The 72,089-nt window shown below is 41.9% G+C and overlaps 2 long non-coding RNA genes across 2 annotated transcripts; both read left to right on the plus strand.

The window, feature by feature from the left end:
- The first annotated feature begins 11,214 nt into the window (after positions 1 to 11,214).
- On the plus strand, positions 11,215 to 12,571 carry LOC124088467 (uncharacterized). Its single transcript, XR_006850363.2, has 3 exons — positions 11,215 to 11,366; positions 11,557 to 11,698; positions 12,445 to 12,571. It is a non-coding gene; the product is annotated as an uncharacterized LOC124088467 (long non-coding RNA).
- Positions 12,572 to 29,506: 16,935 nt separating this feature from the next.
- On the plus strand, positions 29,507 to 56,754 carry LOC124088361 (uncharacterized). Its single transcript, XR_006850344.2, has 4 exons — positions 29,507 to 29,932; positions 46,818 to 47,048; positions 48,477 to 48,536; positions 56,111 to 56,754. It is a non-coding gene; the product is annotated as an uncharacterized LOC124088361 (long non-coding RNA).
- Positions 56,755 to 72,089: the final 15,335 nt, after the last annotated feature.

Below are 72,089 nucleotides of genomic sequence, written 5' to 3' on the forward strand. Positions count from 1 at the left end.
TGGCTACTCTTAAAATTTTTATTTTGTTCTTTAAAAAATCTAGACTTTTTCCCTTAATTTCTTGCTTTCTTTGTGTATTTTTTTCTTTCATGCTTTTATTTAATTAGATGATTATTCTATAATCATTTTCCAATACTTTTTATCTAACTTTCTTGAGAACATAACACAGTTGTTTATTTTACCTGCCAACTGGACTCTCAGTAGATTTTTTTTTTCTTCATTGCATTAAGTAGGAGTTGGTTTCAGTGAAAGTTACACAACAAGAAAAATAATGTTGTAAACAATAGGAGTGTATTTGTCTCCTATGAAAGTCCTGATACAGGCTGCCCAGGATTGATATGGTGACTCTCTACGGTGATCCTTGTGCTGCACAGTGGAGCACCAGCCATCATATCCATGTTCCAACAGCAGGCTGGGTGGGCAAAAGGTGAAAGAAGGAACAGGGCACATGCCAGCTGTCTTTGGAGGAAATTTATTGGAATCTTTCTGCAACACTTCTTACATCCTATTAGCTAGAACACAATCCTATGGCTACTCTTAACTGCCAGGGACTTTGATAACTTCTAAGTCCTCAGCAAGGGAGGATAGGTGTGTAGAAATTCTTTAGATAAGCAGCAAGCAGGCTCTGCTGAACCCAAATAGTTCATAATATTGGATTCTGTCCACAGCTTCAGTGGGGCTTTACATGTAGGACTCCTATGCCATTTGGGATGAGAGCCTACCTGTTCAGAAAGTTCAGTCCCTCATTCTGCCAGGAACCCAAGGTATCCCTTGTTTGGCATCTATTTTTGTTATTTCTTTTGTTAATTGCTTATGCTGAGGGGAGGTGAGGACATGAAACAACATAGACCTTATAAATTTGAACTCCAGAACTGTGTGATGTACGTCTTCAAGTTTGTATGTTCTTTGAGATTTTATTTTTCCTCTGAGAGTTTAATCAAGATAGATGAGCCTCCTGGTACACAAATAGTGGGTTGGAGGGATTTTTAAGTCTGATCCTTTAAGCATGGTGTAACCCCTTGAGTGTCTTGGTTTTCTACAGGGGCCTTTGATCAAGAGTCAAATTGAATGGGCCCAAGGTTTCATCTTTTGTTCCAATGTAGTTGTCAAAACCCAAGCTTTTCAATCAATGGTACTGATACCCCCATGCCCTTCTCCACCTCTCTATCTACTTATCAGGGAAGTTTCAGGGTCAGCACAGGGGGGTGAAATTTCCTCTTTATTTTAACTTCCCGTAGATATCTTTTATTTTTTAAAAATAAGTTCTTACAAGATCAAATATATACTCTGTCATTTCTTTCTAGGATTCTTGGTGTTTTCATAGAAGAGATTTTCAAATTACCACTCTATTTATTGAAGAATATTTCCCCCAATATTCTTTTCTTAAAGTTTCTATTTAATTTTTTTTTCTATTAGCCTGAGTTTATTTTTATTGCTGGACACCAAGAATACTAACTGACACAATATGTTTTAGAATTTGCCAGTTTGAGTCAAGGCCTGATTCTTCGTGATCCCTGAGGTTTCTTATCTTGTTAGAGAGCTCCAGACACAGAAGACCAGATGGATGCTCCCAGGCTCCTGATGTGATCCCCTCACTAGAGCAATTCATAACTGGGCACAATTCCAAGTTGACACAGACTATTCCCCCATGAACTCACCAATTCCATGTGAAGGGAATTCCCTGTTAAATAAACTCTAGTCTCAGAACTCTCCCCATCTGAGGCCAGCAGCTTGAGGGTCTTCAGAAAACTGTACCAAAAAGGAAATTTGTTTCTTCTAATGGGCTAAAGTTCATCCCATTATGCCAACTTCTTTGGATAGTCAAAATTAGGCAGCAGAGCTTTGGAGTTGGGATGAAAACGTTCATCCCATCATAATGAGATAGACTCCAAGATGCCTATCCCATTAAAAATAACCGAAGACCTGCACCAGCTGCTTCTCTGGCAGACTCTGAACTGTTTCAGGGTCAGCAGGAAGGTACTGAGGTAGAGGGACCAAGATCTGTGACATGGAGTTTGGGGGAGTTAGGTTTATCTGCCCTTTGGTCCTGGGTCTGCCACCCACCTGCTAAATCACTTTGGGCTTCACCTCTTAGTGTCTATTTCCTTAGGAAATGATGATAAGGTTGCCAGCTGTACCAATGTTATGGTACTGAGAGGACCAGAGACTTCTCAGATGTTATATATGCTTGGGAAAGAAGTCACGTTACCTCTGCAAATGGAGAAACTGAGAATTATAGAGATGAAGTGATTTCTCCAAGATCACACAGGGATTCAGTTCCTGAGGCTTTGGACTCCAGAATTCATTCCCTTTTCCCAATGCCACTACTGTATAGGTGTACGATAAGAGGAGAAAGAAGGGAATACAAAGTTTAGGAGCACCTCCTCTTGGCCAGCTAATCTAGGGACAGTATGTTTTTTACTCCCCATACCATAGTCTCAAGTCAGAGGGTGATTTTCTTATGATTATTTTACAGATGACAAAACTGGGTATCAGATACTGTCCATGATTTACCCAAAGCAGGCTATCAATTTCAAGAGCTAGGAATTGAACCTGGCATTGTCTGATCACAAAGCCTGTGCTGTCTGTCTCTGTGTCTTATTATAGTACTCTCAAGATATTAGCATGCTCCCCTAAAATCCACATGCATTTATACAAGGTTCAAATCAATTAGTTCACACTTTGCTACCGAGTCTCCTCTGTGCCAAAGGTGATCAAGGTGCTCTGGGTTTTATGCTTTCAAACCCAATGAGGACTCTTTTCCCTACTTCTTGCATGACAGCCCAGAATTGAGAACCATGGTGCATATGGTGTTTGCAAAATGCTAGTTGTGTATGGGTGTTTAAACTTTAGTTTTGCATCTTTTAATTTATTTATGCAAGCAAGCCGCCTTTCATGAATTTTAATCTGCGCTGTCTTAAAGAAGTGCTTTCCAAATGGGACAGCATTTGTGATCACCACTAAGCCATTCTAACTGCTTGCAGGCCTGGGGAGAGAGGCAGTGGAGAATATTAGCAAGCTCTGCACCATCCCTGTGTCATCCCAGGCATTGTGGCGAAAAATGTGCTTCGTGTCTAGGAAAAAAAAAAAATAGAAAGAAAAAGAAAAAACCACTGTGACTTGGGTCTTTGGTTATTTTTAATGCTGAGCAGCAGAACCACAGGGAATATTATGAGTTCCAAGATTTCTGACAGGAGGGACTCGCCGCTGAAGTGCTTTCTTCAGGAGAGAGAGAGAGAAAGACACTGCTACAAGTCTTTATTCATTTATTTATCATGCTTCAGTTCCTAAAAAAGAAAACACTTCTCCTGTGCAGGGGAAATTGCTTCAATGGATAGATTGCATTTAAATAATTTAAGTATAAAATTACTCAAACAGGCCGACTGATATTTCGAAAACGAGACAGTCACAATCACTTAAGAGTGCTGGCAAAGTTGGTGAGTGGGTGTGCAGATTGGGGTGAGAAGGCCTATCTGATGGGGGAGGGCTCTCTGTCCTGTCCTGCTGGTGGTCCCAGAGGAAGCTGGTTTCTGGTCAGGTCTTCCAGACCCCAGAGCCTTGAAAGAGAGAAAAACTGTTCACAACTTTTGGGTCCTGGTCTTCATCTGGGCAGCTAACTGGAGACAGACATTGGATCCATATTCAGATGGCTCGCGCCTTACCTGTACCAGCTCTCTCTCTGCCCAGGCTCCATAGTCCTGGGGTTCCTTGTTTATACAGGTTGAGAATGCAGACCTCTAGAGTTGTAAGGCTGGCTTAGGTTTCTGAAAGGACTCAGCATGGGGTCTGGTATGTAATGGCCTTTTGGGTTATGACTACTGCATATTCTTCCATGTGTCTAGGAAGCTTTTCATACAGAGATGCCATCTGGTCCTAGAGTCTGTCCATTCTCAGAAAGACTACAGCCATGCTAAAAATGGCCACAGCTCTCTGTGACCTGCCTTACATGCTCATGTAAAGCATGATGAGACCAGCAAGGATCTTCCCTAACATGTCCAGATAGCATTTCTTCGAGCAGGCTTTTGGTTCACTAAGAAGAGTGGAACTAATGAGAGGCAGCAGCTCATACCTATGCATGATGCTTCCTCTAAATGCCTCAAAGACATGATCTACCCCCAAACCTGAAGAGCCTGGCAAAGAAACTGCTCTATGGTCAAATGCATTTACAAATTGCTACACACTTCATGGTCCTTTTGACATGTACTCTGGCATCTGAAGACTTTGAAAAGTCCTGCAGATAAGAAAACTTCTAACATTAAATTCAACTTAACTCTGCATGTGTTCATCTCCTTTGGTAATGAGAACCTCCCCACCCTAACCTTACACCAAGTGTCCCATTAATGTCCTTTGGCCTTCCTGAAATAAATCTATGGACATTGCCCAGGATGTTCCTTCTTCTTTCCTTTCCTACTCTGTTTTATTTTCCTCTGGACACTAAGTGGGCCACTTGCAGTGGGTTTCAAGGACTTCTGTTTACTACTAACTAATTAATGAAGCAAATGCATTGAGTGCTGAGTTTAAGATCAATCAAGCATCATCCATACCCTCCACCGTGCAGTCAAGACAGGGAACAGACGCTTCGTCTGGGAGGGTCACTGCCCTGTGCCTGGTGCCATTAGCGTGTGTGCAGTAAGCATGCTGGAGGACAGACATGCCGAAGGGGACATCTCAGGACTAGCCCAGAATGTCAGGCGAGGTCTCCTAGAGGACAGGTCCACGTTCTGTTGTCTTTTGTCATCGTTCTTTGGGGGAGATTTTGTCTTTGAGACATTTAGAGGAAGCATCGTGCATGGATTTGGGATGCCGCCTCTCAGCAGCCCCACTGTTTACTTTGAAGAGAAAATGTCTGCTTTGTAGGCAAATGTTTTCAGCATGGAAATGATCATTGCAATTGCTGTGGTTGTCACAAATGTTTCATCAGAGCCGATAAAGCAGCTGAGTGTTGGCAAAATCGATGAAAACATCTTGAGAAGTGTTCGCTGCCTACTTAGCCGTCTGTGGCTCATCTGGTGTGAGGGAGGAGGGGAAGGAGGCGGTGAGCTGAGGCCACACATGAGATGCTGAAAGACAGTATGGCATGGTGGAGGGGCATCGGGCTTTGCAGCCAGAGTGCCTTGTTTTAAGTCCTGTCTCTTTTTATGAGCTCTGTGACCTTGGACAGGTTACCTAACTTCTCTGTGCTTCCATTGCCTCATTTGAAGACTGTGGATAATAACAATATAGGTTGAGTATCCCTTGTTGAAAATGCTTGGGACCAAAAGTTGTTCAGATATTCGAGGCCTTTTTTTTTTCTTTTAACATTTGCATACAATTTACCTGCTGAGCATTCTTAGTCTGAAAATCTAAAACCTGAGATGGTTGATTGGAGCTGATAAAGCAACTGGGTGTTGGCAAAACCCACGAAAGTGTCTTGGAAAGTGCTTGCTGCCCACTTAGCTCTCTCTGGCTCAACTGGTGTGAGGGAGGAGGGATGGAGGCTGTGAGCAGAGGCCATACCTGAGATGCTAAGATGCTCCAAAACCCAAAGTATTTTGAACATAATGTTGGAGCATTTTAGATTTCAGATTTTTAGATTAGGGATACTCAAGACATACAGACTTCACATTATTGTATATGTAAAGTACTTTTAGCACTACTACATATTGATTTGTATCACCATTCTTGAGTTTACAATTATATCCTGAGTCTCAACCGACAAAGAAGTTTTCAAGATATCACTTGTTCAACAAATATTTATTGAGCACCTTCCACAATCCAGACACTGTTCTTAGAGCTAGGAATCCAGTGGTGAATGAGATAGGCCAGGCTTCTCTTTTCTTGGGGGTGCTCTTTCTACTGAGGTAGACAAATCAAATAAAAGACACCTTCAGATCATGACAGATATGATAAAGAACACAAATCAGAGTAATGTGGCCATAGGATAAAATGTATTGTATTTAAATTTCTGAACTTCTCTGCCATTCCGCATGTGTTGTCTGATGGTTAGCATGGAATGTATTTAACTTTCTTCATCCAATCTATAATTTTAATGTGCTAGAAGAATTTAAAGAACCTCTATAGGATTTTGCATTCCTATCTCTCCCAGCAAACATGGTGACATCTGGTGATATGGGGAGGGGAGTGTCTTATCTGCGACCTGCTGCTATTCCAGGAGAAGGGGCCCTCAGACCTGTGAGGTGCTGTTGGACTGTCCTTCAACTTCTCTATCTGTGACATAATGCCTTCTACCTGATGGCACCTTCTGCCTAACTGCTCTCTCAGCATAACCTGGACCTGACCACCCTCTCTCTGGCTGACTGACTTTCCTCTGAGCTCTCCTTGGCACCATAGACCTATATAAGGCTCTGACTTTACGGGACACCACCAGCCCTGTGTGGCTTGTTTTGGTGGTCTCCTCAGCAGGTCCACTGGCTCCCAAATCCACTGCCTTTTCCAGAAATACCTAAGGAAATAAAGAGAGGCTCAGGGAATGAGCCTTCCAGAAGCTCCTACTAACCCTCGCATGCCAGAGTGAGAGGAGAGGCTGACTGCCAAGAAGTACTGTTCCCCCAGAGTCTTGTAACTCCAGCAGGGCCAAAAGCTCCCTATTGTCTCCCTCCTCTAATTTGGATGTTTCTAAGCCACTCCCCTTTAAAGTTCAGTTTCAAAATGAAGAGGAGGAAAAACGAAAACCCTGGCATCAGACCATCTCTTTCCTCCCTCATTCCTTGTTTTTTTCTCCTCCCCCCTCAAAATACTTCATGCAAAAAAGAGAGTATTCTTCTGTGTTGAAACTTTATACTTTGGAGCCAAGACTCTCAGTGCTGGACTTACAGTTTTCTCTTTGACACATAAAGGACTTAGAAGATTTACAACAAGGAATAGCTGAGAACTGAGAACACTGAAAACAACAACAACAACAACAAATCATTGAGTTTTCTTGACCCATCAAAGAAGTGAGATGACAAAGTAAACCAATCCCCCAAACCTGGACAGACAAGTGGATTGAGAGAGATTCGGCTGCTGGATCCATAAAAGAATAAAGAGGTAATGTTGGTGAATTGCTTGAGGCTGTGTGTGGCCTACTAGGAGACTGAGAAACTCCCAAGGGCTGCAGCCTAAGGGGGCCTCACAATTTTATGGGCCTCGCTTCTTGAAACCCTACAAGTCTCTTGTGGTAAATAGCCAAGAAAAAAATTTCCTGGTGGCTCTGGCACCAGAAGAGGAAGCAGAATCATCATAAAATAGATCCAGAGCATTCTCCATGATGGAGCTCCTCCAGGAAGAGAAGAATAAGGCCATTCCCCCCTCTCCAGCCCTCTCTAGTCTTCGTGTCTTACCTAAAGTGTGGGGACACGCCATACCAGTGGAAAAACACTCATGTGGAAGTCACAGCTCAAAGAGACCTTTAATAAGAACAAGAATTAAATAAGATTATAGAATACATCCATTCTTAACAAATCTTACCACCATACTAATAGGGATTCAGCATAATAACAGTGGATTATAGCTGAGAGACTGGAAGTTAGAAACTCTGTTACTTAGTGAATCCCAAAGACAACACAAAGACAAAAACAAGGACACTAGAGGAATTTGAAACCTCTAGCACCTACAGCTGCAGCAAATATTAACATAGTCCAGATTCAAGCCAGATTACCATAAATCATCACATTAAAATCTCTTAGTTCATACAACTCAGCATGACATGTCTGTCTTTCAACAAACAAACAAAAATACTAGACATGCTAACAGTCAAGAAATCTGAAGAGAGAAGGCATGAGAACCAGACTCAGATATAACACAGATGTTATAATTATCACATATGGCATTTAAAATAACTGTGATTAATATGTTAAAGACCCTAATGGAAAAAGCAGACAACATGCAAGAATGGATGGGTAATGTAAAGAGGGAGATGGAATTATAAGAAAGAATCAAAATGAAATAGTAGAAATCAAAAGCATTCTAACAGAAATGAAGAATGCTTTTGATGAGCTCTTAGTACGCTGGACATGAGCAAGGAAATAATCAGTGACTTTGCAAAGAGACCTGTAGAAGCTGTGGATAATAAAATACAAAAATGAATGGCTGGAGGCAGGGGCAGATGTGGAGAACAAAAAATATCCAAGAACTGAGCAGTAATTTCAAAAGGTATAATATGTGTGTATTAGAAAAAACAGAAGAAGAAATGAAGTCAAAGAAATATTTGAGACAATAAGTGATAAGAATTTTCCAAAATTAATGACAGATATAAAACCTCAGATCCAGGAAGCTCAGAGAACATTAGTAAACACAAACCAGACACCTAAGCATATTAGTTTTTAAAAAAGAAAAGTCCCAAAATTAATAAACTAAAAGCCAAACAAAGCCAAAATAAAATACAAAAGCAAAGAGAAGCTTTTGAAAGAAATAAGTATGGGAATAGAGATGGGAAAAACTTACTTACACAGGAACAAGGTAAGAATTACAACAGACTTCTCATCAGAGACCATGCAGGTGATAATAGGATAGAGTTAAGTATTTAAAGAATTAAAATGGAAAAAATATTCTAGACCTCTGATCCAATAAAATTAATCTTCAAAAATGAAGAAGAAACAAAGACATTCTGTGATTAAAACCTAGGAGAATTCATTCATTATCAACACATTTTCCTCACAATAAATATTAAAAAGTTTTATAGGTAGAAGAAAAAGTTGTAAGTTAGAACTTGGATTTATATAAAGAAAGGAAAAGTATGGCCAGGCACAGTGACACATGCCTGCAATCCCATCAGATCAGAAGGCTGAGGCAGGATGACCCCAAGTTCAAGACCAGCCTCAGCAATGTGAGGCCCTAAGCCATTTAGTGAGACCCTGTCTCAAAGTAAAAATAAAAAGTTCTGGAGATGTAGCTCTATGGGAAAGCATCACAGCTTTCAATCCCAGTACCAAAGAGAGTTGGGGGGAGGAGAAGTATGATAGGAGCAAAACGGACAAAATTACAATTGATAACTAATTAAAGTAGTGACAGTAATGATGCAGTCAGCGGTCACTGCATAGGGATAAGCGAGATGAGTGACAACAGAGAAGGGAAGGGGAGGGGGCTTTGGGAATATTTTGTTTTTGGAATTTTCTAATATAAATGCAAAATGGAAGAGTCACCCCCTAACCATGGGGAGATATGTTCTAAGACCCCCAGTGAATGCCTCAAACCTCAGGTAGCACCGAATCCTAAATCTACCATATTTTCTTAGACATGTATACTTATGATAAGTTTAATTTATGAATTAGACACATGGAGAGAATTTGGAAAGGAGTAGGGAGGGAAGAGAAGTCAAGTTGCAAGAATGGAATGTGTGAAAAGAATAAGTAAGTGAGGCATGATCATGAGAGCAATGAGGCCAGAGGAAGCGAATGCCATGCTTCCTGTTTCGTAGGCAAGGAGATTGGCTCTCTGTACCCTAATTTCTTCATCTGTGATATGGTGATGGAGAAAGAAGAGGACCTAGAATACATCTTGCAAGCTTTTTTAACCTTTCTTTATTGCTATGAAGCCTTTTGACAATTAATTGACCTATGGACCCTGTCATTGTTTTTTTCCACAACCAGAAATGAAGTGCAAGACATTTATTTGGGAGGTGTAGAAAATGCCAGTAGAGAAGGGGGAAAGGAAATAAAGCCAATAAAGTGAAAAACTGGAGCTTTATCCTGCAGGGATAATATGGGACAATATAAAAAACAACTTCTCAGAATTTTCCATCTGGAAGGGTGAGGGAGCTGGGGTACTTGTACACCTACTCCCAAGGGTATTAATACCTGGCACTTCCAACCTGCCACATGGGCATCCAGGTGATGCTACTTTGCATAGTTGGTGGGGTGGAGAGTTCTCAGATTCAGAGAATCAGAGACTGGAGTTTGAAGCCAGCTGGGGCATATGGAAAGGTTGGAGGGGTACTTCTAGCATCTGCTACAGTCCCCCTTCTCACAATAATGTTTTGAAATACATAAAATAAAATACATAGGATTACAAAGAAAACCAATTATATTGAAATTCAGTTCTATCCACAGACCCCTCGGGGGACCCTGGGTTAAGAAGCCCTGCTAGGATTTCTTTTCAACGTGAAATTATATGGTTTTATGACCTAAGAGTGCAGATTGTGTTTCTCTGCCAGGAGGTGGTTGAGTAAAGCTCTGCCTACTCTAAGTAGACACTATTTCAAAGGAAAAATGCACTCACCCAACCTGACAATCCCCTGCAGCTCAGGGACTATAAATGATGCCGCTGGACTCCTTCACTCTCTTTTTATTTTTTACAGTGTTTGTTTTGCTTTGTTTATGTTTCTGTGTTTTTAATGCATCCTTTGTTAGGCCTGAAAACACTCTGGGGTACCAATTTGCCCACATCACCCTGGCAGCAGTTCTGGCCCTCTCAGCTGTCCCTGGGGAGCTCCAAAGTCATGTGTATGAAGCACCAGGGCCCCATGCAGCCACAGAGGCAAGAGTCCATCATGAGGCATCACAGTGCCAACAGGTGGCTGTGTGTGGCATGCGGGAGCGGCCGCCCCACTGGGAGCTGCACGCCACGGAGACACTATCCCACCTCCTAATGTGACTCCGTGGCTCTGTTACTCACAGCTAAATTACAGTATTATGACTTCATTGTTGAGTCCCAATTCTCCTAATTATAGCCTGGAGATCTATTATTTGATTTGGTAACACCAAGTGCTTCTTTTCTAAATCATGTAATCTCTTGTAGCTTATTAATGTCAGGTTTGCGCACACGCAGGGACTTGGTTGTTTGCCAGGCAGAATCAAATTTTCAAATTTTCGCTGTGTTATGTTACAGGGCTTTGCTTGTTACAATCTAATTATATTGGCACTGAAATACCGAAAACCAATTTATATTAGAAAGCACTTTAACTCTTTCTTTGGAGTGAATTTACATGCATAAGTGTTTGCCACACCATTGGTCTTTTTTGTTTTTTCACTGGAAGATTTCTTTTGGGGAGGAGGTAAAACTAATAGTTTCTTTCTATGAAATAGCCTGCTGTTGTCGGAGAAGACCTGTGCATGAGGCCATTCTTGAACTTGTTTGAAGCGTGGGGTTGTAAGCACAGCCCTTCCACCTCACGATTTGCTCTGTGCTGGGAATGTCATTACTCTAGATGCCCAGAAGCCCCTCTCTTGATGGGTGATGCCTCTGGAACTGTGCTCAGTACCATTACCAACCCCAACCCCCTACTCCCTTTCAGACGGACATTTCCACACTGTAGGGCCCCAAGGGATCCATCACCCTGAAGACCAGGAGGGGCTTGCTGCCTCTAGAAGTTGCTGCAGCTGTGAGATGACCTGCAGAATCTTCATTGCCTTCTTAGGAGGATCCTGCATCGATTGCACCCGACCATCAAGGTATCTGTCTTTCATTCTGTCAGTCTCCTTAATAATGACTAGGAACACTGCTCCTATCACACCTTAGAACCAGGGAGCACTATTTAAATCACCCATTGGACTGCCTTTGCAAAGGAACCCCAACTCTTTCCTGGGTTCTGACTCCTCTTCTGCCTCCTGACTCCCTTCTTTCTTTTTATCTTGGTCACAGGAATTGTTCCTGCTGATGTTGCGAAGGTAGGGAGGAAGGCGGTATCCAGGGGACAGCTGGGAACCCAGGTGAAAGGAACACCCAGAGAGCAGCATCTTGATACAATGAAAAGAGCAGCAGCATTAACATCAGACAGGTCTGGGTAAGAATCCTAGTGCCTCAGTTTCCTGCTGTGCAGCTTGGGCAAGCCATTTAATTTTTCTGAACCTCAATCTCCCTAACCTGTAAATTGGTATAAATACCCACCTCATACATTATTTTGAAGATGAATGGAACAAAGTGTTGGCAGTACCTAGAAGTTCTAATAAGCAGAAAGTGCTTAGTATGTCTCTTATCCTTGGAAGGACTTTTCCTCTTCAGCCCACCTTCCAGGCCTGTGGGCTCCAGAGGACAGGCTTTTTCCAACTGGGGACATTTTTTCCTCCATATCCTAGAGTACTTTTGGCCCTGCCCACCACTGTTCCTAATGACCACGGCTATGACATGACTCAAATTTCTGAGCTGTAAGTGACTTGTTTAGCTATGAATTCATCACACAGTGCCCAGCTTCAGAGAAACAATGAAGTCAGTGCTGTCCTTCCTCATACTCATGAGACATGTTTTAAGGCTGCAGTGGGTAGAGACTCACCCACTGACACTTCCTGGGCAGAATTAATGTTGGTGTTCAAAACCATAACTTACCTCTAAGGCCTTTGTGCATTTCATCTGTTTAATTTTATTTTTTATTATGCATATTTCAAACACATTCTGAAGTGTGTTGCAAACATTATAACTAATGCCTACATTCCCAACCATCAGCTTTCTTGGACTTGACCTTGTGTCATGTAATTGCTTCCCTGTTGTTCTGGTAGTTTCTACCCTCATGTACTCTTCTTTGATCCATTTCAGAGCCCAGTTTCTGCAGAGGGGACTACTCTTCTGAATCTGGTTTTTACCATCCCAGGTAAGTTTGCATGCTCTTATCCATGTCTATATCCACAGACTACCTATATACTTTGCTCACCTCATAAATGGCATCCTCTGCAAAAGAGAGGATCAGATAGAAGTAGTGTTCACTTATCTTGGCCTCAGTGTCTTCATCTGTAAAAGAGGAATGATGACACCTCCTTCAGGCTTGCTCTGTGTAGAGTTGAACATAGTATTTGGTACATGGTAGATGCTCAAGAAATTTTCGCTCTAATCAGGATAGGGCTGTTGATACATTTAATGTATATTTAATTTGAAATTTGTACTTGCTTCACTTTTTCATTAGGAAGAATTTCAAATATGTACAAAAATAGAGAGAGAAACACAATAAATTTCCATAAACCCATAAAGGTTCTAATGATCAATATTTACAAAACTCTCCACATTTTCTTTTTAAGTTCCAGCCAACTTTCAGCATATCATTCTCCCATCGGCTGGCACTTGGTTTCTGCACTGTGGCAGGTGGATGATACAACACAGGTACCGTCCATTGCTGGAGGAGATATTCATTTTCTAGTTCTGCAGAAGATCTCTCCCCTCCTCAGGTAGAAAGTTTTGCTACAAAGCTTTGAATATCTAGAAATTCAATTGCATTTTCCTAGTTCATGAAGTAACTTAAATCCCACTGTCAGAAAAAGAGCCCCATGGCCTTAAGCACCCTACAATGAGGATTCTTCTATCACCCTTTTTCCAGCTTGAAAAAAATCTTGACCATGTCCAAGATTCAGCCCCTGATTCTCCAAACCTCAGCCAAAGAGGAGCAGAGATACAAGGTAGATCCTGTGTGCACTTCTCTGGAATGAAGGCTTTGAAACACGTTTTATAAGCCTTTGCTTGGCTTCTCTTATTCAGAGAACCTGGCCTATTTCTCCCATAGTGCTACATCTTTGCCTAGTTTGCTCCCTCTGCCTGCAATACTCTCCTGCTCCATCTCATTTCTGCTTAGAGAAATTTAACTCATGCTTCACATCTTGATAGAAAAGTCGTCTGCTCAAAGAAGTATTCTCAGATCCATCTGGTCAAAATTGCATCTGTCCCAACTAGCCTGGGAGCAAATTGCTCATGATATTTCTATCTAGTATAATCATATGTTCCAATTTGCTGGGAACTGTCTTGGTTGGTGCCTGTTGTCCCAACATTATTAATAACATTCTTTAACTCTCAAAATCATCTGAATTGAACAATATGGTATGGTAGACATACCCTATGTAACCCCCAATGAGTCAGGCCCCTTCAGAATCCCCTCCTCTTAGATGAAGCAGAATCTGGGATTTGTTTCTGACAAATAGAATATAGAAAAGGCAACAGGTCAGTCATTCCTTGATTATGGTACCTCATATGAAACTCTATCTTATTGGATTAAAGCAAGATTATTCTGCTGGCCTTGCAGAAGCAAGCTGCTGTGGTGTGAACTGCTTGGGGAAAGGGCCTCAGGAACTGTGGGCATTCTCTAGGAGCTGGAGGCCTCAATAGTCTAGAAGAGAGGAGATGAATTCTGCTGGCAACCATGTAAGCAGCAGACCCCTAGCCTAGAAAGGGGTCTTGGCTGTAGCCTTTTGAGGTCCTAAGAAGAAGACCCCATGCCCAGACTCCCCTGATCCATGGGCACTGCAGTGTTATTTTAAGCCACTAAGCTTGTGGTAATTTGTTCTGCAGTAATAAGAACTAATAATATGATTGCCCTAACAATAGTACTAACCAAGAGCTCCAATGACTTTCTCCTCCTGACACACTGAGCACTTGGGTACATGTTACATTCATCTCTCTAGTTTCTCTACATTCAGGAAACACACCAGGCACTGTAGCACACAAGTTAAAGGAGCAAGATCTGGGGATTGAATGCCTGTGTCCAAATCCTAGATCCATCACTGACTGGCTGTGTGACTTTAAACAAATATTTTAATCTCTCAGGGCCTCAGTTTTCTCATTTGCAAAATGCAGTTATAGAAAAAGTACTTTCCTTCTATGAGGTATGATTATTGTAAGGATATATTGAATTAATGTAAAAGCACTTAGACCCATTGGCACAGAGCACTGGGTACTTTGCTGATACTTATGCTCTTTGTGCCACTTAATCCTTATGTCAAATATGCTATAATTATCCCCATTTGCAGATGAAGAAACTGAGGCTCAGAGACATTAAGTATCTTGCCCCAAATTATACAGCCAATAAATGGAAAAAAGACTCAAACCAAATCCATAACTGTATTCTTTCATCCTGCCGGTACTTGCATCTTTCTTGTATATTTTGGAAAAAACAAAGAACACTCTCCTCAGGATTCTGTAATAGATTTCTACAAGAATTAAGGGTTCAAAGATTTCAAGTTTGGCTTTTGTTCTGGAGCCAATTTCCAGACATGGGTGCATTTCTAGAAGCACAGGGAGCAGGCAGACAATTTAGGCAGTTGTGTGGGATGTGGTGACCTATAAATGAGCACGAGGTCCCATTAAGTTGATATTCCACCCAACAAATGATGAGGGACTTTTAAACAATTCCAGTCTACTAAAAACTGGATATTTGCATAAGTGCAGATTATTGGGACCCATAGATAATCTGCTACCTGCTCATTTTTAATGTGTTTGTGAACACTCGGGAGAAGCTCATTAATTGTAAGTGTCTGTAAGCTTATTGTGTTGTAAACCAAGCCTGACAGCACAATAGACACCTATAAAAGGAAGAGGCCTCTTTGCCAGTGAGTACTAGAGCTTAGAAAGAGCAGGCATGCAAATCAGCCCAGGGATAATTGACAAGATTGCTGGGATGCACACATGCCCTTATCTGAGTGAGTTTTATGTCCCTGTCCTTAGGTAACCCAGCAGAAATACAAGCTGCTGTGATAAGGTTGACTCTAACCACATTTACCATGGTGATAGGACAGGGTCAGGCACCAAGGCCCGGTAATCAGGAAATGCGTGAAGGCCATGGCCTGACAAGGCTGAAATCCATTTGTTATTCTCTGCTCAGAATGCCCTTGCTCTTTTCTAGACTGCTGGATCCTGACCCTCCTTTCAAAATGAGTCAGCTCCTCCTTGATGCTTTCTCTGACTTCGCTGGGAAACAGGTTTCCTCTTTTGTGCTCTGTGAACCCCTTGCATGTTTTCTGGAAGAGTTCTAATTATGAAGGCATCTGAAGTGGCTCCCCTTTTCTCCATGCATAAATGAGTGCAGAACTCAAAAATTTTCTCAGATGCCCTTCAGAAATAAACATCATCATAGATGCACTGTAACGAAAGCATCAATGACTTCATACCTCTGCTTCTACCATGTATTTTACTTCTTTCTACATCTGGACCCTCATGGGGGACGTATTGCTCTTGTTGCTTCAGCTAGGGAGACACAGAACCCAAATCCTGCCTGACCAATCTCTGGGGAGCAGATGCTTCAAACATTCATTTCTTTTATTTTTAAATTAGAAATAAATTTCTAGGGGAAATTGCCTTACTAGAAACTAACAGAATATACTTCTATTTATTATATGTATAGTATTATAGTAATCCCTCCTTATTTATGGGGTTATAGTTAAGAACCCCATTGCTCTCTGAATCCAGAGACAGTACCTAAAAAAGATGAGTGTCCTTAACCCCAAAACCCCAAATCTGAAATGCTCTGAACTTCAACTTTTCAAGCATTAATGTAAAGCTCAATTTCAGATCTTTAGAAGTCTATGCAGATATTCCAAAATCTGAAAAAAATAACATCTTAAACACTTCTGGTCCCAAGTATTTTGAATAAGGGATATTCAACCTCTATTATTTTTCCTACACTGTATATACATACCTCTGGTAAAGTTTCATTTATAAATTAGGTATAATAAGAAGTGAACAGTAGCTACTCAAATAGGACAATTGTGGCAATATGAAGTAAAAATTACATGCATATACGTTCTCTCTCTCTCTCTCTCTCTCTCTCTCTCTCTCTCTCTCTAAATATCTCATTGTACTGACGCACCCTTCTTGTGATGATGTGAGATGACACAGTGACTATATGGAGAGATGAAGTGAGATGAATGATGTAGGCATTGTGACAAAGAGTTAGGCTATAACATAAAGGTGACACTTGAACACAAGCCCTGCAATTTTATGACAGGCAATCTGATAATTGAGATGGTTACTGAGTGATTAATGAGTGGGTAGATATACATCGTGGATACACTGGGCAAAGGGATGATTCATGTTCTATGCAGGATAGAGCAGGATGGCAATATTTCATCACACTACTTAGAATGGCACACAACTTAAAACTTATAAATTATTTCTTTCTGGAATTTTTCATTTAACATATTTAGACTGAGAGTGGTAGCAAACCATGGAAAGTGAAATTTCTCATAAGGGAAGGCTGCTCTATTTATATATATATAATATTATGCTAGTTGATATGGGACTCCAGCAAAACATCCATATGTTAGATTTAATTGATACAATTGTATTCCTTAGTTCAACTGCAGCAAATAGAACCAAACAATGTATAATGGCTCAGTCATAATATAATTTTATTTCTCACTTGTGGTAATATAAAGTAAATGTTCAGCGTGGTAGGCAGCCCTCTTCCATGTAGCAATTCAGATACCTGGCCTCCTTCCTTACTGGGGATCCTTTATCTTTTAGAGTATCATCCTAGTCACACCAAATGACAGAAACTGAAAAAGCATGGGAAATGGACCATAAGAGAGGTTTTCCTGCTCAAGCCTGAAAATGGCAAGCATCTTTGGACACAGTCATGCCTAATAGCAAGGAAAGCTTTTACCGTGTTTCCAGGAATAAGAGGAAATGGATTTTAGTGAAGGGCAAAGTCTGTGGTCAATCCCTCTCTGTTAGTCCCTTTCCCTGTTTCCTCTTCCTTGTACTTTCCAGAGGAGGTAGGTCATAAGTATCTACACACAGATCTTCTAGAAGTGTCCCTCATATTTGAGACATTACTAATGATTTGCATGTTTCCGAAGGTTTTTTTAAAAAAATTAAATCATGTATTTACCACTTATTTCCAGAATAACATTGGAGGTCTCTTCCTAAACATAGAATACTTGTGAATTCTTATGTTTATGTCAAAAAAGCCCCCAACTTTGCCAGGAGAATTTGATTCTTTTTACCCAAACTCTGCATATGGTAACCAATGGTTTCCCTAAACTTGCAAATAAATGACTATGCTAACTCATACTCACAGTAAATGTTCATTTTCCTAATTCCATGGGGTTGACTTATCCAGCTACCTCAACTGCTCAGTTATCATTTTTGCAGATAGTAAGAGTTCCTACCTACAAAAACCTCTTGAAGATGCTATTTCACATTCTTCTGGGCAATGCCTTTGACACATGATGAGTTTCTCTCTCTCTAGATGGAGTTTCTGAGTAATGGGCCATTCGATGGTATCAGTGTTTGGCCAAACAGTTGCAGAGTTCAGTAAGCAGCGCTTCTGAAGCTGCTTCAGGAAACCCCTGCCATGCTCTACTCAAGGCAGGAGCTCCTGGAACATGGCTGATGTCTGCTTTTGGCTGATGATGTACAATGTGAGACTAGCCAATTTAAAATCCTTCATCTGCCTTTCAGCTTTTGTCCAATTAGCCTGAGAAAATTAATAAACAGGGATGAATTGATGAGAAACAGATTTTTATTTTATGGTTACTTAAGAATATTTTCAAATGAATATTATGGAATATCCATCTAAAAATGGCTTAAAATATTATTTAAGCCTACATAATAAGTTGTTGGCAAGGCTTTGGCCAGATTCTCTGCAATTCCTTGGCTCCTTCCTCATGGTCATGTAGTAGCTGATGTCATGAATCACTCCTCACAGAACAGCATCTGACACAGGAAGTAAGGAACAGAACTTTCCCTTGGAGTGTTCTCTCTCTTTTCATCAGGAAGAGTTCCAGCACAATATTCCTTAAGTTTTGTTTCTGGATGAATCACTAGAAATTAGTGTGATTGGTTTAGAATTAGTATGATTCATATCCTGAGGCTGGGTACATCACTCCAAATTTTATCTATTACCACACAAAATTTGGATTCTACTAGAAAGAAGCAGTAGGGATCATTCTGGGTAAGCAATCAATTGCATCTCTTCCATTTTTCAAGGAGTTTCTAGATTTTTCATTGAACTAAACTAGATGAAAGTAAAACAGTGCTCCTGAATAATATCACTTTTATCCACTCACAGAGAAGTTTTTATAAAATCATGCTTTACTGTTATAATCTCACCTTTCCCTGAATCATTTCCTTTTATTGCTCTAATAATAGAAAGTACAATCTGCAATTATTAAGTGCTTACTCTGTGTCTAGCATTAGTAAAAATTAGAGATGAAAAAGGAGAAACCACCACAGACATCACAGAAATCCAGAGGATCATTAGGGACAATTTTGAAAATTTATACTCCAAAAATTAGAAAATCTAGAAGAAACTGATACCTTTTTAGGCAAATATGGTTACCAAAATTGAACCCAAAGGATACAGAAAACCTAAACAGGCCAATAACAAGCAATGAGATAGAAACAGTAATAAAAAGCCTTCCAACAAAGAAACCCCAGGACCAGATTGATTCTCAGCTGAATTCTACCAGACCTTTAAAAAGGAATTAATGTCAGTGCACCTCAAATTATTCCATAAAATTAAAAGGGATGGAATACTTCCAAATTCATCCCATGAAGTCAGTATTGCCCTGATACCAAAATCAGATAAGGACACATCAAGGAAAGAAAACCATAGACCAATGATGAACATAGATGCAAAGTCCTTAGTAAAATATTAGCAAATTATTTTCAGCAACACATTAAGAAGATTGTATATCATGAACCAAGTTGGTTTTATTCCAGGGATATAAAGATGTTTCAACATAGGCAAAACAATAAATCTAATTCACCACATTGATAGAATTAAAGATAAAAATCACACCATCATTTCAATAGATGTTCCAGCATATTAAGTGATTTATATGCATCATCTGATTAAAGTCACCAAATAAACAAGATGAGGTAGTTACTGTGAGACCTTCATTTTGCAGATAAAGGAACAGTATCTTAACATGCTTAAATGTCTTTGTTTGAGTTCACACAGCTAATAAGTGGTAACAGCAAGATTTGAACTTCAGACTTGTGGTTTTCAGACTCTAAGGCTTTAACCAGCATCATATTGATTTTTATCCCTATATTACCAAGTATCCTTTATACATATATCCCTATGACCAATTCCTAGATAACAAGACTTGGAAAAATGTGTCTCTACAAGGCCCACTATGAGAAGATTTAAAGGAACACACCAAACATGGTTCCTAGGAAGCACAGAGACATTTTTTAAAATTTATTTTCAGTCAATTCATTTAGCTAGATTCTTGATAAACTTCATACTTATCCTGACTTTATGTTTTAGCACTTAACTTTTGTCTTTTGCAAATACTTTGGTTCTAATATATTTATCCATGCTTTGATCAGAAATCAATTGAGAGGAAGAAGTGATTATAAAAAAATCTAATATCAAATGATATGCAAGTTGAAGGTTAAGTAATAAAAACCTCTTGTGACTTGAACTTATTTTGAAATGCTTCAAAAATATGTGAAATTTATGTATAGATGGAGAAATGGATGGATAAACATAACAAAGAAAATATTGTGAAATGTTAATTATAGAATCTATGTTGTTTGTTATATGGATATTGATTACAATTCTGTATCTTTTTTTTTTTTGCACTGAAGTCTTTCATCATAAAATGTTAGGAAATATGTCAATTAGAATCTGGACCTATGTTTATAAGAGTTTCACAAAGTATTAATTCCTCCTAAATAACATTTAGGTTTTAGTGTGTTAGTACCACATAGCCCATGTGTATGAGGACTCAGGCTAAAATGCACACATGTACTTTTCTTTTCCATTCTTTATTGGTCAAGAATTCTATACAATTTAATTATTGTATCTCTGAATAGAAAGATCTTTGGATCACCAAGAAAAGATGTCTTTGTAGACTGAGCAAGCGTTTCCTTCTCTCTTTTTTTCTATCTTTCTATTCCTCCTTTCCTTTCTTTTTTCATTCCTTTCTTTTTTACTTTTCTCCTACCATGTGCTCAAACTGCATTGGTCAAAAGGGATCACAAACATGAATCAGAACAGAAATATTTGTTAAATAAACAAGACAAAGATACAAACAAATACAAGTAAATCAATCTAAAGACTTCATAAAGAAGAGAGCCCATGATAGTTTCTCAAAGGAGGAGACATTGGATTTTGAAAGAATATGAAGTTTACTAAGTAGACAAGGGGAGAAAGAGTATTTCAGGGAAATACAGCACCATGTGCCAGTAAATAGTGATATAATTCAAATTCCAATAATTCAGAATGTCTGGAGTAGTGCAGGGTTGATGGGAGATGAAGCTTAAGAGGAAATCAGAAGCTGAATAATGAAGAGTTTTGTCTACTGGGCTAAGAAACTGGGATTTAATTCCAAAGGTAATTTAGTGACAATGGAGGATATAAGTAGGGATCTAAAGTGCAAATGGACCTGGTGATGTGGAGGAGGACTAGATGGGGCTGGGTGGAAGAAGTGACCAGTCAGAGGCTGACAGAACAGCACAGTGAGGGTAACATGAGAGTGTCTGAGCAAAGGCAGCTGCTGTGGGTGGAAGAATAAAGGCAAATTCAAGAAAAACCCAAGACAGGAAGAAACTTGACACCTGAAATGGGGGCATGGAGACATTGGGTGACTTGATTTCCTGACTTGGGCCAATAGGATGCCACTCTGCATGGTAGAGGTCATGGACTGAGTCTTGCTACTGAGTTGGCACCTTTAGGAAGTATGATCCCCTTGGCACAGATGTACTGTCCTCTCTGGGAAGTCCCCTGCCCCACCACTGCCTGTTGAAGCTCTAGACTTCTCCTACATGGATATTTTTCCTTTTCCTGCTTCCAAGCAAAGTAAATCCATGGTCTATCTTCCTGTATCCTTGGAGCCTGCTGGGGAAAAGCAGTGCACATGGCTTTGAAATGCTTTCCCAGCCATCTGGAGCACAGGTTGGAGGAAGACCCGACATGGCCCAGCTCTCACTTCTGCATGCCTGGTTTCACACCCCCTGGCTGCTGTCTTTCAGAAACAAATCCTATGCTGCCTCACTTTATTATGGAATTAAAATTGTTTCCAAAGACCTCAAAGGAGGAAAATGAAATTGTTTTCAGCTTTGATTGCGGTCATAATAAAATAGCTATTTAGAGGGGGATTTGTTATTCTTGGATAAATGAGGAGTAAAAATACTTTTTTACAGTTTGCCATAAAGAGAGCAATAGAACTTTTCATTAGACAAACACAAGCAATGGTTCAGGGAAGATGAGGGCATCTATATTGGTTCTCCCTTGGACATCATGCACAGTGGGATACTTGGTCTTAATCACAATGGGGGAGTGGCAAAACAGGCTTCTGCTCTGCTTTCCCCATTAGTCCATGCCTTTGACCGTCCTCTGTTGCTCAGAGCCCTGGCAGCTGGCCTCTGAGGACCCTCCAAGAAGGACAATAGGTCCTCTTTCCACTTACGGCACCCCATGTCTCTTTTATGTTGCTCATTCCCAGCTTCCTTGTCGAAATCAGTATCTAGAACCTGAAGGAGAGTCATTTGACTTATACTGAGCACCAGCCATGAGCACGAAGCCTGTACAGAACATTATCTTGTGTCTGTCTCATTTGACCCTCACAGCAACTCTGAAAAGTAAGAAATGAGCATTCTTGTTTTCCAAATGGAAAAACTAAGGTGTAGAAAGGTAAAATGTCTTGCACCAGGTTTCAGAGTTGGTGAGTATAATAAACCATAAAATTTAAGTATAGGTCTGTCTAAAGTTTTTTCTCCCACTCTTTAAGTTTGTTCTTCTCTTTGTAGGACCCAGACCATTGTAGGGCACAATCAACTGGCACTGTCCTGTGGAAATAATGCAGGACTTAGTGACCAAGCCCTGTGATCTTGGGAAAGTGGTTCTGAGTCTTGGTGTCTTGATATTCCCATTGGGAAATCAAAGGGGAGAAATAAATTCTAGAGGTTTGGATTTTGTAAGGAGTAATTGTTAGAACATGTGTAATGTGCCTATTAAAGGGTAAGGGCTCAAAAAATTAGTTCCTGAATGAAGTTCTTATTAGCTCATTTTAGGATGATGTGATGCCTTAATTCCCATGAAGACAGGAAAAAAATGGTGCATGGTATTTAAGAAAAACAACTCCCATGTGATGTGCTGACATAGCAGTGTGTGTGGTGGGGGGAGGAGGATACTTCAGACACGATGGCCTTGGAATAACCTAACAAGTCCCTCTGTGTTGGCAGCTACCCACTTATTCTATGTGTAAGGGGAGATTTCAATTCTTCCTCCGTGACCTGGACTTCAGCATATGCCCAGAGGCAGGAATCAGGAAAGGCACTTCTTTTTCTTCCATCCTGAAACAAAAAGACAGTTTAGTCTATTTCCAAGTGCACTTCCAAAAATCAGTCTTGAATACAGAAGAGTGTTCACCTTTCAGATGATTCTAAGGTTTTGAAGAAAGTTTGGATTTTCAGTTCTCTGAATTGGCAAGATAACTTTTTTTGGATAGGGGATCTCCTGCTTCCTTCTAAATGCTGGCATGAATGAAGACTCAAGCCTGCCTCTTAACCCTGGTTCTAGGAGGAAAGCAAGAAAGGGAACTGAGGTCTTGTGCACACAGCCAAATGTTTGCTCTAACTCCATTCATCTTTGACTCTTCACCTGGAGAGACTCAGCTGTGAGTAAGCTGGGACCATGGAAATACTCTGTCTCCCACACCAGCCCTGGGTTTCCTAGGCCTGCTTTAGAACATATAGACTTGAGTTGTTGTCAAGCTAAATGCTTCTCCCTTTAACTCTATTTCAAGTCTACACATTTAAAGGCCTGGCCTGGAGACTTCAGTGGCATAACACATTTGGGCTCTTTGATTTTCCAATAATAAATAAACCAAACATTAGGGAAGGAGTTGCAAAAGTCTCAAAAATCTGCTCCCAGTTTAACAAACCTCTTTCAGTATTCAGATGCTTTGGATACACATTAAAGATTTTAGCCTATATTTATGATTTTGAACATTATCTTAACTTTTGATAAATGTTATCAATAATTGGCATGGGAAAGGGAGGGAAACATTGACTGATTCTCCAACTACTGACCTCTCTTGGCAGTAAATCTTGACGCTTATGAGGAATTATGGGGTCATTTACATAAATGGGCACAGGTCCTTGCTCACCCAAGGATTGTGCCCTCTAATAGGGTAGGGAGGGTTGGATATATAAGGAGGAGTTGTTCATGTGTGTTAATATTAGAGACATTGGGAGGCCCACCTCCCTCTGAATGTCTTCTGTTGTATCTGGTCTCAATCCAACAATATGGTCTTCCCTAATCTGACCCTCAGGCAGTGGGTGAGTGGGGAATGTACAAAGACAATCTGAGGTTGGGGTAGAAAAAGAGAAGGAGAAACATGAAGGTCAAATTCCATTACCTTCATAGCTGACCTTCTGATCAGTAGTATAACACGAAAAAGATCATTGGCAAAGCAGGGTACATGCAGATAAGTGAACAGGATACAGAAGGAGGGACAAACCATGTCTTCAGAGAAAAAGAACTGAAGAACCTAAGGCTGTTTAGTGTGAAGGAAAAGAAAACATGGGGCAGTGAGAGCTATTTGAAGGGTGAATATGAGAATACTTGCTGTTCATAGTCAGAGAAACTAGAGCTAGAAAGATACAAAGGAAAATATTCCAATATTTTTAAGGGTCTCAACAATGAAGGGAGGGAGAAATGGAATACTACCGTTTACTAAACACCTCATATAAACCAGGGCCTGTATGCAGCATTTTATATATTTTTTATCCTAAAGTCTGCATCCTATTCCTTATACATGATGTGAGAATTGAAAGTCAGACAGGTTATGGAACTTATTTGAGATCCCAGAGCTGGCAGAAAGGAGTTAGAATTTGAACTTCTACCCTCTCTCCAGTGACCCAATTATAGCTAGTGCTCAAGCAGAATCTTTGTGACCTCGCTTGGGGGGAATGAAGAGGGACTCCTGAACAGGTGAGGGTTATGCTAGCTGTTCTATGAGGTCCTTCCTATTCCCTGAACTCTGCACAGTCCTGGTGGCCCAAGGAAGCCTGGCTGGAATGCTGGAGAGAAGGAGGAGGAGGGACAATTTGTGGGCAAGTCATCTGTTCAGCAGAGTGAAATGAATGGCAAATGGGCCTCCCTGGGACGGAGTCCCTCCAAATGTACCACCAATAAAATGCTTTACAAAGAAACCTGACAATTTGGTTGTTAATTCAAAACATCTTGCTCCAAGCTTCCTTTAACTAGAACTTAATTGTTGCAAGTTGGTGGTTTATATAGAAGAAATAAAGGAGAGAAAAGAAAGTAAAATCACACTAAATACAAAAGCATAAATTTATTCAGTAATTCACTATTCTTATGTTTTTTCTCTACATTCTTTCATGTTACTATTGGAATCTTATTATATACAATAAACATTTATTTCCATGAAAAGTCTAATATCACTTCAAGAAATAAGACTCTTGTAAGTGTAAGTCAGTGTTGGAAACAATCTGAGTTCTGAGGCATAGGACCTGATATTAGACCTGGGATGGAGGTGTAACCAGCTGGCTACATGGGCAACTTATTTAACTCCTCTGAAGATCTTCTAAGCTCTACTAAGTAAACCAATGTTTGTTATTCATTTCTAGCTCCAGAGGTTTGGCATGAGGGAGACCTTATTTGGGCTCCTGGGTACTTAAAAATTATTGATTTATCTTCTATTAAACCATCCATCCATCCACCCACTATTCATCCATCCATTCATTTATCTGCCTAATTTTTTTTTTTTAACAAATGGTGATGGAATTTCTGCTATGTTCCAGATTCCAAATCAGGAACTAGGATTATAGACATGAATAAGACATAGTATAAATTCCTGTTACCAAAGAACTTCTATCTAGAAAGAGTAGCACATTTATATATGTTTGTAATGAAATGGACACAATACACCTATTAAGCCATGAAGAAAATGTAATCACTTCATATTATTTTGTTTTTTCAAGTCATTGACTAGGAACAAAGGAAAATTTGTGAGAATTTCAATTGTCCATTATTCTGCAGTAGAAAATAGAGCAGGTGTTGAACATAGAGAAGGGAGAAATGTTCTGTGGACTTGGAAGCCAGAAAGGGATGCTACCAGGAAGCTTGTGAGCAATTCTGGTTGTGAGAATCAACTGCCTCTGACTCATGCAGCCAGGGCAGGTAAGCAGAGCCTGTAATCCTCTTTCCCTCCTCTTGGGGAAGTGCCAGACAGTAGCCATAGAGGATGCTTTATTTCCAAACTTCTCATTCTGACACATAGCAATTCAGGGAATTGAGAATTATCGGAATACTCGGGAAGAGCAGATAACATCCCCACAATTAACCTGATATTACCTTTAGGCCCAGTCACCCTGGCATTGTGGGGACATCTTGGGAAAGTGATATGCATGCATGTAACAGATGATCCTAACTAGTTGCATGGGTAAAATAACTAGAAAGAAATAATTGAGTTGTCAGAGCCCCAGCCAAATGTGCTGGGTTTTGTCTGGAGCTTCAGACTTGGCAGGGGATTAGATGCTAAGGAGGAATGGAGGAAAGTAGACCTGTGAGGTGGGTCTTTGCCTGGGTATGAGAGAAGCAGGAGTTTCATGTTCTGGTTTGAGTGTATGTCCTGTTCTTGTGTGCATACAGAAATTCTACACTACAATCAAGATAAAATTCTGGGACAGTGCAGTTCACAGTGAAGTGACATATGAAGGGAAATTAGATTTTCCAAATCTTTACCATGCAAATTTTTTATACACTGCTCTGAACAGCATTAAATAATACTTAAAATGTATTACACAAGTATTAAATGTGTTTGGGTTATTATTCTTACCAATGCTTAGTTGAAATATAGGAACCCACTCAGGATAGAATGATAAAGGCAAAAAGAAGATGGAGGAAAAAGAATTCTACATGTGCCGTAATGAACAAGCTAAATTCATGTAGTATGTTCAGAAAGAAATGTTTTTGAACTATATCTTAAGGAATATAGTAGAAAGACATATAATAAGCTTCACAAGTTTGAAGTATACAATTACACCTTTGACATACCTATATACTCATGAAACCATCTTTACAACCAAGATAATACACATACTAGTCTCCCCTCAAAATGCCCCTTTGCAACCTTTAGAAATCAACTTCATTTTTACTTACTAAGCTTCTTTAAACTTATTTGGAGGGGGATCAGTTAATCCAGCATGCATGAATGAATACTTCAGGCTGTTCCCTCCAAAATTCCAGAATGTTCTAGACTTATTTTAGGTAATAAAAAATGTTTTAATAGTCACTGTCTCAAAAAATGTACTTAATTTATAACTTAAATGGTTTCTCCCACATAAGAGAGAAATCTTAAAACTAGATTTACAGTTACAACTTTTCTCGCTCTCCCACCTCATGTAGTGGGAAGGCTGCTGTGGCAAAAAAGGACAGGGCCAGCCAGGCTGTCTTCTCCATGTGGTGCTTTTTCCTCTTGCTTTGTATATCTCAAGTTGAAGCACCATGGTCAGGAAGAGGGAAGAGAAGCATGTGGTCCTTTCATGAGTGTTTCTGTCCGGTGAGGGTGCTTAGTTACCTTCTTTAGAGAAGCCCACCCTTTCACTCATGGCTGGAGGACTTCTGTCTTACAGGACTCTGGATGCTGCTGCTCCCCTCCAGCTAGTTGTCTGCTCCTTTTCCAGCTACTATATTTGGTAGTGCCCTCAGTTTGTTTCTGCTGAGACCTTTTCATCCCACCAGATTCTCTTGGGTAAGAGCACATGATCCCCTGCAGGCTTTCTCTCACATAGACCCACATATGGCCTAATTTTCTTACCTCTTCAATCTGTGCTCCTCTACATAAGCAGCCATCTCATCATATTTTGTGGACCTATAGATTTATTAGGTGTAGGCCACTAAGTCCTCCACCTCAGAGGATAAAAACTAAGGATCATTAGTGGTCTCCTTGAAGTTAATTTGACTTGAGGTAAAGGTAGAGGTAACTTCTGACTGTCCCCCTTAGGGAGTTGAGGCTGAAAACACATAGACTCTTCTTCATCCATTGCTACTCTCCAACTTTTTTGTTATGAGTAAGAGTTTAGAGTTACACAGATAGGATTTTGCATATTTTTCTTAATGGCCTCTCACCTCACTTCAGAATATTGCATATGTTGTCTTCAGTTAAAATTAAGAAAGGAATAACTCCATTTGACATCTTTTTTTTTTAACCTAAATTTCACATCCTGGGGGATCAGTGATGTGATGAAATGTGAAAAATTGTGTTCTCCTGAAGGCCCTTGCTTCTGATTTTTTGTTATCTTTCCTTAAGACAGTAAAAGTATGAAACTGCTCTCACAGATCAGAGTCTGGTGAATAACACAGTATCATTCCTTCTCTCTATTTCTGCCAAAATTATGCTTAAAGATAGTACATAACATGGTAACTTTTAGCAAAAATAAGCATTGAACACACAGAAAGGGTTATCAAAGAGAATATGTTTTAGGAATAAGAACATGTTCTGTAGTCTATGACTGGTTCATCTTTGTATCTTCTAAGTCTCTGACACAAAGTGTGGCCCATAACAAGCATTTTTACAAATGTAATTGACTTTGTACCAAGCATGTTCAGCAGTGTTGACTTCTGAGTTAGGAAGCCCCACAATACACATTAGCTCAATGTTGGCTGAGGCCAAATGGTCTCAGAGCACCCACACTGAGGCCCATGACCTCTACCTAGAGTTGTCACCTTCTGACTTCCAGGCTCTTCCTTTTCATTACTGAGGACTTAGGGATTTGATCACGATCTTTCTATTCCTCTATCTTAGAACAATATCTACATAAGGCTACATATCACAACCTAGCTTCCTAAGATTTGAACCCCCTTAACCTCTTTGACCATGTCCTCTACTCCAATTCAGAGACACATCTCATTGCCCAGAACTAACTGTTCCATCAGAAAAATTTATTTCCTGTTTCTTGATTCTACCACAACTCCCAATCCCATCCCACAGATGTCCCATTCTCTCCCCCTCAGTATACCTGCATAGGTTCCTCACTCCCTTGGTCCTATCACACCCTCTCAGGCTTCCAATCACTTCTGGTCTCACATATATCTCTGTGTATCAAAGACTCCATGGTTGATCATTGCAATTACTTTCTCAGATGCACCTTTCTTTTCCTTATCCTTCTAGCCTTCTGTTATATCTCCCTGGCAAAACCTCAACCTTAGATCTAATTTACATTCTACTTACTCATCTTGTACCTGGTCAAGTAAAAAAAATATTGGGAAAAAATAAAATAACCATAACATTGGTATTCTATAAATTCATGACTATTAACCTAATCTTTGGTCCATTTCCTCTATCATCTTATTCAAATTTACCTCAATATTCTTCATTTTCTGCAGGCCTCCTACTCAGCCTTATCTATACCCCCCAACCATGGTATTCTCTGCAAATAGCATTTTCCTCTACTTTATCAAGACTCAGCATGTGCTTGGGGCATGGACACTGGTATTTTTAAAAGCTCTTCCAGAAGATTCTGAGGTAATCTACAGAAATCCTGCCAACACCTAAACTTCTATCCAGGGAATCTAGCTCAGCCCTCTGGCTCCACATTTCTTCCACTTATTCTGAATCAGCAACCTGCGGTCCTAGCCAATGGGTTTCCCACCTTGGCTCCCTTTTATTTCATTTTGCTCCATTTGATGATCCACCTTTAGACTGTGGATCTGGCCTACAATGATGACTTGTGATAATCTCAGCTGCACATGAAACTGCTGGCACAAAGCACTGTGCTTCTTACCATCAGACTTGAGTTATTGAACTGTAAGTGCCTTTATAAATCAGGCTGCAGAATTAGGATGTGTCAGGTTGGTTATTGTCATCTTAGCAGCATCACTATCAAGCTCTTCAAAGGATAGGCTAGAAATAAAGAGTTTTGGGTTAATTTGCCAATGAGAAGATGCATGAAATTGGGGAAGGTAGAAATGATGCGATTATTCTTCTCAGGAGATTGTGATTATCGGACACAGCAGGCTTCCAGAACTTTTCTCCATACCTTCATAGTTGCAGTGGTCAGAGAACTCCATGCTACAGTTCATCAGCAATTTAGTGTTTCTTTGTGCCTTGGATGGTAGCCTTCTAGACAGACCTTTATTCTCTCCACTTTTCCCACATTTATGTAAATTCCTTTTTAAAATACTTACTGGGGGCTTCATTTTCTTGACAGAATCTAGGCTGATCCAGGGCCTTAATATGCTGTATAATGGAGAAGTTCTAAATGTTCTTGCCTGGGAAAATCATATCATATAGGGACCATTTGAGGAAAATTGCTTATGGAAAGCCAGCAACCTATCCAACAGGTAAGAATTAATAACCACCTAATTTTCTATGTCATCCTGCTCTGAAGATGTCTCCTGGGTGGGTCTAATTATCTGAAACACAGGTCAGCTCTGGGACGTGTTCTTCTCTCCTAGCTCTAGTTGAATGTGTCAGTACGTGTATTTGTGCAGATGAGAAGCTCAGCTCTCCATCTCCATGCCTGGTCCTGCTCTGTTTTGAGTCTAGGAAAGAATGCTAGAATGTGATTTAGAACCCCTGACTCTGAATCTTGTCAACCATGTGAACCCGACCAAGTCACTCTCCCTGCTGTGCTTCAGTTTCCTCATCAGTTAATTGGTCAGAGTACTTATTCCAGAGGTGCCTTTCATTCCTAATGTTTTACATGAATCCATTGTTGATAGTTTAATTTCTTGAAAGTGTCCCTGAAGGCTGGGCCTGGGACAAGTTCAGCAAGATCTAAACCAGCCCTGGAAACTGAAAGTTCTTTCCTGGGCCTATGGGAGCTGATTTATGGATAGGGCCTTGTTGGGATGGAACCCAAGGATAGCTAGGGAGGTGAGAATCCACAGGCAGCAGAGAAGCAAACAACTGTGCCCGCTAAGTTAGGCCCAGAGGCAGAGGGAGCTTGGCTGTTCCAGCTGCTGACAGTCAGACAAATGGAGATACACATCTCATGCTTGCCTTGTGGTCCTTTCCTCATTGGAACTACTGCCACCTCTCACAGAGTGATGATTAGGTCAAGAATAAGCCACAGTGTAAATTTATGGTGCCTATAAGCTTCCCATGTTTTGCAGGGAGATTCCTTCACCAAGGCAGTCTCCTCTTTCACTTGTCCTGAGGTCCCACACAAATCTTGATTTCATCAGGATTGCTGTGTTCCCTCAGCTGCTCTTGGGTTCCCTCTGACACATGCCCTTCCCTGGAAGTTTTATTGTTCCCCTCTGCCTCATTTTCTCACACGCTCCTTCCTGGAGAGCTGGGACCCAGCCAGCCTCTTCTTATGGGAAATAGTCTCCATCACCCACAAGAAAGCCCCCTTCTCTCTTCATTATGTCCCCTGTTGTCATTAAAAAGAGAAAGACAATAAAAATCTCTCTTCCTCCTGGTGCTTTTTATAGATTTTCTCATTAAGAGAATTAAGAGCAATCAAAGCCAAATCCATAGCTGCTTCTCTTTAGACAAATCATCTTGAAACTGTTTGCTACTCAAGTCAAATATGATGACTGCTGGCTGCCAAAACTGAGCTCCCAGTTTTGGTAAGTTTCCATTATCTTCTCTGCAGTGCAGCCAGAGGGAAAAGGCACGGCAAGTGGGGGTATTTCAGGCTGACCACTGCTACCCAATAGCCACTCTATTCTGGTGGCTGAGGGGACTCCATCCTTTGCTTCTGGCTGGGTAGGTCCTCAGGAAGACCTCCCACAGATGTGAGTCTAGGTGGAAACTTCTAATTAAATTCTTAGCCAACAAGCCAGAATTTCTCAGGCAAGTGGCAGGAATTGCATAATATAATGCAACTGGCACACTGTAGGTTTCTAGTATACCAAATAATAGCTTCTGGTGACTGTAAGACTTTCTATTCTGCCAGAGCATGCAATGATCTGAGAGTCAGGAAAACTAGGATTCTCTTCTCTTTCCTGTACAATTCTGGGGAAGTTATTTTCCATTTCTAAATTTTAGTTTCCTCATCTGTAAAAACCTATGATTGGTCTATATCTGAATTTCTTCAAGAAGATTCCAGGGAAACAGTACCATAGATTTTGTGGCAAAATGTTTGAAAACCTTATATGTAACGATGCCCCTTAGAGAGTGACAATGTTGATGTGCCTTAGAACACTCCAAAAAGTCCCACAGAAGACAACTGTTTATCTTAACATTGTGTTCCTGAGATATATTTGAGCATAGAAGTCATTTTCTCCAGTACATGCCTTCATTACCCAAGAAACCAGTGCCCCTCAGCACACGGTCTAGGGTGAAGGGCTCTAGATAATCTGTGTCATGTTTATGGTTCCTCAGTCCCAGGACATTCTGCACACGTTTAACTAGTAGGAAAATCACCAACAAAGAGCTTTATTGTCAAATATGAATCATTGTGTGTGGGGGTATGGTGGAAATGTTGTTTTCTTCTTTGAAACATGTCACACGGGTTGTTAATTAATAGTTATCCTATAGAAAACCAGAATTAATTCTTCTTCTCTGTTTTGGTGGCCCTTAAAGACGTACAAATATTGTGCCTCAATAAAAATATAAAAGATAAAAAAGAACTTCAATGTCATTTACACGAGCAGGAGCCACACTGCTGGCTTTGATTAGCTGGCTCTGCAAACACTCCTTTCTCTGCCTAAAACAGTCCACATTTTGACTGGCCAACTCAACCTTCTCATCTCGGCTCAGTGGTACTTCCTTGGAGCTGCCTTCTTTATCCCTCAGGTCTGGGTTAGTGGCCATTGTATGTCCTTTACTTTCCAAATCATGTCTACATTGGAATAAGAACTTCCCGAAGGCCAATGCATGCATGTGGAGTTCTCTATTCTAACTGAAGTGCTAGGAGGGTGTTTGGGATCTGGCAGGGTCAAGTTATAGAATGATTTGGAAATTGTACCTTTAATTGGAACTGGAGAGCAGCGATTAGCTCTTATAAGAAAAAACATATATATTTTTTTCTCTTGTTCCAATGAGGATGTTACAAATGGAGAGACATCTGAGTTGTTCAAGATAGACTGACTGCTTCTGTTAGGACAGAGCTTCCTACTTGTTCACCAGAAACATAAAGGAGGCTGTCATCAATTGGAATTTCGTGTTAAATGATTTTGACATTCCCTGCTAATTGTAAGAATCTAGAATTTAATTCTTTCTTAATTAGCATTCTATGTAATTTATATTTCCCTATCAAATAGAGCCTCTTTTATCATATATCTGGTTTTTGAGAAGTATAACTAAATTTAAACAATAATTAATTTACTAGCAATCTCATTACATTAATAGTAGCCATCTAATGCATTAATGAAAATGTTGCTATGTGCTGTAGTCAAGGAACAATTAAGCTATATTATATAGCTCCCAACAATGATAGAAATTATGATTTTAAAAATATGTTTATGACATAATATTAATAGAAAATATGTAGATTTAAATAAGCATTATATAAATTGTGTGAATGCAACTTGGTTACAAGCAGGAAAAAAAAATATGAGAAGGAAATACACACAAATGCAAATTATTGGGGTAAGAAAGTTGGGACCAGGGTAAAGTTCATCTGTTTATAAATTTGCTTCTGCAAAATTTTTCTCCAATTTTTTATTTTTATTTTTTGTGTGTGTGCTGGGAATTGAATCAGGGCCCGGATACTTTACTGATGATCCACATTTCCAGTCCTTTTTATTTTTTATTTTGAGACAGGGTCTCCTTAAGTTGCTTAGGGCCTCACTAAATTGCTGACTGCTGGCTTTGAACTTGAGATCCTCCTGCCTCAGCCTCCTGGGTTGCTGGAATTTCAGGCATGCACCACTCCAGCCTGGCTTTTAATGTGCTTGTCTTAATTATACAAATTTGAAAGAAAAAAGTAAGACTGGAAACAGCAGAAACACTATTTTGCCAACATTATTGACATTAATGTTCTGCAAAACATTATTTTGACTTTTTTTCTAGTGGAGTTTTTGGGCCCTTGTTCAAAGATGACTGGACTATAAGGATAATTCAGGCCTTATTCTCTTTCCCAGATGTTTTATAGGATACTTCATAACAAGACAGAATGAAAACAATCAACCCCAACTCAAATATTCCACTAGTTATTGAGAACCCCCAAAGCCCCTAAGATGGGAACTGGACTGAGATTAAAAAGCTGAGAAACTTGGCCTTCATCTGTCCCCATTTTTGGCTTAAGTTTTTCATTTGGAGGATGGAGGAAGGATGCCTACTCCAGATCAACAACCTTTTCTCTTTGTCTTAAGATAAATCTCCAAAGCTATTACCGATAGAAAGGGAAAAAAAGTTTTGTTTGGCTTTTTGTTGCTCTGGACATAAACAACAGTCCAGGATCCTAGGCCTTGTGGGTGCACAGGATTTAATCTCCTCCAGCTTTTCTTCTGATAAACATCCTTTCAGCTGTCCTGGCCCCAAACATTTTTCCTTTGTGAGACTAGATGTGCGGCTTTCTGCAGAGGCCTGAAGCTTTGCTCTCAATGGATCCAATCACTGATTCTGACCCTTCATGCCTGGACAATCTCAGCTCATTCAAGCCTGAGATATTTGCCAAGACAGTCCCTGACTTGATGGTTAAATATAATTTGATGGAACAGAGAGGCCTGCTAAAGTAGCAAGAGCATGACTTTGGGGAGTCAGAACAATTGAAGTTTGAATCCCAGTCCCTCTGCTTACAAGCAGTGTGACTTTGGTTAGACAAATGACTTAACTTCCAGAAACCCTCACTTCTCCATCTGATAAAATGGCACAATCATTCCTACATGAAGGCTATTTTGTGGCTTGAAAAATACCTATAGTATCAGATACAAAGTGCCTGATAGAGTAAGCCTGAGTTCCCATTCCTCTGCTAGCTAGTGTCACATGCTGAAGTGTCGAAATCACATTTTCAAAATTCCACTGCCCTGGACCAAGTCCTAAAAAAACTAACCAGTATAGCAAGGGGTCTGGAACCCAGGTCCTTCGAAGAAGGGCAATTACCACTTGATGGATGCCTGCCATGTGTCAAATTCTGCTTATCACTGAGGACAGACTAGGTGACAAGAGGTGTTTTGCCCTCTTGAGCATATAACCCAGGTGGAAAGACAAACATTGAGTGTAGTAATTTAAGTGTGATTAGTAATGTAAAGGGGAAAGTCCCAGGCACTGTGTGGTTTATAACCACAGAATCAGAACCAGGCAGATTAGGACCAATAGGTAAGAACTAGCTAACAACTAGTATTGTTTCAATACAATAATTCAAAGAAAGGCACATCATAGCATAAAGTTGAGCCATCTGTAAATTGCACAGCATCCAGTTGAGAGGACGTACAAGGACTGAAGTTTAGGCCTCACTTTGTTTCTTAGACTATGTACCTTGGAGCAGCATCTTCCTAAAGGTAACACCATTTTCTAATTTTCACAGAAACATTTTATAGTTGGTGTTATGGTTTGGATGTGAGGTATCCCCCAAAGCTCACATGTGAGACAATACAAGAAGGTTCAGAGGAGAAATGATTGGGTTATAAGAGTTTTAGCCCAATCAGTGATTTAATCCCCTGATAGGGATTAACTGAGTGGTAACTGAAGTGGTAGGGTTGTGGCTGGAGAAGATGGGAATTGGGGCATGGTTTTGGGTATAAATTTGTGTCTGGTAAGTGGACATTCTTTCTGCTTCCTGATCACCATGTAAGCTGCTTCCCTGTGCCACACTCTTCTGCCATGATGTTCTGCCTCATCTTGAGCCCCAAGAAGTAAATGGAGCCAGCCTTCTATAGACTAAGACCTCTGAAATCATGAGCCCGCAAATAAACTTTTACTCCTCTACAGTTGTTTTGGTCAGGTCTGTTAGTCACAGCAGTGGAAAAAGCTGACTAAAACAGTCGGTAATGGTCCTGAACGGAGGTTTCCAAATGGTGATCCTGGGTAATATCTGACATACTTTGTTGGCTTATACATTATTTTATAGGTTTTTAGTTTGAATTAGTTGCCAGATTTTAAAATTAAAGAGATTTCACATCAAATGCAGATTACTGGACTCTATGGAAAAAGGGAGAACTGAACTTTGTGAACCCAAAAGAAAATTAGCTAGAGATGAGCAGTGGCTGCTAGCTTTACTTTTTGAAAACTAAAGATGCCCCTATCCTCTCCAATCATTTTATGCAAGTTCTTTCCCTCTCTGGATCCCAGTTACTTGCATGTGCTACTTCTGTCCTTTATATGTCCACAACTGTGAGGAATAGGCCGCCCATTGCCTCAGTGGATTCACTCCCTGGTGCTGGTCAAGCAGCAACTGCAGATTCTCACTCAGAGATGTAAAGGTGGAACCAATTATTCTAGGAAAGAAATGTCCACTGAGCTTTAGGTTTTGCAGATGACTGAAGTTGGACAAATGACTTTTGCATGAGTCAGTATATAGGAGGGCTGAAAGTATATGGATCAAAATAAGAGTTGTTTATTATGTTTGTTCACATGAATATGCCAAACATCTGAATCTATTAAGAAAACCCTCAGCAAATTCCTGATGTGGAAACACTACTATATTTTGTGATATGGAGCAATTACAAATTTGGTTTATTTTGGCTTTGTCATCCAACCTACTAAATAATAGAATGATCAACTAACTGAACTATTATGGGCTGAATTGTGTCCCCCTAAATTTATATGTTGCAGCCAAGCACAGTGGTACAATCCTGTAATCCCAGAGGCTCAGGAGGCTGAGGCAGGAAGATCACGAGTTCAAAGATCCCAAAGCAACTCAGTGAGACACTATCTCAAAATAAAATATACAGAGGACTGGGGATGTGGCTTAGTGTTAAGCACCCCTGGGTTCATTTCCTGGTACCAAATACATAAGTAAGTAAATAAATAAATAATAAAATTTATGTGTTGAAATCCTAACACTCAGAACTTCAGAATGTGACTATATTTGGATATAGGGCCTTTAAAGAGGAAATTATTAAAAAGAGGTCTTGGGATGGATCCCAATCCAATATTACTGGTGTCTTTATAAGAATGAGATTAGAATATAGACACACAGACTGAGGGGCAACTTCTGGTGTAAAGAAGCTCTTTATACTTAGGGCTCTTCCCCTTCCTCATTCAGGAAGACAGTCATCTCCAAGTCAAGGAGAGAGACTCAAAGAAACCCAATCTGCCAGCACCTTAACTTTGAACTTCTAGTCTCCAGAACTATGAGAAAATAAATTCTGTCATTAAGATAACGAGTCCGTGATTATCTTGCTATGGCAGACATAGCAAATTAGTCTACTAATTTATTAAATAAGTAAATAAATAGATAATACAATTCCTATTTCCTGCCCTAAAAAGGCTCATGAAATTGGAGGGAAAGCTTGACTCATGAACATTTCCACCAGTCCCCAGAGTGATTTCCCAAAGTTAAAACTAGATCACATAGCTCCACTGTGGCTTCTCCTTGAATTGGAATAAAATCTAAGCTCTGCCCTGTGAAAGTCCTGGTGTGATTCAGCCCTTGCCTAATGGCCCACCTTGGTTTGTGCTATGTCCTCCTGGCTCGTGCCACCCTACTAATCCTCTGCAAGACAGATACCAACTTTTTTCCAAACACCAAGGTTTCAGTGGGTTCTGCTTTTTCTACTTAGGGCTCTTCCCCTTCCTCATTCAAACAATCTCATCCTCATTCTCAGCTGGGCCTGGAGGAAGGAGACTTCAAGGAGAAAGGGAAGCAACTTCCATTTCCTAAGCTATACCATGCATATGTTATCTGGATGTAAAGTGTTCTGAGGTGGAGAATATTAAGCCCACTTAACAGATAGGGAAGCTGAGGTTCAGAGAATCAGAAAGCTTAAGTAAGAAGAAGGGATGGGATTGCAACCTAAGTCTCACAGACTGGAGACCCCTTCCTCATCCTGTCATTGTCACCTGCTGCTCAGAGTGCCTGGTCACCTGCTGGAGGGAGCATGTAAGGGTCTTGCTGGCCTATTTCAGAGATCTTGCAGCTTTGGAGTCTTTCCTGGGGATTAAAAAGCTCTCAGGCTTTTTTGTTATTTGCAATTAGCCATTAAAATCCCTATCCTCTGCTCTTGTCTAACTTAAAAAATATCTGTTCTTTTTTTTTTTAAGAGAGAGAGAGAGAGAGAATTTTTTTAATATTTATTTTTAGTTCTCGGCAGACACAACATCTCTGTTTTTGTATGTGGTGCTGAGGATAGAACCCAGGCTGCACGCATGCCAGGCTAGCACACTACCGCTTAAGCCACATCCCCAGCCCAATATCTGTTCTTTTATTTAACTTGGGCATCTTCAGATGAGCTTTTGTCTGCAGCTAGGCTGAGAGGAAGGAAGGCCGAGCAGAGGACATAAGAAAATAAAAGCAGAGGAGAAGGTAAGTAAGCAGTACACAAAGCTGAGGGCACCAGGAGAGCAGAGAGTTGGCGGGATGTGAAGAATGAGGAGCTGGAGCCGGTGGAGTCACTCCCCAAGTTCACTTATGGGGCAACACCTGTCACTTTGTCACACTGAACTGCGGGTGGAGAAGGAGAACAGGAGTAATGAGTGTTATGAGGGGTGCTTGCAGAAAACCGAGAGTTTAGAAAGTTTTACAGTATCTAAAAGGTGAGAGGAGTTGGAATTATTATTATCAGTAATAGTAGTATTTTGAAAAAATATTCAGGATAAGGAAGAACCCAGACTCAGCCCTACTGAACAGAGAGAAAGCTCAAGAATTTTACTGGGTTGTGGAGTGACTGTGACCTAAGAGGGGACTCAGTACACAGAGCCCATGGGCATGGAAATTAAGCTTTATCCTAGCCAGGGTCAGTGTCCAAGGAGGGCCCAGCTGATGCACAGAGTTGTACTTTCTAAGCCTTTAGTGATGATCAATGTCTAAAAGACAAGGGAGGAGCTGAAGTTGTGGCTCAGCGGTAGAGTATTCGCCTGGCATGTGCAAGGCCCTGAGTTCGTTCCTCAGCACCACGTAAAAATAAACAAACAAATTAATTAATTAATAAAATAAGGATGTTGTGTTCAACTACAACTAAAAAATAAATATTTAAAAAAAAAGACAAAAGAATTGAGGTCTGAAGTAGGGATCCTGTGATGAGCCAGGACCAGTGATTCTGTCCTCTCTCCCAAGCAGAAGGGTCAGGAAGAGCTAGACTAGTACTGGGCCATGGCCAAATAAACTAGGGTTAAGGTAGACTTGGGTGACTGGTGGACTGGATGGAAAGTCAAGGCCAAAGCCAAGTTCAATGGATAAGGCAGTGTGGGGTGTGCCATGCTCAGTGAAGTACTGACTGCTTCTGCTGCTGAGAGTGCTCTTGGCAGAGGGGCCTTCAGTGGTTTCCTTCAGGGATTGCCTCAGCTTCAGAGGTCCACTTGGCCAAGGTTATACCTGTCCATGGACCCCACATTAAATGATTTATCAGTGTAGACGGGGTGATCGCCTGGTCATCCCAGTCCTACCAGGTCACTGTAAAGAGCCCTTTTGTCTCCACAGCTCCCAAGATTTGGCCAAGGCTGCCTTGGGTCTGCATCACAGCTAAACTTTTCATTTTGCCACTTCTCCTTTTTTCCCTTCCTTTTCACAGGTATTGACCCCAAGGATACTCTTTTTTAAAAATTTTTTCGTCAATTTTATATTTTTTAAGTTATTGATAGATCTTTATTTACTTGTTTATATGTGGTTCTGAGAATGGAACCCAGTGCCTCACACATGCTAGGCAAGTGCTCTACCATTGAGCCACAACTCCAGCCCCAAAGGATACTCTTTAATAAGTATTCTGTGTGCTAGACTGTCTAAGCCTGCTTCCTTGGGGACTCACTGAGCAGAGACTTAAAGATACCTGGCACAAGTGTTCCAGGCCTAGGGAACAGCCAATGTTAAGGTCACAAAGTAGGAATATGCCAGGAACAATCTAGAAAGGAGGCCAGTGTGACAGAGAAGAGGGGGAACCAGGGGGAAGATCACCCAAGAGAATGATCAGAAAGGTGAAGCGATGATTTGAATGTGATGATTTGAACAATTTGAATTGTTCCCTTTAAACCTCATGTTGGAATTTCATTCCCATTGTGAAGTATTAAGAGGAGTAAAACTTAATCTGACTATAGTGTTTAGAGGTAGGGCATTTGAGAAATAAATGAGGATAGAGAGGGTCGTTAGGGTGGAACCCCCAAGATTGAATACTGGTTGTTGGCTTCATAAGTAGCAGAAGAGACCAGAGCATATGGATACATATGCTGTCCCTCTCTTGCCACGGGGTGTCCTACACCACTTTGGGACTCTGCCAACGTGGTCAGTGGATGCATCCCCTCCACCTTGAACCTGTAGAACCATAACAAGTTTTAACTTAACCAGTCTGGTAATGTGTTATTAGCAATAGAAAATGGACTCAGAAGGCTAAAGAAGGCAGAATTGTGTAGATTTTACTGGCCACTGTAAATTCTCTGGATTTTCCTCTGTGTGCTCCAAAGCCCAGGGATGGTCATATAATAAAGACTGGCATGATCTGACGTTTTAGAAGGATCCCTCTGGCTGCTGCATTGAGACAGAGGGGAGGAGCGCTTGAGTGGAGGCACAGCTGTCCATCTTGGATCTACTCCTCCATCAGGAAGGAGAGTCCTGTTCCTTGACTCTGCGTGTGTTTGGACTCTCATAGATTCTGGGCTCTCCTCAGCCCCAGGGCTCTGAGCCAACACAGTTTCTGCAGGGATGGTCTGTTCTGCCCCCTATCTCCTGGAGGTGATCAGAGCCTACCTCTTACAAGATTGTAAGATTGCACGGACTGCCCTTGTCCTCCTTCAGGGACTCAGCTGCTGCCTGTCCTCAGATGCAAATGGATCCTCCACTGGGTGCTCACTGCCTTATCACAGTAGTCTTCATACTAAGCTGAAATTACTGGCTTTTGTGTCTGTTTTCCTAACTGATTCTGCAGAAATAGAAACTTCCTCATTTTTATTTTAATCTCAAGCACCCAGCAGAGCGTCTTACACAACTGGGTTTCATTTTATGCTTGATAAGTGAGCGAACGGATGAATAGAGCCAATGGGTGGACATTACTGGGAATTTTAGTCTGTTAAAAAAAAAAAAAAAAAAAAAAAAAAAACAACATAAATGGTTCTAACAACCAGAGCTGATCAACAATGGAAGAAACTGCTCCTAAGGTGGAAAATTCCCCACTGTTGGGAGGGCCAAGCAGAGCCTGGACACCACTCTGTTGGAGCTGTTGTAGATATTGCAGAGACTTCAATTGCCGGGAACACCATTCATTGATGACCATCTGTGTTAGTTCCATTTTAAGGATGCAGTAAGAATGAAACACTGGACCTGTGTGCCCAGGGAGGAGCTTCTGGCATTAGCAATATCCTGTTTGGGGGTAAGATTAACCTCATCCCTCTTCCTACTGTAGATGCGACCCCTTAGGAAAACTACTAAGGTCAGAGAGATGGAAATTAAAATAATTGTAATAACAATATTATTTTAAGCTGATTAGAGAAAATGCCTTGGATCTCTATCCACTCTGGCTCCCTAATTTTGCCCACTTCCTGAACTGAATGTCTTGACCCGCTTATAGTTGATGGACCATCATAGACTTTCCTGGAAGAAACTTTGAGAAGACAGAAGTTGAAAGGCAAATCTACAGTGCTGATGTCTTTATTTCTCATCCCACCTGCTCTTTGGAGAGCAAGATGCCGGCTGAGAAAGGAATTATACTTTGGAAATAAAAGAGGAATTTGTCCTCTTTAATGAGAAATTGGGGTGGAAGAACAAGGATCAGTGATGTTCTGTCCCAGCAGCATGGACACACCTGGGCTGCACATCAATAGAGCCCTTCTCTGGCCTCTCTGGTCCCTCTCCTGGAGGCCGATGAGCACTGGGAAGGGTTAACAACAGGAGCTGTGGTTCCGTTTGGTGGAGAGTTAGGATCTCACAATTGAAGCTTTTACTTTAAGACACAATAAAAGACACTGACATGCTGCGTAAGCATTGTTCCTGGCTGTAGTTATTCCAATTATTTTTTATGTTTTCTCCTTAAATGAGAAACATATCAGACACTAACTCAAACACGGAGATACCTATTTATGCTTCAGAACAAACAGTTTAAGGGCATTATATACAGATGTCTAAATATTTAGAAAGTGTCTGTTTATGGGAATGAAATGAAAAGTACCTGTTTTCATTTGAAGGATTTTATGTGAAATTTGCATGTAAAAAAAGGCAGCCCCCTGTGACAAAGGGGTGTCAGAGATGAGAAGCATGTACAGGCGTGGAGTGGGGGTGACTGTGGGGTGGGGGCTTCCCTTGGCCTGTCACGGGTCCTGCGATGACCCAGAGTTCAAAGGGCCTGGAATCTTAGGCTGGGTGATGCTTCCCGTTAGGCGGTGGGGATAAATAAATGCCTTGGAGACATCTGGGTGTTTTACTGGCCTAAAATGTGCTTCCGAAATCCCGACTTTATCTTCTTATCCCACACTCATCTTAGCCCCAGAGGAACATTTAAAGAGAAATAGGCTGCTTTAGAAGAGTGTAGCAATAAATGGAGGGATGATTAGACTACTTGGGAGTGCTCAAGGCCCTCCAAAGCTGGGGCACCACAGGAGCTCAAATGGAAGAGTGAGAGACTGTTTAACACACTGTCTGCTAGAGAGACAGGTTTCAGCTCAATTTATGGGAGTAACTAACACGTGAAGATGCTGTGTATGGTTTGGGAAGCAGAGAGGTCTCTGTTGCCTGTGGTGTTCTAAAACAGGAAGGCCTCTTACAGAGGTTTTTGAGTAGATTAGCTGGATTGCAATGTACCTCTGGTTCTTTGGTTCCCAAGATTCTCAAATAGGTTATTCAGAAGAGTCCAGAAGTTGCGCTCCTCTTTCGTGTTTTTTCCTAGGAGGATCCTACCAACTTGCGGCTCCCAGAATTGGGGCTTCTCAGTAGCCCATTGAGTCCACAGGTAACTAGGATCTAAAGTTGTTCTTGAGGTCAGGAGAGGGTAGCCCATGCTATCCTCCCCAGGAATTGCTCTGAAGCCCTCACCAATCCCAGCTCAACAGGTCTACATGTCCTCTGAAGGGGTCTTTCTCTTGCTTTACTCTCCTTTTCAAGATCTGGCATGGAGGGTTCCTGGCAGAATCATTTGCTCAGGGTCTTTTGAGGAAAGAGATCAGAAGCTGGGGAGTGGAATGATGTCTGGTCCTTCTCCCTTCCCTGTCCCATCTTGGAATTTAGTAATGAAGCAAGGTTACTCACCACAGCATTAGAAGGAAATGGGAAAGTGCTGAGTTCCAGCAAAGCTGCCTTGGGCCCCCTCCCCTCAACTGTCACAGTGTGATGGGGTGGGCTAAGGGCGTAGCTGAGTAAGATGCAGGAGTGAAGGTAAAGGTTCTCCTGTTAAAACTGGCAAAGTGCCATTGGTCAGCACTTTCTGATCATATTGGAAAGTTGAGACAAGTTTGGCCCTGGAGACAATATAAAGGTTCAGATTGATATCCAGAGGCTTCTGGCAAGTGCCCTTAGGATGGGCATTCTAGAACTCTCCAGAAGGTGCTTCACAGTGGGCACATCCATCTGTAAGACCTGTACCAGAAGGGACTGGCCAAAATAGAGAGGACAGAAAAACAGTGGGAGGTTGGAAGTTAGGGGTGGCTGATGGAGAAGGATGGATGTGGGAATTGCTAGGATCAGCAAGAGAAGCTTATTGTGTAGAGGGAAGAATAAGAGAGTGAGAAAACTAAGATTTAAGACCAAAATTTTGAATGGCTATGTTCACTCTGCTCTCTCATTCTGTAAAAGGCAGGGTCTGAGGCGAGGCATTTGTCTTTCCATTTATTCAGTTATATTTTTTCAGTTGTTGCTGGCTCATCTTTCTAGGTGGGGCTGCTGCTGGTTCATCTTTCCTTCTCTGAGTTGTTCTTTTTGGTCATGGTAACAGAATGTTAACCAACACAGCACCCAACTATTATTCACTGAGTGAATTGACAATTTATTATTCACTTTAGTTTTGGTTCTTTTTGTGTGTGGTATAAATAAAACAAGCCCTCTCCACAATCTGGAATGAAGCCCCTATTACCCTCTAAGAGAGAGTACTTAATGGTAGACGAGTCACCAAATCCTAATGGATATTTTACACTCCATCATCCATGTCCAAAGCAGCTGGCATCAGGATCAGACCCCAGGTATCAAGTGGGAATCAGGAGAATGTCCGTAACTGGGGAGGGGGCTAGCAAGAACAAGCAGGAAAGCCCGGCTTCCTTAAAGTGGTGACTGGAGAAGTCACCAACTTGAAACTAAATAGTCTAGTCCTGTACCAGGCAGCACTCAGCAAGAAGGCCCAGTTCAACACCTGAGTTCTCTGGAGATGCCTCAGCTAATGGGGAGTGCAGCACAGAAGCCTGGTAGTTAACACCAAGCACCTCCCAGACCAGACCAACAAAGGAGATTCAGGAAAATCTGTGGAATCTTGAACCCAGTCCTGGGGCAATGACTCACAGATGAGGCCAGCAAACAGGGGGAATCAACACTAAGCCCCATTGGACTGGGTTCCAAAGGTGCTTAAGAACTTCCTGCCTTGCTCTGGAACTGGGGCAGAGCCAGGCCCACAGGTGGGAGCAGCATCAGCCCCAGCTGTGTGACCCTCTGACCTCTTTTCCTGTCTGCCAGGGAACTGACCACATATCTGTCAACTGCTGTTTATCAGGAGATTGAATTCAGCTGATATTTCAACTGGGCATGCTTGTCCTCCTACCCAGTTATAGAGCTAAAAGAGACCACCTCTGCCCTGGAAGACGTAAAGGCTTGTGCTGAGCTGGCCTCCTAAATAGCCAAATTGCAGTGCAAAGGGATAAGGGTCTTATAATGGATTTGAATAGGGACTCAAGTGGCACACAGAGGAGTCTGTCATAGAGAGGGCACCTGTTATGATTCAGACCTAAAATGTCACCCAAAAAATCTCATGTGTTATCTGTGCAGCCAAAGTTCTGAAGTGAAATGATTGAATCATATGGGCTGTTATCTCCTCAGTGGATTAATCCATTTGATGGAGTAATAATTTAAATGGACTTACCCAGAGGTGGTGAAAACAATAGGCAGGTGGGGCATGGCTGGGGGAAATAGGCCACTGGGGGTGTGGCCTTGGGGACTATGCCTATTTTTGTTCCCTCCTCACCCCTTCTCTTTCCTGGCTGCTAAGAGCTGAGAGGCCTCCCTCTGCCATGCTCTTCCATCATGATTTTCTGCCTAACATCAGGCCCACAGCAGTAGAATCAGGTGACCACAGACTGAGACCTCTGAAACCATGCACCAGAATAAATCTTTCCTTCTTCAAGTTGTTCTTTTTGATGATGGAACAAAATGTTAATCAACACAGCACCCAACTATTATTCAAGGAGTGAATTAACAATTTATTATTCACTTTAGTTTTGGTTCTTTGTGTGTGTGTGTGTGTGTGTGTGTGGTGTAAATAAAGAGGGGTCTGTAAGGCATCAAAGGGAAACTAAAATTTGATAATTTGATTCTGCTCTTGAATGATGAGTAGGTAAAGAAGTGAATTTCAAACAGAAGAAACTTCGCGAGGAACGTCATGGAAAATTGAATGAACACAGTGGGCTGGGAACAGATTAATTGTTTGGTACAACTAGAAGATGAGGCTAGAGAGGGTAGATCACGTCATATTGAGCAAAGGATCAGGAACACAGGGTCAGTCAGCTTTTGCTGAGTAATAAACAACCATAGGACCTAAACACATGAAAAATAAACATTGCTTTCTATCACATGCATCTGCTGGTGGCAAGGACATCTCTGTAATGAGTGAAGAGCAGACATGACTCACCTGAGGTGGGTTCAAGTTCAGATCTGGACTACACAGACCTATCGTGGTATAGGGGCCCATGCTGTAGTACAGTAGTTATCTGAGGTGTGTGCTTCTCAAGGAGAAGGTGGGAAGCTCTCAGGGGAGCAAGTAGAACCATACAGTGCTCCCCAATCCCTGGGCTCAGGACTGAAACACTGTCACTTCTACCAAAACAGGTCATGTGTCTATGATAGAGGGAGTGAGTGAATAGCTGTTTAACAACTCTCTCACCTGAAATAATACTATGCAATTTGTTTTGATTCTAAAAAAAAAAAAAAAAAAATGGGAGTTGTTGCTGGTTCATCTTTCTTGGTGGGGCAGTTTCATTTTAACTGGCATGTCAGGAATACCTGCCACATGCAAGACGACACTTTATTCATACCTGGATGTGGCTAATATGCCTACTTTGTTTATATATTGAAGTTTTTGAAGGGTAGGGATCGTGATTCATTTATCTCTGTAGCCTTAGCACTGAGCACAGAGTAAATGCTTGAAACACTCATGAATGGGGAATTGACCTCATGATGTCCTCAATGTATGATTAAAATTGAAGGGAAAATGGACATTTCTCTGTTTCCCTGGACAGTTCCAGGTTAAGAGTGGTGTCATAAATGACAAACAGTCACAACATGTTTGGGGTGAGAACAAAAATGCTAAGCAGGGGAAAAAAATAGTAGAAAGCAGATGGTTTAACTCACAGCGGCCATAGTCAAGCGACCACTTGATAATGAGAGTCAAGAAGGACCTGGAATAATGGAACTTCTTTTCTTCTTCCAGGTAACCATCAATTTGAATATATGTGAGTATGTGTGTGTATGTGTGTGTGTATACATACACACACACACACATATATATATATATATTCTGAAATATCTATGTGTATATATATACACCCATTTATATATATATATATGTCTAATTATCATAGCTAACAAATATTGAGTGTCTATTATGTGTCTGATGCATCTTAATATGTTTTATATATTGTTTCATGTAATTGAATCCTCCCTTAGATCACAGTTATTAAAGGCGCACAGCACTGAGAACAATAGTCTATTTCCATTCTACTAAAGTTGCATCTTTTCATGCTAGTTTAGTGGCAAACAAGGACAGAAAAGGCTGAAGCAATGTAAATACAATTGAGTGGTAAGCACAGCTGAAGAAGTCAGTAAAATTGTGCAATCTCGGATGAAAGACTAAGCATATACTGTGAATAGCTTCAGGTCTCAACAAAATCATGATCAGGGCAATGGACAACAAAGAATAAGAATAAAGATGAAAGGGACCAGAATACTGACCCTCTTAGTCACTTTTAGTTCTGAATTCCACACAGGTTCTCAGGCCGGGGAGGGGGTGGGACTTAGGTCCCAGGAGTCCTGCTCGGTTAATTGTTAATTTGGATTTCCAGATCTCTCCAGGGAAGGGGTGTCCATGTTCATTTCTGCTGCCCCAGAGCACAGCACAGTGCGTGGGTAGAGTACAAACCCGATGTACTTCAAAGATCTGAACTTGGGCCTGTCACAGGGTGGAAAGAGACTTGAGAAAATTTGCAGCCTCTCAACCAAGTGTCTGCTTCTTCCTGCTCCTCTCTGGTAGACTGCTCAGGAGTGGAAACACCATCATCCCAGGGAAGCTTAGGGTAAGTACCTGCCCTTTGATTCTGTCTTCAATATCAGAATGTAACTTCTTCTCCAATCCTGTACCTGCCCCTCATATCTGGCCCAATGTCCTGATCTCCAGGAGACAATCAGATGGCAAGAGGCCACTGAGTTAAGGCTAGAGTGTGTGGTCTGCACATGACAGCACAACAGGAGACGAGACCTGAAAGGTGGGCAGAGTCTGCACCACATCTTGGGTGAATTGTGCTATTTCTGACTTTCAGTCACCTCATGTCTGTAACTGGGCCAGAGTCCCTGCATTTCCTAATTCATGGGGTCAGTTTTAGGATTACAGAGAAAGATGTCCACAAGATGCAGGAATGTTTCGCTGAATAAATGTTACACGTAGGTTAGTTAGTTCCCTCTGAGACAAATCTAGACTTGTAAAGGGAGCAGGAAGGCCTCTGAATGGCCTGATAGTCCAGAGATTCTCAAGCTGTTTCCAGGGATTGCTGTGGAACCTGGGAGTTCGCTGCCCTTGGGAGGGGGTGAAAAAGGCTGGATCCCTGACTTGAGCTTCAGTCAGAGCAAAGGCTGTGCTTTGCTTGTGAGTGCTGGAATTCTAGGTATTGATTGAGACCCCCACCCCACAAAATGAGGTGCATATACTCATGGTAAAGTTTGAAAATCACTGAACTAGTTAGTCCAACCCTCCCATTTTGTAGATGAGGAAAATTGAGAGGGGTGAGAAAGGCCAGGAAATGACTCCTGGGGCTCTAATGAGTCAATCAGTGGGCTTTGACAAGGCTGGGTTTCATATTATTGAAGACACATTCTCATGCTCATTTTCTTCTTCAGATCAATCAAGGTGTCCCCCTCCTTCCTTTTAGAGGAGTGAGGCTCCTGCCAACAAGAAAGACAAAGGATCAAAGTAGAAAAACAAATGCTAATGCTCCCAACTCTGCTGCCCACCTACTGGGCCCAAGAGGTTCAAAGCTTCCAGACCAGGAAAGAAAAGCCCAGCCCCCTCCCAGCACCTGGGCTCCTGCTGCTTCTCCAACCCCATCCCCCCATCCTCCAGGTCCTTCTGCCACCTAGCTTTCCAGAGCCATTTTGGTCTCCTAACAGGCTTGGGCCACTGGTCCCCAAAGGCTGTGACCCCTAAGTAGTCCCCTTACCACAGGGACTGTTTGTGTGCTAGGGGTTGTGGGGTTAACTGCAGTGGACTAACTCTTCCATCTGTTCAAAATATGTTTACGAGGTGTAAGCAGAGAAAGGGATTGGAAAGTACACACACTTCAAACTGCTGAAGAATTTTGCGAAGTGTTCTGTGTGCTTTTAGGCAAACCACTCCAGTTTTCTGGGTCTCAGCTTTCCACTTTTAGAAATGAGCAGCTGGAGGAGTTATTTCTAAGGTCCTTATCGGCTGACAAATGTAGCTCCTCCTTGTTCTTTTCTATTCTCTGAAGGCATTCTTTGAAGAGAGTTTTCCCTGGAGGAGAGCGCTTCAAGAGGGGAAAATATGTCAGGTATGTGTTCCCTGTGGCTACTTAGGACAGTTTGGAGCACAAGAAATTGTAAAAGATGGACAGACAGGGCAGAGTCACGCAGAGTCTGCAGTGGGGATTGGGGACTGCATTTGAAGAGTGAAAAGGACCACTATGCAGGGAGCCCCTCAGGGAAGCCACGGAGGCACAATGACCGCTTGATCTGCTGCCCTGTGCCCAGCCACTGGCCACTCAGATGCCATTGCTCTCCAGTGATATTTGAGTAGGGCTGCATCCTAAGATTAAGTAGCAATGAGTGCAAAGTGGAAATTAGTGAGAGGCCACCATCTGTGACTTTTGCTTTTGTAATTCCTGCTTTTAACGTTTCTCTTTTCAGGCTAATAAAAAATGCAAGTGAGTAAGTCACTTTTATGAAATCATTTATAAAAATCTCTTTCAGGCAGGGTTGAGGTACAGTGGGTTCCCACACCAACTGGTGGGACCTCAGTGGTCAGTCCTGTGCAACTCTAGATTGTTCTGTATTTTAAATATCACCTGAACCCCTGGGACTTTTTGCTTGGGGTGCTGGAGCAGAGCAGTGGAAACACAAAAATCCTCGGGAAAACTTCTTTTCACCAAAATTCAAAGAAGACATACTAGGCATCATATCCTTAGACATGGCTACAGTCCCAAAGCCTCATGTCTGCTAGCGTGGTACTGTTAGAAAGGAGCCAGGGTTCCCCAGTATTAACCAATTCTGTAAAGCACTCAGTGAGGAAAAAAAAAAAAAAACGGCTAGAGAACTAACCCAGACCAGATCTAGAATTTCTTAGGCTGGACAACTGCCCCTGCCTATTTCCTTCTGCAGGAACTCGCCTGGGCTCTCATCTACCAAATTGCTTGCAATCCACTAAAGAGAATTCTGCCCTGGTCAAGGCCCCAGAATTCCCTTCTTCACTTCTCTTCTGGGAGAGGGGTTACTTCCTCTTTGAAGTTTTTGTTTTCAGGTCCTTAGACTTGACTTCACTTTAAACAAACAAACAAAAACTTCTTTTGCTATTTGCCCACCAGTTATTGCAGTCTCCATAACACTTTACAGTATTTATCTATTTAAAATGCTGTCTTCCCCAGCCAGACCTGGTTTCCGCCAAAAATGGACCTAGTCCAAGTCATCTTTGCTCTCCTGGTGCCTAAGAGTACCTGGTACATAACAGAACCTTATAAATCCTGTTAAAGGAGAAGTTGAAAGACTCAATAAATAAAAATGAATAAATAAACAAATCCATTCCTAGCCTTCAGCTCCCTGAAGGCATCCCTTAGTTGCCTACCTGGCTCCTCATGGTATTTGTGTTCCAGACCCCTGCTGTAAGTGATAATTCATTAGAATTAGGATCAGCTGGAGTGTCAGAAAACCCGGAAATAGCTGTGGCTTAATCAGGATAGAAGTTTCTCCCTCAGTGACTGTTTGGAAGGAAGAGCCAGGTTTAGGGTGGTGTGTTTCTCTCTTGCTGTACATGACCTCTGCTGCCAAGGTCACTTTATAGCCCAAGATGATTACTCCAGCTCCGGTCATCAAATCTGTATTTTATCTGCAAGAAAGAAGACAAGATGACAAAGAGAACATTACTTCCCTTTAAAAATGCTGCTTAAAATCTCATACTCGATTTGAAGGTAAATGCTATCAATCAATCAGAACTGTGTAGTAGCCACACTTTCCTGCAAAGGGGTTGGGAAATGCAGTGTTTGTTCTCAGTGGTCCCCAAAATGTGGGAGTTGTATGACTATAGGAATATGGTGAGGGAATGTTGACTGGATCAAACCCGTAATTGAGAAAGACTAGATGGTGTCTGGAAAGAAGGAATTCAAGAAAGAAGAGAGTGGAGGCAAGGAGATCCATAGGAGGCCGGTTCACAATTCCAGACAGATGAGAAGCACATGAAACAGGACAGTAGCAGAGGGGACAGGAAGGAGGACACAGGTTAGTAACTCAGTGGGATGAGGGAGGAGAAAGAGTCTAGAATGAGCCCCCTTTCCTGACTGGGGCCCTTGGGAATAAGATTGTACTTGACTGGTTTGGGGAAATCCAGGAAGGCTTCAGTGTCAGAGGTGGAGGTGAATACTGAGAACACTTATTTTTATTTGGGATCCTTGACGAGCTGGGCACCCCCAGAAGGAAACCATAAGGTTCCCCAGAGCAATTTGTGGGAGTGGGCCGTTGGTCCAGTTGGAAGGAGCCAAGTGGAGTAAGAAGTGCATTTGGGGGTGTGGGGTCAGATCCCTATTCCCTGCCTGGTACCTTGGCCACTGACTTATCAGTGGAGTCCTGGTTGTCTTAAGGGTCAACAACCAATTCTTCAAAGAATTTCAAGCAGAAGTCATTTCAAATTCCCCCTAATTAAAAGGGGTAGATCAGTGTGTGCCTGGAGTCCTGCTGCTACTGGAGAAGGGGAAGGCGGGGTGTGGGGGTTTACAGATCCCTTAAGGCAGTATCCTAACTCTATGGGGAGGTGCTGGGGAGTCTAAGGAGGGGCAGCCACGTGCCAGCTGGCTGTGCCAAGTGAAGGAGCCACATGCCTGGGGTTCTGCCATGTGTTTGTTTATTTGGTTTGGCTGATGTAAAACATACACACACAGAAGTACAGCCTCAGGGCCTGTGTGCAGAGCCCTCGTTCAATTCTCAACTAAAATCAGAAACAGTGCAGAAAGAAAGAAGAAAGTTCAAGTAGCAGGATACAATCAGGTAGCCAATTTGTGTGTGTGTGTTTTTCTTCATTCATTTATTTATTCATTCATTCATTTAGCAAATGAATGTCAGGCATTCTGTAAGGCACTAGGCCTAGAAAGTGAATTCAACACAGTCCCCTAGAGGCCCAAAGACAGGGCAGGGGATAGAAGCCTGGAAAGAGGTCATTTCATTACAAAGTGAGCATGCAGGATACAAATCTCTGGTCTGGTCTCTTCCGGTCTTAAAATCATACCAGGGCTCCCAGCATCTCTACCCAGACTTTCAACAGTCTGACAATTGCACCCTTCAAACCCAATGTATGCTCCAAATTCAGGGGAGTTCACAGTCACGCTTGCATTTCCTGCCTCTATACACCCTGTCTCCCTGCTGTTCTTTGCTACTTCCCACTCAGCTTTGAGGGTCCAATGGAACCCTTTGTTGGGGACCATCCTCTGGGTCCTCCCTGCCTTTCCTTCAGCCTTTATTGCTGGTGCTGCTCACCTGCTACTCTCATAGTTCACCTGTACATTTCCCCTGTGACCTGTGAGCAACCTGAGCAGAGAAGGATCTTGTCCACATCTCTATCCTGGCAGTTAATCAATACCTGGCACAGAAACCCTCTTAATAAATGCCTGACTAAATGAACGGACATAATTTAGCAGCACCATGGATAGCCTCGATGTGCTGCAATTAAGATGCTCTGGGACTCTGAACCCAAACTCCACTGTGATACAATTCCTGAGCTCTGTCGCCTCCAACCAGCCCCTTCTCTTCAAGCCTGTTTGCTTGTTTTTTGGCATAAGCGTTAATGTTCTGTAAGTATGCCTTATGCGTAAGCTTCATTGTGAGTGTGTTGATCTTTCCTTCCTTAATGTACATGAAACACTTATTACTGTTATTATTATCATCACAAGAAGAAGACAAGACACTGATCTAATGGGTGAGGGCATAATCTAGTAGGCAGGAGATAGCTGAGTTCAGATTCTTGAGAGAGGCCTCCCATGGTTGTCCTGAAATGCCTGTCACTCTATTCATCCAAGCTCTCCTGACTGTTCCTACTCTGGCATCTCCCCTGAGCACTGACTTGGTGAGCAGCATTGCAGAGAGGTAGAGGAATGGGCTGTGGATTCCGGCTGCATGGTTCAGCTCCCGCTGTGGTTGGACACCTCTGTCCTTCTCAAATCTCTTAGCTGGCTCCTTCTTTCTCTCTCTCTTGGTGGGAGCCATTCTGGATTTTGTTGAGATGCCACACCACAGACATGGGATCTGTTTTCCTGAGGACTTCTCCTCAGATGGAGGCAACAAAGAATATTGCTCTAGGCCCCATACTTTAGAGGGTTCCACTCTGGCCCACCCATGCCACTCCCATTAAATTCCAGGGGGTCAGAGAATGTGTCAACATAGTGTCCCTATCCTCCCCTTGCAGACCATGCAGTGGAAATGTGGACCCACAATTCCCAGCCTCTGTAACCTTGAGTCTGCTTCAAGTGACTGCAGTGACATACTTCCTGAAGGCAGCCCCCTGATCAGCGTGCAGTCCCCAGGCCTATTGTGTGACCAAGGGTGATTATGAAGATTGTGACCAGAGCTTGGTTCCCCCATGTATGCACATAAGATTACTCATGATTTAGGGCTAATTTGTGGGAGAGGCCAGAGGCTGGAGAACAGAGATGGGCTGTATCCTACCCACCCTACCTGATGTGACATAGCATGATGTCCTAGGGCTCTAAATTCTAATGTGGCCTTTCACGTCAAAACAAAAGTGTGTTTGACAAGATAGAAGAGTAGAAACATTCTATTTCTCAGTTTGTTTTCCTATGTGTAACTTCTAAATATTTAGCTTGGTGGTATGTGGGTCTCTGTATTAGTCAGCTTGCTTAGCTTTGGGCTGCTGTAGCAAAATACCTTAGACTGAGTAATATATAAACAACAGAAGTGTGTTGCTCACAGTTGTGGAAGCTGGGGAGTTGATTTGGTTTCTGGTGAGGGCTCTTGTCAACCTGCAGATGGTCACTGTCTAGCTGTGTATATCTTTTCTTATGTGAACACTAATCTCCTTCCTTATGAACTCATGGTCTCCCATGGACCCCACCTCCAAATACCATCAGGGGTATGACTCTCAATTCCTATCCAAATACCATTAGGGCTTCCAGTCTGTCCACAGCAGCTTCTCTTTGTACCCTAGGTTGCTCTAGGGTATACTAATGTTAAGGGTAAGTCTGAGGCGATGAACTCTGAGAGTGTGGAAGGGTAATTAGCGCGCATTGGAGGGCTTCATGGTCAATGAGAAAAGGGAATCAGAGGGAAACAAACACACAAATAACTCTTTCCCTCTCTCCTTTGTGGACTGCACCTGGAAGTGGTTTCTCCTTGCAAATGATCCAGCAGAATTCCACGTGCTGAAGCTCAGCTCTTAAGCAAGCTGCCACAGCTCAGGGAGGTTCAGAAGAGGTGGTGGCCAACTGGTGTGCAGGGCGTGGGGCCTCTCCTCACCTTGCTCCCATTTTAGTTCATCCTTAGCACCGGATGAGCTTCCCCTTAAGGCCCTGGTTTTGCTCCTCTTAAATGTCATTACTTTAATGCTGGCCTTGGGCTCATGCTCTCTAGGGAACTCAGAATGACTCTCAATTCCTATCAATTACTAGCTATGGCTTTAAGGCAGGTTACTTGTCCTCCCTGTGCCTAGGTTTTCTCCTCTGCAAAATGAGGATAAATGATAATAGCTCCCATGTAAAGTTCATGTGAAGACTAAATGTAGCCAGGCACAGTGGCACACGACTCAGTCTCAGTGGCTTAGGAGGCTGAGGCAGGAGGATTGCAAGGTTAAGCCAGCTTCAGCTAGGATTGAGGCACTAAGCAACTCAGTGAGACACTGTCTGCCACAGTCTGGCTGGGCACAAAATAACCCAGCGGCCACGAGGCACTTGTAGGTTCAAAACAGGAACTTCTTTTTTGCCCGAACTCCCGCGAACACCACCCACGCGACCCTTCCAGAAACACCACCAACCGGAAATCCCTCCTCCAGTACTTCCCCAACCAACTCGAACTCTGGGAACTCTGTAGGAATCCCCGTGAGAACTCCAAAGTAGCAGGAGAACTCCAAAGTAGCAGGCCCAGGTGGACCGCAGGGGTCTAATATACAATTGAATACACAGCTTAACATAACCATCATCATCTCAATGGCTTGCTGGCATCACCTCTCAACCACTCCATTCTGGCAAAAATGCCATGCGTCATTCCAACTTGGCTGTGGCTCTCAGCAACTGTCTCCAAATAAAATACAAAATAGGGCTGGGGATGTGCATCAGTGGTCCAGTGCCCCTGAGTTCAATCCCTGGTACTAAATGAAAGAATCCTCCACATAAGACACTTCGCCGGGAGAATTCCAATTTTATTGCAAAAGGCTGTGTGCTTATATAGATCTAAGGAGAGATGGCAGGGCTTAGATAAATGGCAGGCCACCCACCCGTTTATTGGCAAGTTCTTCCAGATATCAGCTCCGGAGCCCAGGAATTAGTTCTTATTGGGGCTAAGGTTCCCCGCCAGCGAGATTTGAAGATTTGAAATTGGCGCCAGCGGGAGAGTTCACACCTGCGGGAACTTTTCAAGCCAGTGAAAAAAAAGGGGAAAGTAGGAAGAGAAGAACGTTAGGCACCATGTTGGGGTTTTTTTCTGGGGTGCGGCTGCCGTTTATACTTTTCCCAGCACTAAATATGTTAATATATGTTAGTTTATTGCCCCCAAATTGTTAGCTTTTATTACTGCTCTTTCTTCAGGGGCACTGCATTAGTCTCCTTGGGCTGCCATAACAAAATATCACAGATTGAGTGGCTCAAACAACAGAAATTTATTTTCTCATAATTATGGAGACCAGAAGTCCAAGTTCAAGTTGTCAGTAGGTTTGGTGTCTTCTGAGTTTTCCCCTTGCCTACAGATGGCTGTCTTCTTGCTGTGCCCTCACACGGTCATTTTTCTGTGTGTGCTCATCCTTGGTGTCTCTTTTGTGTCCAGATTTTCTCTTATAACGACACCTGTCAGAGTGGAATAGAGCCCACCTTGATAACCTTGTTTTAACTTAATCACCCCCGCAAGGGTCCTGTCTCCCAACATAGTCACATTCTGAATTATTCTATGTCAGGGCTTCAACAGAAGAATTTTGGAAAAACACAATTTGGCCCTCTCAAGACCTACCTCTATGATGGGTGATCAACTTGTTCAGATTTGTCTGGCATTTTCTTGGCTTCAGAACAGAGAGTCCTGGACCCCAGGAAATCCTCTAGTCATGGGCAAGCCGGGAAGATTGCTCACCCTAATTCTTCCAGAAGCCTGCCCGAGCCACAATATGTAAGGACAAGAAGGACTAAATGAACCCAGCAAAGAAGGTCCTCAACTTGGAATAGTTCAACTTAAGGAGTTTTTGACTTTATGATGGCACGGAAGAAATACACATTCAGTAGACATTGTACTCCACATTTTGCCCTTTGATCTTTTCCCTGGTTAGCAGTATGCGTGATACTGTGTTACAATACTGGGTAGGGGAGCAAGCAACAGCTCCCAGTCAGCCCTGTGACCATGAGGGAAACAGCTAATACTTGTTGCTAAGCTGTGATGCTTGGTGCGAGGTGTTTAAAATGCATTTTGACTTACGATATTTTTAACTTACAGTAAGTTTATTTGGACAAAACCCCATGGTAAGTCAAGGACATCTGTATGTATTTAGAACTCCATAATTCCTTGTGAACTTTGACATCTATTAAACTGTCTGTGTCCTCATTTCAGCCTTATGAGGTGGTATAGAAAATAATATTACAGTTACAAAAATGGGAAACAAGTGCAGAAAGATTCATCTTTGCTTGGTGACCCACCCTGTTCATCTTTTTCCTGGTTCTAGATGTTTCCTAGACCAGTATGAGGCAACCGTAGTGTAAGCTTCAATCCATGCCGTACAAGGGCCCAGGCAAAAGGTAAGCAACCAGGATGTATCAAGGAGCCCTAATATTTCTCTATATTGATGTGAATTAAAGAAATTAAACAGTGATCATGCCTGCTCTACCTGGGTGGGGGTGATGGGTAGGCCACAGGCTGGGCCTGAGCACATGCCTCTGGCTGGAAAACAGGCAGGGCAGGAGGGAAGCAGAGAGAGATGCAGGATGTGTTTGATGATCTGCTCTGAAAGGCAAGGAGGGAAGTCATTGATTACTGAGCTTTGTTTGATCTGCTCAAGGATCAAAGGGACAAACACTATTTGCAAAGATGAAAGTTGACCTGAAAACCCTGTGTCCCCACCTGCTGGGATGCCAGGCTTCCCTGTGCCCATGGGTCAGGGTGGAGGACTCTCAGAGGAACCAGGGGCAAGACTGTAAGCCCATCACTTCTTTAACCTGACCTCTGAACTCTCTCCTGACAATTGCCTTTAAGAAGAGGTTTCTCTCATCCCTTGGGCCCTCTCTGTTTGGGGAACTCAAGGTTATAAGGAGACCTGGGGGCCAAGCATTGCCTCTGGCCTTTAAAGAACATGGATAAATCATCAGATAATATGGGCTAAATGCTATGATTAGGCTGAGCTTGAAGGTACCACTGTAAAACCCCTAAACCTAACCTGTGGGAGGGTACAAAGGAGGTACCCAATTTTTGCCTAAAAGATAAATTATAGAAGGATGAAGTTTTTTGTTTCCTTTTTGGAGGAGGGAGAGGAGAATCACATACACAAAGCCAAGGAGGTGATAGATACCATGATACAGTAGGATTGGGTCAATATGAACTGAATTATAATCTGAGCCAGGGCCTGTATAGTCTTATTGTCTCCTAATGACATCCAGTGAGCTAGCCCTGGGGATTATTCCACTTCATAATGGAATGAGAAGCTTGAGGCTCACAATGTTTGAGCAAATTGCCTGAAGTCACATAGTTGGCATATGGCAGAGTCAGAATGTGAACTCAGATTTGCTTACTTGAAAACCTGGATTTTCACCAATAAAGATGTGGTCACATCCATGTTTTAGAAAGTTACCTCTAGTCCTTGGGGTTAACTGGAGAGACTGGAAGTAGATGCAGAGAGATCGGTTAGCATGCTATTGCAACAGGTTTAGGTGGCTGGCATAATCTCCCAACTCACAGGATTGCTGTGCAAAAAGTAAATTTATTTTCCATAAACTTGAGAAGTCTGTTAACAGAAATGTAATCTTGGTTCATGGGGGTTTCTTCCTCTTTTTCTTCTCCCTATATTATCATCTGAAATCTGCATGGAGAAGAGCTACATAGTAGATTATAGGGTGGGGATCGGATGAGAACAGGGAGAAGGTGGCAGTGACTGTCATCAAGTCATATTTCCGTATCAGGTTCCTAGCCTCTGGCTATTGGTTCACATCAATGTCATCGTGTGGCCTTTTTTCTTTCCAGACAGTTCTAGACTCTACTTTTTGTAGATTATTTAGCCTCATTTTATAGCAAATTCAATGGATCTGAGTTATATTCTGGGCCTACCTGTCCCAAGTCACTAATCTTCCTGTTCTTTCCCTGGTAGATATCAGGAGAATTCTGGGACATTGCCATTGTCCCAGGCTGAAGACAGGAAGTTTAGCACAAGAATCCTTGTTCCCAGACACCAGAACTAGAGGGGAAAACTCTCATCCCTTCCCATGCCCAGGTTCACCCTAGGCAAGTAGGACACAGACTCCTCTCATAGACACACTTTAGTAACTTCCTCTCTGACTCTCCGCCAACTCTCCCAGCTCTGTTAAATTTTATATTTTTAGTAAGTATTCTTTCTAATCTATTGTTTAGGCTAGGACTTTGACTGTTAAACCAATGATTAGCTTACTTGTTTCTCTTTGTGTTCTGCTATCGATTTCTTTCCACTTGGATCCTGGTACTAGAGATATAGTAACAACTTAGTCAAAGCCCATGCACTTGTGCTGGGTAGACATAGATAATAAATTAGTACATAATATGTTTGTTTTAGTCAGTTTTTGCATAATTTTGACCAAAATACCAGACAAGAAAACTTAGAGATGGGAAAAGTTTATTTGGGGCTCACAATTTCAGAGATCTCAGTCTATGATAGATCAAGTCCATTGCTCTGGGCCCAAGGTGAGGCAGGACATAATGGCCAAAGGGCATGGTGAAGGTGCACTCTTCTGTTTGTGGTTGGTCAGGAAACAGAGTAAGAGGGAGAAAAGGGCCATAGATGCACCTTTCCAGGGCACGACCCCAGTGACCTACCTCCTCCAGCCAAGTCCCACTTGCCTACAGTTAACACTCAGGCAGTTCATTCAAACAAGGATGGACTGATTAAGTTTCAGCTTTCACAATCCAATCATTTCACCTCCCAATATCCCTGAATTACCAATACAGGAGCTTTGGGGGACACATCATATCCAAAATATAACATGTTCCCTGGTGATAAGTGCTATGAAGAAATGTCAGCAAGAAAAGGGGGCAGAGGTAGGTGAGACTGTGACATATTAGACAATGGCTCTCAGTTAAAGGAACACTTGGGAGAGAACCAAATGAAGTGAAGGATTAAGTCCCAAGCTTACAGGAAGCGGGAACATCAAGTACAAAGACCCTGAGGCAGGAACAGGCTTGGTGATTTCAAGGAGCAGCAGGGAAAGTCCTGGGGCAGAAAATAAATGAACGAGGAAGGAGGAAGCAAGAGATAAAGGCACAGAGGGAGGAAACCAGAAAGCCTTGGAGGATGGAGGTTTAGCGGGCATAATAAGGACTTTGATTTTTTTTTTTTTAATAAGATAGAAAGCTACTGCAAGATTTTGAGCAAAGAAATATCATGGCCAAGTTATTTCTCACAGGATTACCCTATTTACTATGTGAGATCTTGAATGAAGTATGGCGGCCATTTTGGAGACAATTGCAGAAGATCCAGGATAGAGGTAACAGTGGCTCTTAGAGCAGTACCCATGAAGATGGTAAGAGATGGGGAAATTAGGGATAAGCTTTTAATACATTTGCTGATGTTTGGATATGCAGTGTAAGAAAAAGACAGGAAAACATGGGAAAGTAGGCACATTAAGGAAAGATGCTGCTAGGTCAAGTTTGTGGGGGGACTGTTTCTGCCCCTACAGGATTTGAGGGTTGGAGGTTATTTGAGGAGCACTCTCAGGAATAATACCTGTGAGGGAGTGAAGGTACCTGGGGAGAAGTTTTACTGTGATGCAGTCATGACAGAGGCCTCAGCTGACCCATAGGAATCTTGGGAGCTGAGGCAATCCTATATTATTATCCAATTTGACAAAAGGGCTAGACCTTTTGTAGCCCCCTCATTAGCCCATCATTGGAGGCATGCCACCCCCAAGAAGGAGGCATAGCATGAGGCAGGTGGCCTCCTTCTGTGAGGGCAAGTCCTAGAGAGAGGTTCCTCTGTGATTCATCAATTGCCAATACTTCTAGAAGCCCAGGTCCTGAGGGGGCACTGGGGGGGCCATAACACTGTCCCCTACAAGTGTCTACTCTAGTTTCCTCAGGGAAGGGTCAGGAGGACTGTTCAGAGCGGGTGACACCTGGACTGGTTTTAAAGGCTCCTTTGCTACTTTTCTTAGTCATGTGATTTTTGGTCAGGAATGAGACAGTGCTTGAACAAGACTCAAACTCTACAACCAAAACTGTTCTAATTATGTTCATTGGTTAAATCTTAAACTAAATGGAATTCTGAAATTAATTGCCTTTTAAACTAAAGTGTTTTCATTTTCCCAAATTATAATAAATTCCTGATTTTTCAGTTAGGCTTTATATTTTCAAAATCTGTTGATTCTGAGAAAATGCCTATTTTCTGAGACAAAGTTGATATTCCAGTTGGTTCAAATTTCTAGCAATTGAATATTCCTCAATGAACAGAAATCCAATGTGCTGATGTTTTTCATAATTCTTATTGGCAGGAAGTTCTTTCCATGAGCTAACATCCTATTTGGAACAATTTTAGACATTTATTCTAGATTTTTCTACAGAGGAGATAAGGAATGAGTGGCAACAGGTTCTGTGTAACAGGTGATTCCTGCGTGCAAACCCTATTTTGAAGATGATTCTCACCCTTCATAGAGGGAAATATTGGACTTAGGGCCTAGAAGCTGGCTGAATATATTTTAAAGAGTATATGCTCAGTGAATGAGCAGATATGTATGCATGTGTGGTTATTATGTATTTGCATCTTTATGGTGTTTTGTTTTGTTTTGATACTGAAGATTGAACCCAGGGAACTCTACCACTGAGCTACATCCCCAGGTCCTTCCCCCTGGCTTTTTAAAATTTTAAATTTTGATACAGGTTCTCGCTAAGTTGCCCGGGGGGGCCTGGAACCAGATATCCTCCTACCTCAGCCTCCTGAGACACTGGGATTTTAGGTGGACACCACTGTACCCAGCTTCTAGGCATGTTTTAACAGAACTTCCCTCATTACTATGTGGAGAATAGACTGGAGTCTGGATGTACAGGGATGTATAAATGTGCACACATAGATATGTAGGTAAGTGTGATGAGTTTGAGGGAGAATGAGTATATGAACAATTTTGTTTCTGTTTGTGTGAGAATATACATGTTTATAATGCATGTACATCTGGGACAGTGATTCAGGTGTGTGTATTTAGGTTTATGAGTATGTTTGTGCACATGCACATGAGAGCAAATGTACAGACGTGTCAACAGTACTTCCCAGCAACATGAGGTAATCAGATCTCATGGTTCAGTGGCAAAAATATCAATGCCAAGGTCAGGTTTCTTGCCTGCAGCAACTTCAGTGATCCTTCTCCAAACATTTTCCTTAGGGGCTCCTCTAGTTCTTTCCTCTCTTCCCACCAGGGGTCAAGGCCCAGAGGGGCTTCAGGCAGCTTCTTGGCCTTTGGAGCTGCTACTCTGATGTCCGCCCCAGGAGCCTTGACTGTGGCAGGCTTGTCATGTTGGACTCTCTGCTGTCACTGCCAAAGTGACAATTGATGATCAGAACTGGGGCTGCCCAGAAACCCAACTTCTGCACAGGGCCCTTTGATCTACCCAGCCTTGGAGTAGAGCAGAGCCCAGCACAGATGCCTTTGATGGGGCCTGGCCAATGAAGGGCCTGCGGGCTGCCCTTACCCAGTCCCTGCAGCCTTTGATGCCCACTCTGCCCTGCAAGGGTCAGCTACAGAAGCAGGCAAGTTGGGGAAGGAGCCAGGCATACTGCACCCTGTGTCTCAGTTTCAGTGTCAAAGCACCATCTGGGTGCTTGGCCTGGCAAAGATTAGATCTCAAGAATGCAGAAACTCATTCTCAGAAGCATTGCTCTTGTGACTACCTGCATATCAATGCATCTAGTATTTATGGAGCACTTTTAGGGTCAGCAAAGCAAAGCTATAACATGCACAGCCTGTCAAGTCAGAATGTTTGGATTAAATTTGGCCGCTTATTAGTTTTTCCAACTTGGGTGAGTTAAGTAACTTGCATGAGCCCCTCTGTGTCTCCATGTTCTCATCTGTTATGAAGTTGTTATAAGGACCAAATTAGATGTTGCACATAAAGCTCCTGACACTTATTGAGCCCTCACAAATCTTATCATGACAGGGAGGATGAATAGTTCAGTGCTGAAATCCCAGGTTAAAGTCCCAGGTTGAAGTCCTATGACCTGGGTTTAGATTCCAGCTCCATGTCCTGGCCCCAATGTTTTTTTATTTCTGTTTTTGTTTTATCTCATAGGGTTGTTATGAGGATTAAAGGAGTGAATGCATACATAATGCTTAGAATAGTGTGTGGCATGGAATAAGTGCTTCATAGAAGTTAGTTTTTTATGATAATGACACAGTATAAAGGCCAGTCTGGATATGGTGCTATGAGTCTTTTTGTCTACCTCAAGAATAAGTCTTCAACATTTTTATTCATTTATTAATTTTTTCTGAGAGGTCCCTTCTATTCCTATGATTTTATTGCTACTCTAACTCCCAAATTCTAATTCAATTATGTCACTTCCCTGGCTTAAATTTCTTTAGTGGATAGCACTGTGCAAAGAATATTCCACTCCACTTAACATGGCTTTCAAGATTCTCCACCTTTTGATCTCTGTTTATCTCATCAGTGTCATAATTCATAATCCCTCTCCTCTCTACCTCCCTGTTCCCTAGACACAGAATTACTTGCAGGTCTCAGGTTCTTCTGCACCCGAATATGCTTATCACTGCTGTCCCTGCATTGTATGCCTGTGAACATCTTCTATTTCTTCAAGATTCATATCTCAGATCCTTCCTATTTAAAGCATTTTTGGACCATTCCCCACACAGTAGATTCAGCTTCTACTTCTTTCATGCTCCCCACTAAACCTAGTATGTGTCTTGGCCCCTCTGACATGGCAGGACACTTGCTGGTCCACTCTCCTATAGAATGTGAGCTCCTTGAGCAGGACTCAGCATTACCTGTGGATTCCCAGTACTGAGCACTAGACCCAATATGTGGCTGCCACATGGTTAACACAGAGGAGTTGAGGAACGAGTGGCAACAGCTTCTGAGAAAATTAATTTGTATGAATCTCTCCCACTTCTCAATTCCATCAGCCTCCTGGACATCTTCCCCTTGGAGTCCCATGGCTCCTAAAACTCAGCTAATCCATCATACCACACCATTTCAAGCTGTTCCTGCTTAATTCAATGAATGCCACCATCTATCCACCTAATCTTCCAATATGGAAACTGTAGACATCTCTGAAGCCCTTGCCCATAGTCACTATATGCACATCCCAAGCCATCATAAGGATTTTTTGATTTGACTGAAATATTTTGTTGTTGTTGTTGTTACTCTCTTCATCTCTATTTGCCTCCTCCCTTCACTGGGATGATGTGTATGTTAATATTACCACATTCCTCCAGGTCTTGAAAAGTTTCCCAACATTTCCAGGATAGTATCCAAACTTCTTGGCAACACTTGCAGGGTATTCTGGTGTCTGACCCTGGCATCATTCTCCATTTTCACTTTCTCTCATTGCACCCAGTGCTCTTACCATAGCTGACAACTCACCTTCCCAAATATGCCAGCCTGTGCCTACCACTGGCTCACTGGACCATCCTTCCCTGGACTGTTTGGTAAGCTCTCTCCACTTCCCTCCTCCCTAGATTATGCCTCCTCTCCTTTGCAACTCCAGCCAATGCCACTTTATGACACCTTTCCAGAACTTTCTGGGAAACCTTACACCACCTCCTGCTAGTGTTGTTCCCTCTGGGTGGTCTTACAGCATTTAACAATCAGCTGGCTATGCTGGATTTATTTCTTCATTTTTTAAAAAAAACTGTGTTTATTTCCCTGACTAGACTATCAGCCCTTTGAAGACAAATATGTGAACTTAATAAATAGTCCTTTCTGAACTCAGGTTCTTCATCTATAAAATGGACACAGCAATAACTGTATCTTCTTCAGAGATCATTTTAAGGGTGAAATGACAATGCAGGAGGAGGGACTAGGCTCACAAAAGGCATTCAGTAAATAAGAGTATCACTGTGGTTCTTGCTGGCAGGGGTGATGCTCAACAAGAGAAGCTTCCATAGTCCACAGAGCACAGGATTGCCCCAGCTGGGTTCGCAGCAACTTAATGGTGCTTTCAAGTTGACTCAATGAAATGGAATCATCAATTCCCTCAACTCATTGCAACTGAGTGACTTTACATTGTTATCATTCCTCTTTGTAGCTCAACCTCCTTGTTTGAAATATGGAGATAATGATACTACATTTATCTCACAAGGTTGTTCTAAGAATAAAATAATAAGGTGCCTGTGGGTATTGGTGTTATTATTAATGAGTAACCATCATGGAGTAGCTGAATCTATGCTTGGATGATGCTCCATAAGTAAATTAATATCTTCATGGGGCTGCTTAAAGATACAGGCATTTGAAGAGATGGAAACTTAGAGATTCAAACCCAGTGATAGCAATGATTGCAAATGGCTGTGAGTGATGGAATCCTAGCCCAAGATGGAGATCTCCTGCCTGCTCACAGGCTTGAACACAGGTAAGTGGGGTATGTGGCCCTTTGAGTAGTTCAGAACTAGGGAAGGTTAGAGAACTTTTATGATAATGCCCAATGGTGCTAGTCTCCTCCCCTGATCCTGTAATGAAGGATCAGGCCTTTCTTCTACTTTTCCATGAAAGATGGAGAACTCTGGTATCAGGAATATTCTCCAAAGTTCTTGCTGATTGCTAGGCTTGCTTCACTCAGCCAGCATTGTGGTCAAATGATGGCATGGAGCCATACTGCATCAGTCACTTTAACAGCTCTGCTACTTGCTGGCTATGACCTGGAGGGCAAGTAGCTTGGTCTACTTCAAATCTCTGATTTCTTGCTTGTAAGAAATAAGAGATAGCATTTGTACCAATCTTGTAAGATTTCTGTGAAGATTACATTAAAAGCTGCATGTGCAGATCAGTATTTGGTGTCTTCAATAAATGTTTGCTCTTTTGATTATTTTGCCTGCAGGCTACCCTGTCCACTCTTTTATGAAGCCAATGAAAAACCAACTGGGTCATATGTCAAGATAGCTCTCCCCATCATATTAAGTGGCTATAGTGTGTCCGGAATGCTTTGTCAATGCCAGCACTATCACTAGACCATGTCTCACAGAAAAAATATGCCCTGATTCCTCTTTTCCAAATGATCTTAACCAATCTGGTCTTTTCTTATTCCTGGGCCTTTGCTCATTCTATTCCTCCAACCCTGCAGAACCTCTGTTCTGTCTTTCAAATGCCACCTCTTCTATGAAGCCCCTCATGATTTTCTAGTGACAGGGAACCAATGTCTCTACCTACATCACTTTTGGATGTGTAGCTCAACCCTACTTTCTACTATGGCCACTTTGCACTTTCTGAACTTCAAGCTTGCTGAGAGAAAGTTTTTATCTTACCTCATTGCTATCTCTCTGGTGCAGGTCCTAGAACATAGTAGGTTTTACTATGTGGCAATTTTCTCCTTCATTATGCACTCAACAAGCAGAATTTGTCCCTCCCCACCAAATTTCTTTGCTTTGAGAAAGATAAATCTATAGGGGATAAAACAGTCACCTATCTGATGATGTCACTTTGAAGTTTAGTCTCTCTCTGAGCAGAACCTGAAATAAGGACGTAGTTTCCGGAGTTATGGGAGATAAACCCAGTAAGCAGATCAGAGAGGAGAAGTCCACATAAGGTTACATTATTGCTGGGCGTGGTGGTACACACCTGTTATCCCAGCGGCTCAGGAGGCTAAGACAGATCAAAGCCAGCTTCAGCAAAAGAGAGATGCTAAGCAACTCAGTGAGATCCTATCTCTAAATAAAATACAAAATAGAGCTGGGGATGCGGATCAATGGTTGATTGCTCCTGAGTTCAATCCCCATAACCAAATAATAATAATAGTACATTATCGAGGTTGCTCTCCAGGCCTCATTAGCTGTATTCCACCGCAGGCTCCCAAACAGCATCTAGAACACATACCCGCTCACCTGAAGTATAGGAGGCTGGAACATTTGTGTCCTGGCTCCCATACCTCCTGATTCGGGATTTGCCCTCTGGAGGTCATTAGCTCTTCTGTACTTCTAGGCTCTGTATATGTGAGTTGCAAAGGCCAAGGAGCTTGTATGGACCCTGAGTCACAGAGTAAAATGATACGCAGGACATGGTTGAGGTGGGACATAGATAGCTTGAGGTGAATCTGAGATTGCATGGAAGTGAGTCAGGGGCAAAGGACAGGTAGTCAGCATAGATAATGAATGTAACTACCAAATTGGACAGAGGCAGAAATTGAATGACAGTGCACTAGCAATAGAGCTTTGACCAATCCCAGCAGGGTCTCTAAGGCTGGGATGATCTTTCAGAGATGTTCCAAGTAGGGACAGGGAGCCTCCCTCTGATCCACTCATGTCAACCAGACACTGGATATGGCTTGCCCTGGCAGAGTGCATAAACTAGGTTTTCCCTTCCACAGTTGGCTAGTCCAGGGGATGGTCTCAGCAGAAGCCACCAGCATATACTCTCCACAGCTGAAGAAATGGGGGGCTGTAGTTATGAATCAGGGACCTACATGGTTCCCGCAGCATCCACGACAAAGCCCAAGACATCTGGAGTCCCCTGTCAGCATAGCTCAGGTTAACTTGTGTCTTTCATCACTTCACTGTTGACTGAGTCATCAAAGTGATTTCTTGCTTCAAATTCTTTAAAACATTTAATACAGGAGGCCTGGTTGAATGAGCTCTGATCACCACAGTGTTTTGAAATAACCTTTATCATCTCTCTCTTCTTTCATCCATTTTAGATTTCCATCATCCTTGGTAAACAGTTTAACCACTCAGGGTTATTTGCCCATTTTGGAGATTAAGTTTTTCATTTCTGAGGAGTCTGAAACTCTAGTAGCCTTGCTCTTGTTGGGCCTTGAACACTGCAACCATCCGTTCACCATTGCTACTGGATATGGAAGAATGGAAAGACAGTGCTCTGTGAATCTTCTGAATTCTAGCCACATTCACCCCACTCCCATTTTATAGTAGTGACCTAGGTTCCTCCAATATAATAACTCATTTCTTTATCTGTGGCTCCACTTGCATGGAGAGTCCAATGTGACACTGTGACAGTTATAACTTTAGGCTTTAGGCATGGTGAAGTACTTCTCATGTCCTCTGGTAGAGATGTTCTTTCCATGAGACTATTAATCCAACAGAATTGTGTTAATGAAAACCATAAATTCCACAGCAGAGTCTTGGGCTCATATTTTGTAACTATTGGGGACTGTAGTAGGCTCCATGATGACCTTCAAAAATATCAAGTTCCTATCTCTGGAACCGATAAATGTTCCTTTATATGGAGAAAGTGTCTTTTTAAATGTGATTAAGTTAAAGATCTTGAGATGATGAGATTACCTTGGGTTATCCAGGTTTGCCTAAGTGCCATCACAAGAATCCTTTTAAGAGAGAGAAGAGATGCAGACAGAAGAGAAGGCAATGAGGAGATGATAGCAGAGATTGGAAGGGTGGGACCACAAATCAAGGAATGCTGCAGCCACCAGGAACTTGAAGAGGCAAGAAATGGATTCCCCCCCTGCCCTCCCCCCCCCCCCAGCTTCTGGAGGATTCATGGCCCTGTAACACCTTGATTCTGACACAGTGATAATGATTTTGGAATTCAGAGAATAAATTTCTGCCTTTTTAAGTCACCAAACCTATGGCAATGCTTTTTTAGCAACCATAGGAAACAGTCACAGGGAAATGGCACAATATATCCCTGTTTGGTTAATGTTTATACCACATACTGGAAAACAACCTCCCCTGCAAGGTTGTGCCCCAGACTGATGCCTAGCAGAGTTTTTAATGGCCCAATAAATTTACAGTCTCTGATTCATTATGAATATTTATCAGAAAATAGATTTTTATAGTCAGTTTGATAATGGCATTTCCTAGCCCACCAGATCTGTGGCTGCGAGGACTGGTGTGAGTTTATTAAGGTACCTCTTCCCCAAAGATCACAAATGACCTTGCTAAACTATAGGTAGACAAAGTACAAAGAAGACCTTCAGCCAGCCCTTATAGCCTATTCACTTTCTCTGCAGAAGGCTGAGACAAAGTTTTCTGAGTTTTAGCTATAGGAACATGTGATTAAGTGTGATTAAATGTGATTAAGTTAAAGATGGTAGCTTCTGGTTATAGAAGGTTACACTTTGTCTATGACTTTGCCTATGTTCTATCTTCTACTCAGGCGCTATGCTCAATTCAGAAGCAAAATATCTAAACCCCAGCAGGACTTTTTGTTTTTCTCCCCTCTGTCCCAGTCATGTGAAAGGATCATTAGCATTTAAATCTTCCTCTACAAAGCAAAAAAGGGAATTTACTCTTCCAGCTGAGAGAGCCTGGGCCTGCCTTCTTCTTATACAGAGCGCATGTCCTCCTTGGCAAGGAGAGAAAGAAGGCTATTGAGTACTTTTTATCCTATTTGACAAAAAAAAAAAAAAAAAAAAAAAGAAGAAGAAGAAAAGAAAGAAAGAAGGAAAGCAAGCAAGCAAGCAAGCAAGCATGTTTGGTTTTGCTCATAGATTTAAAGCCCAAAATGGGCCAGTACTGTAAATAAAACATGTGATCTCATTTGAAAAATTTATTATAAGGAATTTTGTTTATGATTTCATGTTCCCCAGTAATAATTAATTGGAGGTCTTCTGTGATCCCCACAGACCAACAATCATTCAGACTGTAGGAAAAGATGATCCAACACAGCCTCTCCTCTGTCTCTCAGCACTAGCCAAAGGAACCTTCTCGGTTTTGCCTACACTTTAACCTACTTCATGGAAGTTAAATTTATAACAAGACTTGCCTGTTAAAGGGCTTGGGACATATTTACCAAGTCCATGTGTGATGCTGACGTCAGAACACCCTGTTGGAAAATTTTCAGCTCAATAGATTTTACACTTAAACTGACCTAAGATGTTTAGAGGTATTCCTTACTTCATTTCCCAAGGGCCAAGAATGAAAGGTTATTCAACTGTTTGATGTGGCAAAGGAAACAGGTGTATCTGCACACCTCCATATCCAATAAATAATGATAAAAAGAGTCAGTCATACAAATGGTAACAACTTTTGTTTACTATTTTTGATGCATTAGCTACAGAGTCAAGAAATTTTTATGAACTTTCTCAGTCTTAATGACAGCTATTTAAGTCCTTATAGGCTTGGTTATGGCATAACAAATAATCTCCAAATTTCTGTGGTTTACCATGACAAGGCTATTTTTTCTCTCTTGCTGCCTGTCTATTTTGTAGGGGTAGCAGTCCTGCTTCACATTGTCCTTATTCTGCCACCCAGGCAGCCAATATCTGAAACATGCCCTATGTGACAGAGGAAAAGAAAGTTCTAGAGAATACGGTATCAGCACGGAAGTGATATACTTCTGCTCACAATTTATTGGCTGAAACTCCCTTCATTACCCTTCTAGCTTACAAAAGGGTCGATAAATACAATCCTACTATAATATCACAAAAGGGGTTGGGGTGGCAACTGGAAATATTTAGTGAACAGGATTTGTAATCACACAGCAAACTTATTACACAAGAGCTTTCAAGAAATGATTCACAGATTAGGAAACTGAGCAACACACAATATATGTAACCTGCCCTAGGATGCATCTAGCAAACATGAGAGCCAAGATTCAGACTCAGGAAATTTTATCTCTCTCTGACTCTGCCCCAAATATGTGCACTCACATGTGTGCATGCACACGTATACATGCTCACGTCCTGAGGTGATGGCTAACTGGTCCAGAGGCTGTTGGGTGACTGTATCCTGTGTAGGCATCCAGGAGAGGAAATACAAATGAGAGTGTAACCCAAAGTCCTCAGAGAGAATATTTCAAATCAAGGCAAATATGTTTAGTAGTTAAGTCTGAAAGGCAGGAAGAAGGACAAAAAGGAAAAAAGAAACAAAACAAAAAACACTGAAATCCAAGGGTCAAGAATGGGACCAAGCAAGAGAGGAATATGGTTGGTAGCAAAGAGGGGCTAGTCAGGTGTTGGACACTGACCTCAAAAGAGGCCTTTGTGTTTCTGGAGTGTGGGTTGTCGGCTTGGCTGTTTGAAAGTCTAGGAAGGAAGCTGAACATGACACACATTTTCACAGGGGTTGTGCATCCTTCCTTCCCAACTCAGAGGAGGTGTGAACCCAGAGATGGAAGATGGAATGTTCTTTGGGAGCCTGACTTGGGAGTGTAACTGCTCAAACAGGTTGTCTTTGGGGCTAGCCCTTCATGTGAAACTGGCCTAAGCCTTTGTCATAATGGATTTAGAGGGAGAAACATTTCTATGCTGTTTTAGTCAAGTTTTTTTTTTGTTGTTGTTTGTTTGTTTTCTTTTTGTCCCTGTGACTAAAATACCTGACAAGAACAATTTATAGGAGGAAAAGTTTACTTGGGTTCGTGATTTTAGAGATCTCAGTCCATAGATGGTTGCTCTGGGCCCAAGTGACGCATTTCATTGTGAGTCAAGGGCCCAATCAAGGAAAAGCTGCTCAGCTTAGGACTGAGTAAGGAAGCCAAGAGCAAAAGAAAGGAAGAGGAAGGGGAAGCAGGAAGAACAACCCTTTCAAGGCATGCTTCCAGTGACCCACCTCCTCCAGCCATACCCCACCTGCCTGCAGTTACTACCCAGTCCATTCAAACTGGGATGGACTGATTAGGTTACAGCTCTCATGATCGAATCGAATCATTTTACCTCTGAATATTCCTTCATTAACAGGATATTTGGGGGATATCTCATATCCAAACTATATTATATGCCATATATCCCTGGGTTTTCTGACTTAATTTCACTGATTTCTCCTCCTTGTTGCTGGTCCAAGGACCTTTTGAGTTGTGTCTAGCAGGATTTATGCTGTCTAAGAATGATTGAAAGAGTTTAATGAAGTTACTACTCACAAAAGAGTGGGCAGAGTTAAGAAAACTAACAGATGGTGAAGCACCCTGAGGGTGACAATAATGGGTCCTGTTGTTACTTCTAGTTCCGAAGGAACAAGGAGGGGAGAGAGTTGCCAGAACAAGGCAGAGCATTGTCTGTTGGAGAGCCCCTCCTGATGGGTGAGAACCATGGCAAGGAGGGAGCTAGGGACTCCTCTCTGTTTCTGCCCTCTGATCTACTGATGAGGGCCCCCATTGGCTGAACTCAATTATAAGCCAAAGAGCAAGGGGATTGGCATGATACATATGTGAGCCTCCTTTCCTAGGATACAGAGCAGGATAGAGAAGGATGGAGGGGAGCAAAAGTATTCAGCTCAGCACACACACTGTTCTAGATTTCTGATCTTGACGCTTCTGAGGAGCATCCTCTCTTGAGCTCACACAACCTTCATCTCTTGTTGGTATCCACCCCTGTGACAGCAGTTTTGGGCCTCTGGCTGCTACTCTAGGGTCTCTTGCTAACTCATCTATTCAGATATACATTCAAGAAAACTTTTAATTCTGATTGTGAGGCAGGCCTTGTATTACACTCTTGGGATCCAGTGATGAATAGAATCAAGTACCTGTCCTCATGGAGCTTACATTCTAATGAGGATCACTGACAATAAACAGATTTACAAAGAACAAAATTAAAGAACCCAAGATAGGAAACCAAGGAAGAGCAAGTGGATAAGAATATGTGGGCTGCTCCTTTTAGATGTGGTCATCAGAAATATCCTGTATGAAGAAGGGGATATGATGAATCACCATGTACCATGTGCCGGGCATGTAAAAATGAACTGGTGTTGAATACACTGTCTCTGTCATTTAGACACATTCAAAGCTTTTAAGGTATCCCACTTGAAAATTGAAAGGACAAGTTGATTGCCAATTCCAAAAGGATATTTCACAGATTTAAAGAGTGAAGTACTTTTTGAAACCTTGAGTTTAAAGAAAGGAGAGGCCACTACATAAAAGAGGTCAGGGGAGGTTTCCTGGAGGAGGCAATGCCTGAAATTTCCTTGTTGGAGGGGCCACTGATAGTCAGAAAGGAGCAGCAAGGACATTGAGGAGGGACAGGGATAGAGGGGAGAGGAATGGTGGTAGAGGGAGTCAATGTGAGCAAACAGGGGTGATGGTGACATAGTGACGTGGGAGCAGTTTAGAAAGCTAACAAGTTTTGCAGACTGCAGGTAGGGATTCTGCATATGCTTTCAACTACCTCCTAGTCTATTGGCACTAAAATATGTCAGGGTAGTGGCTGATTCAGTAGCAAAATCAGGCCTAACAAAATTTTCTCTCTGCCCATAATTAGCTGTGTAATCATGCACATTTCTCAGCTTCTTCAAATTTCAGTTTGCTTATCAATCACTAAAGTGAGGAGAAATACCAACTGGCATATTTATGGCAATGGCTAGGTGTAGAACATTTGGCTCAGTATTAGGCACTTAATAGCTATTATTATTCTCCTTCTT

The sequence above is a fragment of the Marmota monax genome, unplaced genomic scaffold, assembly GCF_021218885.2.
Source record: "Marmota monax isolate L192 unplaced genomic scaffold, Marmota_monax_Labrador192_F-V1.1 WCK01_AAM20220418_F8-fsc00061, whole genome shotgun sequence".
Taxonomy (NCBI): Eukaryota; Metazoa; Chordata; class Mammalia; order Rodentia; family Sciuridae; genus Marmota; species Marmota monax.